The 71,766-nt window shown below is 46.8% G+C and overlaps 3 protein-coding genes across 3 annotated transcripts; 1 reads left to right on the top strand and 2 right to left on the bottom strand.

Moving 5' to 3' along the window:
• Positions 1-22,315: 22,315 nt before the first annotated feature.
• On the top strand, positions 22,316-24,547 carry LOC112902653 (SKP1-like protein 1). Its single transcript, XM_025971801.1, has 2 exons — positions 22,316-22,792; positions 24,061-24,547. Exons 1-2 carry the CDS (start codon positions 22,436-22,438, stop codon positions 24,232-24,234), a joined length of 531 nt encoding a protein of 176 aa, XP_025827586.1. The 5' UTR covers positions 22,316-22,435; the 3' UTR covers positions 24,235-24,547.
• A 23,964-nt stretch (positions 24,548-48,511) lies between these two features.
• On the bottom strand, positions 48,512-51,364 carry LOC112902973. Its single transcript, XM_025972174.1, has one exon. It carries the CDS (start codon positions 50,996-50,998, stop codon positions 48,770-48,772), a length of 2,229 nt encoding a protein of 742 aa, XP_025827959.1. The 5' UTR covers positions 50,999-51,364; the 3' UTR covers positions 48,512-48,769.
• Positions 51,365-54,823: 3,459 nt separating this feature from the next.
• On the bottom strand, positions 54,824-63,433 carry LOC112901960 (wound-induced basic protein-like). The gene is made up of 2 exons (XM_025970838.1): positions 63,220-63,433; positions 54,824-55,096 (listed from the first exon to the last, which is right to left on the bottom strand). Exons 1-2 carry the CDS (start codon positions 63,285-63,287, stop codon positions 55,024-55,026), a joined length of 141 nt encoding a protein of 46 aa, XP_025826623.1. The 5' UTR covers positions 63,288-63,433; the 3' UTR covers positions 54,824-55,023.
• Positions 63,434-71,766: the final 8,333 nt, after the last annotated feature.

Genomic DNA, 71,766 nt, shown 5'->3' with positions numbered 1-71,766 from the left:
TTTACTACAATGTCGTCAAAAACACAACAGTTTCTATGTTTGCAAAGTGTCTAGGGCTCCAGACCCAGTTTCTATGTTTGCAAAGTGTCTAGGGCCCCAGACCCATAGGATAATGAGAGAATTGATGCCTTGCTACACCAGTCCTCAAGCAATGCATCTTCCATTGAAGGTGCTAGTGCTTGTAATCCAAAAGGTTCTAGGAGAGAAAACCAGAACTGCCTTTCATAAATACAATTAGTGAGCAGGTGATGAATTGTAATTCTAATGATCATATTAGTTGTATATATCCATATATTTATTTTAATACCTTAGCTGACAATTGCATGAGGGGAGAAGATCAGAATAATCGTTTGCTATTTCTTTTAGTTTTTTTACAAAATGATAAAGAGAGGGATAAATGTATTTATGATACATGGATAGACCATATATTTTTCCCCTTTGCATTTGAAATCAGTTAGCAGAAGAATTTAAGCCTAGAATTATTTTAAGAGGTGCCTATAGAGGTTCATAAACAACTAGTGAAGCGTTATACATAAGGGCAAGCTCATGAAGATGAATAAGAAGAAGTGAGAGAGGACAAAAGGCATTGCTAACTACAACAGTTTGATGATGTCCCCAGAGTTGAGATCCTCTGAACCTTACTAGCTACTTCTTCCTCACCTTAGATTAAATTTAGCACCTACAATGATTGATCATCTCATTGCACACAAAGGGAAAGGGGTTTTCCTAAATAGGGTATAGCATTTCTCTTTTCTTGAGTCACTGAAAGCTCATCCACCAAAGAATAGTCGTTGCCTCCTCACCGAAATTTTTCTTACTAGATGTGCAGCACTAAGGTGAAGTACCTCACCTCAATAGTGTATTGTATGCTGTTGGAAAAATTAGGAGTTTCAGTTTAGAAATAATCCAAAGATAAATCATGACCACGATGAAAGTTGTGTACAGAAAACGAATAAATCTAAATATGCTCATAACGTAATTTAAGATAAAATATTGCAGCAGCAATATCAACCCTAACCAGATCATACTAGGTATGAAAAGCATAGTTAGGGACAGAGAGTCGTACGTGTCTTGCGTGACTGGAATAACCAGGCAAAGATGACGACGGCGATGAACAGCACCTCCGCGCGCTTGACGACGCCGAGTCGCGCCCCACTGACGAGGAGGTAGACGAGCCGTGGTGACGAGGACGTAGAGGACGGCGATGTGGAAGCGTTCGAGCAGTCGCGCAGAGCGCTTCCCAAAAACCTTATTCGCCCTCTCCTGGTGCAGGATCGCTGAGGATGAGGTTCCGGAGACCTTCTCTCCCGATCGCCGGTGCACGCCGACGAACGGGATGAAGTAGCGTACACGGCGGCGCAATAGGCGGGTTGAGGCGTATTGTGCGTTGTAGGTTTTCTCTACGTTGTGCTTCTTATATATGCCGGCACCCGTACGTATTTATCAGGAGAACTGCTAGGGTTTTGGCATCCCAAAACCTAGTCAGTTACGAGTCCCAAAAATCCGCGCGTGAAATCCGTAACAGATTCAAAGTGGCAAAAGGAAGCCGCCGGGCTTTCTACAGCCTTTGCCCGAGACCAGAGAGCCGATTCATAGGAAACAATCGGCTCTTTCGCCCGAGTCTGAAGAGCCGATCATGGGGAACGATCGGTTCTTTTACAGCCTTAGCAGTTCGCCCGAGACCGAAGAACAATCGGCTCTTTCGCCCGAGACCAGAGAGAGCCGATCGGCTCTTTACCGGATCGGCAAAAAGAAGCCCCACGCCCGCAAGGGTTGGACCCGGATTTTGGCGGACCATTCACGCGCACGTCGCGTGCGCGCGCCCTTCGCCCTTCGCCCAAGCCCGGCCTGGCGAGGCGAGCGAGCGCGCGTGTGTGTTCTTCCTTGTTCCTCTCACCCACACTTGCAAGAGCATGGAGAGCATCCAACTATTTAAGTTAGGTTCCCTCCACCTCCACTAGCAAGGTGGGACTAACTTGTTGCCATGCACCTATGCACTAATGGGCCTTTGAGATTTTACAGGAATTATTTGGATTTACATGGGCTAGGCCCAAATATTCCAACAATCCCCCACCAGATCTCAAAGTCTCATTATGATTTTGCCTCAACCCACTGTTGTTTGATATATCAGTGTTTCAATGGAGACTGTTAAGTTGAACTTCCATCTAGAACAACAAGTTACACTCATTCACAACTTGAACAATGGACTAAGCCTTGAATTGCAAGTTTTGTGCAAATGAGTTTCACTTACAGTCAAACTGATACTTGACCTCCAGTAGGCTACTTCGTGGTTGGAGCATATAGGTCATACTCCCTGGTCTCATCATGAGCTTAATAGAGATCACCTGAATCTCACAGACTGCGACCGTCCAACAGTCGGGCTCACATAGGTGTATTCTTTCAAGAACATTCTGCAGGATAACGTCTTTGCTAATTAAAGCCAACAGAATACATTAAGGCCAATGCCAACCTGCCATGCAGAAATCGAGAGTATTGCATCCTTCTCGAGTGAGTATAAAAGTTTACTCTCATGCTAACCTCTAGCTTGTTCTTCCCAGATCCTAATTCATGGGATCTCCGATCACATAGGTTGGGTTACCACTCAGGAATAGCTTATACAGGTCTCAAACCCATCTCCTTGGATGCATTGTCTATCACATTACGTGACAGCCCCTTGGTAAACGGATCAGCCAAATTTTTCTCAGTGTGGACATAACCCACAGTGATAACTCCAGAGTTTCTCATTTTTCTGACTGATTTTAAGCATCTCTTGATATGTCTTGAAGACTTCATATTGTCCTTTGAACTGTCTACCTTGACAATCACAGCTTGATTGTCACAGTTCATCATTATTGCCGGCAATGGTTTCTCGACAATAGGTAAGTCCATCAAGAGCTCACGAAGCCAATCGGCTTCCACTGTAGCTGTATCTAATGCTGTGAGATCTCGTCAGGATCGTCTGTTTGCATGATCTCCATGAAACAGCTGCACCGCCAAGAGTGAAAATGTATCCACTGGTGGCATACAGCTCATCTAGATCCGATATCCAATTAGCATCACTGTATCCTTCCAATACTGTAGGAAAACCGGAATAGTGAATCCCGTATTCCACAGTACCCACCAAGTAGTGCATTACGCGCTCAAGCGCATGCCAATGATCATCTCCCGGATTACTAGTAAATCGGCTCAACTTGCTAACAGCAAAAGAGATATCAGGCCTCGTTGCACTCGCAAGATACATGAGTGAGCCAATTATCTGTGAATATCTCAATTGGTCTCCGCCAATTCTTTTGTTCTTTCGAAGGATCAAGCTCGGATCATAGGGAGTTGGACTAGATTTGCTATCCTTATAGCCAAACCGATTCAACATTTTCTCCACATAATGTGATTGCGAAAGAGTAATCCCATTCTCTCCCTGGATCAACTTGATGTTGAGAATAACATCAGCCTCACCAAGATCTTTCATATCAAAGTTTCGACACAAGAATATCTTGACCTTGTTGATCATATCAAGACTAGTGCCAAAGATCAGTATGTCATCGACATACAAACACAATATAACTCCTTGACCCCACCATAGCGGTAATACACACATCGATCAGCCTCATTGATACTAAAGCCTGCTGATATGAGTGTTAAGTTAAATTTCTCTTGCCATTGCTTAGGTGCTTGCTTCAGGCCATACAAAGATTTATACAACTTGCACACCTTATTCTGATGACCCTCTACTACAAACCCATCAGGCTGTGTCATGTAGATTTCCTCTTCCAGCTCTCCGTTGAGGAAAGTTGTCTTAACATCCATCTGATAGATGAGAAGACCATGCGAGGCAGCCAGGGAGAGTAGCACACGAATAGTGGTCAATCTCGCAACAGGTGAGTAAGTATCAAAGAAATCTTCGCCTTCTTTCTGGGTATAACCCTTAGCCACAAGACGAGCCTTGTACTTGTCAATAGTACCATCAGGCTTAAGCTTCTTCTTGAACACCCACTTGCAACCCACCGGTTTGCAACCGTACGGTCTTTCGACTAGCTCCCAAGTTCCATTGGAGAGAATGGAGTCCATCTCGCTACGGACAGCTTCTTTCCAATCATCCGCATCAGGAGATGAGAATGTCTCAGTGATTGTTTTGGGAGAATCATCTATGAGATAGACAGTGAAATCATCACCAAAAGACTTTGCAGTCTTTGGCCTCTTGCTCCTCCTAGGAGCATCACTGTGAATCTCCTCATGATTTGATTCAAGTGTGTGTTCATCATGCTCAGAAAATTCAACAGATTCAGGAGTTGTATTCACTGTTCCATTCATAACATGCGAGTCTTTCATAGGAAAAAATATTCTCAAAGAAAGTAGCATCACGTGACTCGAACAGTGAATTTACATGCATGTCAGGCACCTCAGATTTAACTACTAGAAATCTATAAGCAATGCTATGATGTGCATAACCCAAAAAGATACAATCTACAATTTTAGGTCCCAACTTGCGCTTCTTGTTGATTGGTACATTCACCTTGGCCAAACAACCCCAAGTGCGCAAGTAAGAGAGTGTAGGTCTTCTCCCAATCCACTCCTCATAAGGAGTCTTTTTCTTATTCTTCATGGGAACTCTATTCAGGACATAACATGCAGTCAATACTGCCTCCCCCCACCATGCCTTAGATAATCCAGCGGTATCTAACATGGCGTTAGCCAAGTCAGACAACATGCGATTCTTCCTTTCGGCAATCCCGTTTGATTCGGGTGAATAGGGAGGCGTCCTCTCATGAATAATGCCATATTCCTCACAGAATAAGTCAAAATCGTTAGAGAAATATTCACCTCCTCGATCGGACCTAAGTCGTTTGATCTTTTTCTCAAGTTGGGTTTCTACTTCAGCCTTATAGATTTTAAAGTAGTTAAGAGCCTCATCTTTCATTTTCAGTAAGTACACATAGCAAAATCTAGTTGCATCGTCAATCAAGGTCATGAAATATCTTTTTCCACCTTCTGTTAACACGCTATTCATCTCACAGATATCTGAATAGACGAGTTCTAGAGGTGCCAAATGTCTCTCCTCTGCTACCTTGTGAGGTTTTCGAGGTTGCTTCGACTGCACACAACTATGGCACTTAGAACCTTTAACTATGGAAAAATTCGGAATTAAACTCATGGTGGAAAGTCGAAACATAGAGCCAAAATTCAGATGACATAAACGCGAGTGCCAAACAGATGCATCGCTCTCATTTATACCATCTGAAATTAAGTTCACAGACTTATTGCAGTAATCTGAGACTGAAAAACGGAACAAGCCTCCGCACTCATAGCCTTTGCCGATAAATTGTCCACACTTAGACACGACAAATTTATTGGACTCAAACACTACTTTAAAACCATCCCTACACAGAAGGGATCCACTAACTAGATTCTTGCCGATAGTAGGGATATGCTGCACGTTCTTCAGCTGCACGATCTTTCCCGAAGTAAGTTTCAGATCGACCGTGCCAACACCATGAACAGTAGCATGCGACCCATTGCCCATCATCACGGTAGAATCCTGAGTGGTCTGGTAAGAAGAAAACAAGGTAGCATCAGAACACACATGAACATTTGCACCAGTATCAAGCCACCAACTAGTAGATTGAAACACTTAAAAAACCGAAGGTATAGAATTATACCCACTGGTTTCCACTCCAGCCATGGTGACCGTGTTCACAGTCTTCTTCTCAGGTGAAGGCTTTCTTCCTTTGCGGTGTGGGCACTTCTTTGCCCAATGATCAGTAGATCCACACACAAAACAGCCTTGACCTTCCTTGAACTTTTTCTTCTTAAAAGTAGTAGTAGGCTGCGGCTTGGTCTTCTTTCCCTTGCCCTTGCCTTTGCCGTGAGACTTTTGCACCATATTGGCACTAGTCTGGCCCTCAGCAGCCTTAGATCGCCCATCCTTGGCCCGAGCTTTCTCCTCAACATCAAGAGATGCTATCAGATCAGACACTGATATCTCCATCCTCTTGTGTTTGAGAGTAGTGGCAAAATCCCTCCATGAAGGAGGCAACTTGGCAATAATGCCACCAGCCACAAACTTGTCAGGTAGGTTGATCTTGAGGTGCTCAAGCTCCTTGGCCATGCACTGTATCTCATGAGCCTGCACAACTACAGATTTCCCATCGGTCATCTTGTAGTCATGGTACTGCTCCATGATGTACAGCTCAGCGCAAGCATCTGTGCCGCCATAATCGGCTTCCAGGGCGTCCCACAATATTTTAGCGTCTGTGTGATGAAGGTACACATCCTGTAGGCGATCTACAAGTGTACCGATCACAGCGTCCACAAAAAGTGTGTTGGCCTCGGTAAAGGCCTTCTCCTGTTCAGGGGTAAGAGGCCCCTCAGGTTTGCCCTTGGACACCCACAACACGTTCATGGCAGAGAGCCAAAGAATCACTCTCGTTTGCCATCTCTTAAAATGCTCGCCAGAGAATTTCTCGGGCCTCAGAGCATCAACAAATCCGGCCATGAAACTGAAATTCCTACAATAAGGTTTTTGGATTGTTGGAAAAATTAGGAGTTTCAGTTTAGAAATAATCCAAAGATAAATCATGACCATGATGAAAGTTGTGTACAGAAAATGAATAAATCTAAATATGCTCATAACATAATTTAAGATAAAATATTTCAGCAGCAATATCAACCCTAACCAGATCATACTAGGTATGAAAAGCATAGTTAGGGACAGAGAGTCGTACGTGTCTTGCGTGACTGGAATAACCAGGCAAAGATGACGACAACGATGAACAGCACCTCCGCGCGCTTGACGACGCCGAGTCGCGCCCCACTGACGAGGAGGTAGACGAGCCGTGGTGACGAGGACGTAGAGGACAGCGATGTGGAAGCGTTCGAGCAGTCGCGCAGAGCGCTTCTGTGACACCCTAGGTGTCAATTTGTAGCATAATAGGTATGAAATGTAATGCATGTGTTGAAATGTATAAGGTTGGATGTATTTGTAGAAATAAGACCTTATGTGTAATTTTATAAGAATATGAGTCCTTTTGTGCAAGATGCATGAGTTACAAAAGTAATTTTCAAAAGTTACTAGGGGCCAAATTATAAGGATGCAAGTAATCATGACAGTTCTGAAAACTTGCATTTAGGCCCAAGTTATGTGTAAAATATTTAGCAAGGACAAAACCTTATAAAATTTAAAGTTAGTCCAAAGTTTTAAAATAAAGTTGCATTTAGGCCCACCCGAGCAGCCGCCGTGGACCTCGCCCTTGCGCCCCTCCTGTACCTTCTTCTCCCTATATATAGCTGCCCTAGGACGTGTTGAAGCTAATTCCCCACTCCTTTGCGCCTCTTCCTCGCCGTAGTTCAGTTCCCAGTGCCGCCCCGCCGCCGCCCTTCGGCCTCACGCCGGCGACCCCCTCCCCGGCCTCCCCAAGCCCGGCCAAGCACTCAAACGGGTGCGTCGTGGTTCCCTCTCACTCCCCACCCCCTTTCCCCTGCTACCCGAGCTCGCCCTTCACCAGATTTGAGCTCAACCGAGCTTGCTCCGGCCGGCCATGGCAGGAGGACCCATTTGTAAAGTCCCAAATCTTCCCAAGGGTCCAAATGAAAGTTTTCAATCCTTTCTTCCTTTCCAATGTGCTGAACTTTGAAAATTCCTAGGAAATCATACAAAATTCAAAAAATTGTAAAACCAGTTGGACTTGAATCCTTATTTCAAACTCTATCAGTCTTGTTTTGTGACTATGTTATGAAAGTAAATGGTTTGTGCTGTGTTTAAAATAGAAGTAAATGAATGCTTGTTATTTCATGTGAGTGGTATTGCTGGCTTGTAAATTCAATAGAAAATTGTAGGAAATTCCAAAAACTGCAAAACCAGTTTTGTTAGAAACTAGATTTTGAGCTCTACAACTTCTATTAAGTGAGTTTGATATGAAACCAAATAGTTTTGAATCTATGTTAAATCTAAGATAAGAGAGTGTAATATCCATATCTCCTACATGTTACTTTGTTGATCTTGATTTTTGGTATGTAATCCCTATAGATTAAGTATGATTTGATATGGAATTTTCAAACCTAAGTTTGTTTTGTAGTTTAAATTCTTTTTAAGTTGATCAATTCAATTTGTTTTATAGTAGAATTAGCTAAGTCCTTTCAGTAAAGCTTATCTAATTAGATCTTTTGGTCAGAATCTTTTAAGTATGCAATGGATCTATGTTTAAATTTTCAAAACTTTATAACTTTAATTATCCAAGCTTCACATTTAAATTTGAATTTAATTTTGAGTATTTTAATTCTTGTTTACAATTAAACCAATGCTATAGTCATGAGTTGAATATTTATGATTCAAAGCTTAGGTTCCTTTTTGTATCGTGAGTTCTTGAGTGTTAATCTTCTGGGTTGCAGCTTATCGTAAAATAAAGTAAAAAGATTATACATTCTTTAATTTTATATTCTTGCATATCATATAGATCCGACTACTTTCGCCGACGGTGTTTACGAGCTGATCGCGGACCAAGCCGTGGAAATTTTTACGGACCCCGAAGACGTCGTCGAAAGTCTAACTGAAGCCCCGAATCAAAGTTCGGAAGATCTTAACTTTGCTGACTTCAGCCCCACCAGTAAAGGCAAGCCCCGGTGCACATCCCAATATTTCAAGTTATTACAATTTCATTATTATATTATATATCTTGCATTACGTCTAGGAGTTGAGATGAAATCCTAGTTGCATAAAATCCTAAGGAACCAATGTATTGTACCCGAGTCCATACCGTTTAGATGCTCTGCTAAATAGTACCGGTAAAAGTCGAGTGATTTCCTGTCACTCGCGCGATATAGGAGTTGTAATGATTACATTCCTGTTATCACTACAAGGATGACGGACGGGAGTTTTAAGAGGTATCATGGTTGAGGTGATACCCCGTCTGTGTTGTTGAAAGTGTTAAGGTCGCGGTGTGTACCGATCGGGGTTAAGCGTTTGAAAGTACTAACCACATGCCGCAAAATATGGTAAGCGATAAGCCTAGTACCCAATCGGCCCGAGGAGTGGACATACCTCCCACCACTCATCTTGCTTCTTCTGGTTACTTATGTTCGATTGGGGAAATACGTGTTGCAAGGGCAACCAGGAATACGGGTTTTGTAGTCGCGCTACAGACGTATGTCCTGCACTTTGGGAGTGCGTATGTTCCTGCAGTCGCTTGTGGTGGATCTAATCCATGAGTCGGAATGAAAGGCAAACGGTTGCTTCGGAACTATCGTTGGATATTCCAAGCATGTGAGTTAGGTTTACCTTGCAAGGTTAAATTCGATTCAGAATCGTCCACCTCTCACGATGATTGAGACTACTTAATCCCTTTATCACACAGAGTAACAAGAGTAACTATATAATGAGTAATACTGTTGATTGAGATAAAGAGCTCTACCTTGCTTGCTTAGTTATAAGTGCTTATCTAGAATGGATAATCACATAGAACTTGAAAGCTAAAAGTTGAAAATAAGGATCTACTCTTAGTTGCTTTTCAGCTGAAACTAAACCCAGAACTATTATAAGCCTTCATAAGTCTAGTTATGGGCTAAAGTATACCCAATTCCGGGTAAGCCTTGCTGAGTATTAGTATACTCAGCCTTGCTAGCTATATATTTTGCAGGTAATGTCTTGAAGACCCTACTCTTCCCTTGCCTTGGTCCTGTGCTCTCGCAGAAGGTTGGTCCGTGGAATGGGATCCGTCCCCGGCCAGCACTGGTGATATCGAGTGATGTCGTGCTCGGGCTTAGCATGACATCCGTCTTGACGACGTGTTGTAATCATCGCGTATGTTTTCCGCTGCCAAAAACCATAGCTTTAGCAGTTTGTAATGTACTGCTTTTGAAAACTCTTGTAATGTAATTCTCTATGCTGTAAAATGTGATGGTAATTGTATCTCTGGACTCACCTTCGTGTGAGGTAACCTTATTTGATCCTGTGTATCGGTGGTTTATCGGGACGTTACCCGACAGGCCAAGGGATTATACCGTTTGAAGCACGTTGGAGCCCTCGGGAGTGGACTCGCGTACTTGAGCCGGTATAATTCAGGTTGGTTCTGCCACAGCTGGTATCAGAGCCATAAGGTTATCCTGGAGGTACATTTTACCTTAAAAATGTTTTCAGTATAAAAGTTTGACCAACCAAATGTTTGGGCAAAACTACGTTGGTTTCGTTAAGGAACGTGATTAGTACGTAAAGCCCTAGGGTAATGTTTTGTGAGGGAAATAGAGGTGGCTGTATTATATATATATAACCCTAACCACCAGCATTGCTTTTCTATCAAAACTTAAATTCATGCACAAACCAACCTTACTTTCTGTAACGACATCTTCGATCGTGAGGTAAGAAGGTAAGGATCCTCAGCCAACTGAGGGAGCTTGGCCTTCCCGTCGGTGATGCGAACCGAACGCTGTTTCTCAAGCAGTGGCCTACTTGAGATGCTGCCAATGTACCAACTTCGGTTGACTACATTGGGAGTTATGGTTCGGCGCAGGGTATGGCGATCGCTGTTCATGCCCCCGCATTTTGCGGTACCCCCGTGAATACGTTGTTTCGATAACGTATGTTAACGTTGTCTGTATGGCGGTAATTGTACAAATGTTGTTTCTATAGTGAACAGTAATGAATGGGAACGCTTTCATGACATGCTGGCATGAAAGGTTCATTGGATATATATTGTGGTTTTCTGCAGGTACACTAACCACGAATACGAAACTAGAACGGATAGGGTTTATCGACTAGTTAATAGTGAGAGACGTATGTATAATGCCACCGAAATTAACCACGTAAGTCCAAAGATATTTGGCAGTCATTTTGGATTGTGAGGACGAGTAGAACGTGCATGCATAACTCATCATCAAATACATGAATACAATATGTGTTTTGGTTCTTCTAAGGATATGTGGTAGGTTGTTGATCTTTGGTATGGTTAACGGGATTCTTGTGGTAGTGTTGGTCAAGTATCTTAGGTATCCTTCTGATTTCCAACCCTTGTTGTATCAGAATCAGTTGTCCCGTCCTATTTACCTTGTAAGTCTTCAACAGGGTAAATAAATTTTATTATCTGAATTTTTGTTTCAGATGGTTGGAGCCACACGTGGAACCCCGGAAGGTTTCCGGGCAGATCAATCCAGCAATTCCCAACAACCATCTCTATCACTTTCACATCTAGCCGAGGTTATGGCTCGGCAAACCGAACTTCTCAACCTATTGGTACAAGCACAGCAGAATCAACAACACCAGCAGTCATGAGGTCGTGATGAACCTCTGGTAGCAACCTATCAAGATTTCCTCAGTACCCAGCCCCCGCTGTTCAGCAAAGCGGAGGAGCCCTTGGATGCCGATGCTTGGCTCCGTACAATTGAATCTAAGTTTGCCCTTCTTACGATTCCATGTGCGGACTCTAACAAGGCTCATTTTTCCGCCCAACAATTACGCGGAGCTGCCCGTATCTGGTGGGATAATTTTTGTGTTATGCAAACGGATGGCCATGTTATCTCCTGGGAAGAATTCCGTAATGCCTTCAGGGCACATCATATACCTGAAGGGCTGATGGAGCGGAAACTGACTGAGTTCTTAGCACTTACTCAAGGCACCCGCACCGTACTGCAGTATGCACAGGCTTTTAATCACCTGTGTCAGTATGCGGGCTATCATGCTGATAATGATGCTAAGAAGCAAGATCGTTTTCGTCGAGGTTTGAATACTAAGCTCAAGGAACATCTGAATCTTATCAAGGCGAATACCTTCAGTGAGCTGGTTAACATGGCTTTAACTCAGGAGGATTGCATTACGGCACACCGTGCCGAAAAGAAGCGAAGGATCTCTACCGAATCCGCGAGCCTTCAACCCTCGCAGTATCAATTGGTTCAGAATGTATCGCCTAGGGCGCCACAGCGCAATGCCCTGATCAGCAAGTTGGCTTTCAGGCCGCTTCAACAAATAGGAGAGTATCAACCTCTCGTATCTTTGCAACAATCACAACAAACCAGCCCACGGCCAAATGTTCAACAAGTTCAACAGAAAAGCAACACTTATTGCTGTTTAAAGTGCGGAAGTGCAGACCATCTCCTTAGAAGTTGTCCGCAACTCAAGAAACCTAATCAAGGGCAGAGTTCCAGTCAGAATAACCAGAATAAGGGCAAAAGACCGATGATGCAAATCCGCCAAGGGCAAATTAACTTCACCACCCTTGCAGAACTTCCGGATGGAGCTCCTATCATGTCGGATACATTCTTTATACACCATAAACCAGTTGTTACATTATTCAATTCTGGAGCAACTCATAGTTTCATCAGTAACAACTGTGGTACCCGAATAGGACTTGATCTCTGTTCTACAAAAGGGTCATATATGATTTCTACCCCTGAAGGAAAGATTACTTCTAACCAAATGGTTAAAAGTGTGCCAATTCAGTTGGGCAGTAAACTAATCAAAACTGATTTAGTACTGCTAAATCTAAAGGGTATTGATATTATACTCGGGACAAATTGGATGACAGAACATGGAGTACTGTTGGACATCTCTTCCCGAATTATTGAGATTAACTCACCATATCAAGAAGTTATTGTCCTCTATCTGCCTCAGCAAGAGTATTTGCACTCTTGTACTTATGCCATTACAGACGTCAAAGTAAAAGATATCCCAGTAGTCTGTGAGTATCCCGATGTCTTTCCAGATGACTTGCCTGGGATGCCACCAGACAGGGACATCGAGTTCATCATTGAACTTCAACCTGGCACCGCTCCTATTTCGAAGAGGCTGTATCGCATGCCTCCAAATGAATTGGCTGAATTGAAAATTCAACTTCAAGATCTTTTTGATAAAGGTTTTATAAGCCCAAGTGCGTCACCTTGGGGTTGTCCCGCTCTCTTCGTCAAAAAGAAGGACAATAGCCTAAGGCTATGTGTTGATTATCGTCCACTCAATGCGGTCACTATCAAGAATAAGTACCCTCTTCCCCGCATTGACATCTTGTTCGATCAATTAGCTGGAGCTAAGGTCTTCTCAAAAATTGACTTACGCTCTGGTTATCATCAGATCAAGATTAGGCCTTGTGACATTCTAAAAACGGCCTCCTCAACCAGATATGGACTTTATGAATATCTGGTTATGTCATTTGGGCTTACCAATGCACCGGCATATTTCATGTATCTTATAAATTCAGTCTTTATGCCGGAGCTTGACAAATTCGTCGTGGTCTTCATCGATGACATTCTGATATATTCCAGGAATAAAGAAGACCATGCTAATCATATACGTGTCGTTCTTCAATGACTACGTGATCATCGCCTTTATGCCAAATTCTCAAAATGTAAATTTTGGCTAGATAGTGTGAAATTCTTGGGACACACTATCTCTAGTGAAGGCATATCGGTTGACCCAACCAAAGTCCAGGAAGTTATGGATTGGAAGCCTCCAACTTCAGTTCATCAAATCCGAAGTTTCCTTGGATTGGCGGGATACTATCGCCGATTCATTCCAGACTTCTCCAAGATAGCTAAACCTATGACTGAACTGCTCAAGAAAGAGGTTAAGTTCCACTGGGATGATAAGTGTGATAAAGCATTCCACACTTTGAGAAGACTTCTAACAACTGCCCCAGTGCTAGCTCAACCAAATAATACTCAGCCTTTTGATGTCTACTGTGATGCCTCTGAAACTGGCCTTGGTTGTGTTCTTATGCAAAACAACCGGGTCATCGCGTATGCATCACGAGCACTTCGGAACCATGAACAAAATTATCCAACTCATGATCTTGAATTGGCAGCTGTTATTCATGCTCTCAAGATCTGGAGACATCATCTTATGGGTGCTAAGTGTAACATTTGCACTGACCATAAGAGCCTCAAGTACATCTTCACTCAAGCTGACTTAAATATGAGGCAAAGGCGTTGGTTAGAACTGATTAAAGACTATAATTTTGAGGTACACTACCATCCTAGCAAGGCCAATGTGGTTGCGGATGCCCTTAGCCGCAAGGCACATTGTCATTGTTTATCCATAGCAACCTTCAATGACACTCTCTGCAATCAAATGAGGAAGCTCAATTTAGAAATCATTCCTCAAGGTAGTCTGAATCTTTTATCAATCGAGTCTACTCTTCGAGATAAAATCATCATGTCTCAACTACATAATGAGGGTATCAAAATTATCAAATCAAAATTATCTCAGGGAGAAGCTAAATATAAGTGTTTTCACACTGATCATCAAGGAACTTTATGGTTCAACAATCGAATTGTTGTACCTAAAGATCATCAGCTTCGCAAGCAAATCCTTGATGAAGCCCATTTATCCAAATTCTCTATTCATCCTGGTAGTACCAAAATGTATCAAGATCTTCGACAGAATTTTTGGTGGACCAGAATGAGAAGAGAAATTGCTAAATATGTATCTGAGTGTGATACGTGCCAGAGGGTTAAAGCCAGTCATCTCAAAGCATCTGGTACACTTCAGCCATTACCCATTCCGTCATGAAAATGGGAAGACATTAGTATGGATTTTATTATTGGTCTTCCTAACACCTCCCAAAAATATGACTCCATATGGGTAATCATTGATAGACTCACAAAAATGGCTCACTTTATTCCCGTACATACTACTTACTCCGCCAAGAAATATGCTGAAGTCTATCTGGATCAAATTGTTCGGTTGCATGGTGTCCCTAAGACTATTATTTCTGATTGGGGGGCACAATTCATTGCACGCTTCTGGGAACAACTACAGTCTGCTCTTGGATCCAAACTGATTCGAAGCTCTGCATATCATCCTCAGACGGATGGACAGACTGAGCGAGTCAACCAAATTCTTGAAGACATGCTCCGAGCTTGTATTATTCACTATGGTACAAGCTGGGACAAATGTCTTGCTTTGGCTGAATTCTCTTACAACAACAGTTATCAATCTAGCCTTCAGATGGCTCCTTTTGAAGCGTTATACGGTCGCAGATGTCGAACTCCTTTGAGTTGGTCCGAGACCGGTGAACGCAAGATCTTTAGACCAGATCTTGTTATCGAAGCCGAAGATAAAGTCAAGATTATTCAAGCCAACCTTAAAATAGCTCAGTCCAGACAGAAAAGCTATGCAGATAAAAGAAGGAGCCTCTGCAATTCCAAGCAGGAGATTTTGTCTATCTCCGAGTATCTCCTACCAAAGGTGTTCAGCGTTTCGGCATAAAAGGGAAATTAGCACCACGGTATGTTGGACCCTTTGAGATCCTTAAGGTCTGTGGCCCCGTGGCTTACAAAATTCGCCTTCCATCTCAATTGGCTGCCATTCACGATGTCTTCCATGTCTCTCAACTCAAGAAATGTATTAAAGTACCTACGGAGATCATTGAAACCACTGCCATTGAGATTGAGCCTGATCTGTCTTACATCGAGCAACCTATTCAAATCTTGGATACCAAGGAAAGAGTCACTAGGAGAAATACGATTAAGATGTACAAGATTTTATGGGATCACCACACCGAAGAAGAAGTAACTTGGGAAACAGAATCTTATCTTCAACAAAATTTCCCAACCTTCCTTCAAGCCAATCCCCAAACCTAATCGTGTGATTCTTTCTGCCTTCGAATCTCGGGACGAGATTCCTTTTAGGGGGGGAGGCTGTGACACCCTAGGTGTCAATTTGTAGCATAATAGGTATGAAATGTAATGCATGTGTTGAAATGTATAAGGTTGGATGTATTTGTAGAAATAAGACCTTATGTGTAATTTTATAAGAATATGAGTCCTTTTGTGCAAGATGCATGAGTTACAAAAGTAATTTTCAAAAGTTACTAGGGGCCAAATTATAAGGATGCAAGTAATCATGACAGTTCTGAAAACTTGCATTTAGGCCCAAGTTATGTGTAAAATATTTAGCAAGGACAAAACCTTATAAAATTTAAAGTTAGTCCAAAGTTTTAAAATAAAGTTGCATACTTCGAGTTTTTGATTTCAAACCCTAAAACAAAGTTGTAGAGCTTGAAAAGTTTTACAACTTTCATTTTGAACACTTTTTCTTTTGAGCCCTAGCTTAAAAGTTATCGCTAGTTTACAGATAGGTCCCTGGAACTTCAGAAAATTTCAATCAAGTCCTTGGCGCCCTCAACCTTTCTTCTTCCTCCGGCCGTGCTCTGTTTTTCTATTCTTGCGCCGCCGCCGCCGTTCCTCGATTTTCGGTCGCGGCAGTGCAGCCCCCCTGCCCCCCTCACTCCCAGGCGCCGTCCTAGCCCTGCCCTTCGCCCTAGCCTGCCCCCGTGGCTTTTCCTCGCGCCCCCACGAGTCTACCGCCGCCGCCCGAGCCTGTGCGCCGCCCACCCGAGCAGCCGCCATGGACCTCGCCCTTGCGCCCCTCCTGTACCTTCTTCTCCCTATATATAGCTGCCCTAGGACGTGTTGAAGCTAATTCCCCACTCCTTTGCGCCTCTTCCTCGCCGTAGTTCAGTTCCCAGTGCCGCCCCGCGGCCGCCCTTCGGCCTCACGCCGGCGACCCCCTCCCCGGCCTCCCCAAGCCCGGCCAAGCACTCAAACGGGTGCGTCGTGGTTCCCTCTCACTCCCCACCCCCTTTCCCCTGCTACCCGAGCTCGCCCTTCACCAGATTTGAGCTCAACCGAGCTTGCTCCGGCCGGCCATGGCAGGAGGACCCATTTGTAAAGTCCCAAATCTTCCCAAGGGTCCAAATGAAAGTTTTCAATCCTTTCTTCCTTTCCAATGTGCTGAACTTTGAAAATTCCTAGGAAATCATACAAAATTCAAAAAATTGTAAAACCAGTTGGACTTGAATCCTTATTTCAAACTCTATCAGTCTTGTTTTGTGACTATGTTATGAAAGTAAATGGTTTGTGCTGTGTTTAAAATAGAAGTAAATGAATGCTTGTTATTTCATGTGAGTGGTATTTCTGGCTTGTAAATTCAATAGAAAATTGTAGGAAATTCCAAAAATTGCAAAACCAGTTTTGTTAGAAACTAGATTTTGAGCTCTACAACTTCTATTAAGTGAGTTTGATATGAAACCAAATAGTTTTAAATCTATGTTAAATCTAAGATAAGAGAGTGTAATATCCATATCTCCTACATGTTACTTTGTTGATCTTGATTTTTGGTATGTAATCCCTATAGATTAAGTATGATTTGATATGGAATTTTCAAACCTAAGTTTGTTTTGTAGTTTAAATTCTTTTTAAGTTGATCAATTCAATTTGTTTTATAGTAGAATTAGCTAAGTCCTTTCAGTAAAGCTTATCTAATTAGATCTTTTGGTCAGAATCTTTTAAGTATGCAATGGATCTATGTTTAAATTTTCAAAACTTTATAACTTTAATTATCCAAGCTTCACATTTAAATTTGAATTTAATTTTGAGTATTTTAATTCTTGTTTACAATTAAACCAATGCTATAGTCATGAGTTGAATATTTATGATTCAAAGCTTAGGTTCCTTTTTGTATCGTGAGTTCTTGAGTGTTAATCTTCTGGGTTGCAGCTTATCGTAAAATAAAGTAAAAAGATTATACATTCTTTAATTTTATATTTTTGCATATCATATAGATCCGACTACTTTCGCCGACGGTGTTTACGAGCTGATCACGGACCAAGCCGTGGAAATTTTTACGGACCCCGAATCAAAGTTCGGAAGATCTTAACTTTGCTGACTTCAGCCCCACCAGTAAAGGCAAGCCCCGGTGCACATCCCAATATTTCAAGTTATTACAATTTCATTATTATATTATATATCTTGCATTACGTCTAGGAGTTGAGATGAAATCCTAGTTGCATAAAATCCTAAGGAACCAATGTATTGTACCCGAGTCCATACCGTTTAGATGCTCTGCTAAATAGGACCGGTAAAAGTCGAGTGATTTCCTGTTACTCGCGCGATATAGGAGTTGTAATGTTTACATTCCTGTTATCACTATAAGGATGACGGACGGGAGTTTTAAGAGGTATCATGGTTGAGGTGATACCCCGTCTGTGTTGTTGAAAGTGTTAAGGTCGCGGTGTGTGCCGATCGGGGTTAAGCGTTTGAAAGTACTAACCACATGCCGCAAAATATGGTAAGCGGTAAGCCTAGTACCCAATCGGCCCGAGGAGTGGACATACCTCCCACCACTCGTCTTGCTTCTTCTGGTTACTTATGTTCGATTGGGGAAATACGTGTTGCAAGGGCAACCAGGAATACGGGTTTTGTAGTCGCGCTACAGACGTATGTCCTGCACTTTGGGAGTGCGTATGTTCCTGCAGTCACTTGTGGTGGATCTGATCCACGAGTCGGAATGAAAGGCAAACGGTTGCTTCGGAACTATCGTTGGATATTCCAAGCGTGTGAGTTAGGTTTACCTTGCAAGGTTAAATTCGATTCAGAATCGTCCGCCTCTCACGATGATTGAGACTACTTAATCCCTTTATCACAAAGAGTAACAAGAGCAACTATATAATGAGTAATACTGATGATTGAGATAAAGAGCTCTACCTTGCTTGCTTAGTTATAAGTGCTTATTTAGAATGGATAATCACATAGAACTTGAAAGCTAAAAGTTGAAAATAAGAATCTACTCTTAGTTGCTTTTCAGCTGAAACTAAACCCAGAACTATTATAAGCCTTCATAAGTCTAGTTATGGGCTAAAATATACCCAATTCCGGGTAAGCCTTGCTGAGTATTAGTATACTCAGCCTTGCTAGCTATATGTTTTGCAGGTAATGTCTTGAAGACCCTACTCTTCCCTTGCCTTGGCCTTGTGCTCTCCCAGAAGGTTGGTCCGTGGAATGGGATCCGTCCCCGGCCAGCACTGGTGATATTGAATGATGTTGTGCTCGGGCTTAGCATGACATCCGTCTTGACGACGTGTTGTAATCATCGCGTATGTTTTCCGCTGCCAAAAACTATAGCTTTAGCAGTTTGTAATGTACTGCTTTTGAAAACTCTTGTAATATAATTCTCTATGCTGTAAAATGTGATGGTAATTGTATCTCTGGACTCACCTTCGTGTGAGGTAACCTTATTTGATCCTGTGTATCGGTGGTTTATCGGGACGTTACCCGACAGGCCAAGGGATTATACCGTTTGAAGCACGTTGGAGCTCTCGGGAGTGGACTCGCGTACTTGAGCCGGTATAATTCAGGTTAGTTCTGCCACAGCTTCCCAAAAACTTTATTCGCCCTCTCCCGGTGCAGGATCGCTGAGGACGAGGTTCCGGAGACCTGCTCTCCTGATCGCCGGTGCACGCCGACGAACGGGATGAAGTAGCGTACACGGCGGCGCAACAGGCGGGTTGAGCCGTATTGTGCGTTGTAGGTTTTCTCTATGTTGTGCTTCTTATCTATGCCGGCACCCGTACGTATTTATCAGGAGAACTGCTAGGGTTTTGGCGTCCCAAAACCTAGTCGGTTACGAGTTCCAAAAATCCGCGCGTGAAATCCGTAACAGATTCAAAGTGGCAAAAGGAAGCCGCCGGGCTTTCTACAGCCTTTGCCCGAGACCAGAGAGCCGATTCATAGGAAACAATCGGCTCTTTCGCCCGAGTCTGAAGAGCCAGTCATGGGGAACAATCGGTTCTTTTACAGACGTAGCAGTTCACCCGAGACCGAAGAACAATCGGCTCTTTCGCCCGAGACCAGAGAGAGCCGATCGGCTCTTTACCGGATCGGCAAAAAGAAGCCGCACGCCCGCAAGGATTGGACCCGGATTTTGGCGGACCATTCACGCGCACGTCGCGTGCGCGCCCTTCGCCCGAGCCCGGCCCGGCGAGGCGAGGCGAGCGCGCGCGTTCTTCCTTGTTCCTCTCACCCACACTTGCAAGAGCATGGAGAGCATCCAACTATTTAAGTTAGGTACCCTCCACCTCTACTAGCAAGGTGGGACTAACTTGTTGCCATGCACCTATGCACTAATGAGCCTTTGAGATTTTACAGGAATTATTTGGATTTACATGGGCTAGGCCCAAATATTCCAACATATGCCCTCCACCGTATGGATCGTCCTGTCCATCTGGCATCGTACATTGTTGATGTTGCTATACCATTATGCGAATCAGAAGAGTAAGCACTTGATGCTCATGGTAATAGCGATGGTATTCGATTCATTTGGTGTTTAATTGTGGTGTGGTTGACAGTTAGACTATGGCAAGACCATTCTCAACAGGAGTTTCTTTATTACTAAATGAGACGACATGAAAGAGCATCTAATCCTCTAATTAAGTTTTGATTTTTATGACAGCATGATAATTATGACTAGTGTGTGTTTGCAGCAGCAATTAAAAGTTAGTGCACAATGATGTGCTTTTTATGGTATTCTTGGCCTTTGTTGTTTGATCTCGTTGCATTGGTGCAAGGATATGCGTGAAGACTAGTAAGGATGAGCTAGTTTGAAGTGTCTTTTGGCGTTGAGATAAATGTGTAATTTATGTTTTCATTTTTTTCCTTTCATTGTACTATTAGGGAGATGAAGTATAGTAGCTTTGCCTAGATAAGGCTAACGTATAGGTGTGGTGTAACACTTGTGAATTCTAGCAATATGTATCTCAGATGAAGCCTAGAAATGCAAAGGAATATCTTTGAAAATTGGACGAGTTTAAAGCTTCTAGAAGAACCAACGCATTGCATTGACATGGCATTGACGCATTCAATGAGTACCAACAAAATCCAACACATCATTCGGTGCCGTTGTTCACTAGCATAGAAAGATATAGTGTCACCGACTAATTCACTGATGTGTTAGTGTGGGCATCGAATTAGTTGGTGCTAGTGTGTTTGTTGAAATTCATCGCTAGGTACACAGGAAGGTTGAATGTTCATTGCACATGGAGTCGCATCCGCTCAAAATGTGGAAAAAGTGGACACCAGTTGATTTGTTAATTGCATATTTTGAGCACCGAATGAGTAGGTATTCACTGAATATGCTCAATTTTACATCAACACCTAGCTCTTTGAAGGTGCTCTATGTGTATATGTTCATCACCTCCAATTCAGCTCTCTTGCTACCAGGAAAGTTCATAGCCTTATTTAGATGCCACAAACAAGTAAAGAACTAGTAGTGATGTTGGAATTCCTTAGTTGAAGATTTTATGGCACCAGTAGTGCTTAGAGAGTAGTAAGTGTGCATCCACTCATCTTTTTAGTTTTGTTCCAGGTCAAGTGAGGTTCTTTTCTTGTTATTCTCGGTGATCGGCACTAGCTAGATGGTTTGGTGGTATTGTTCTTAGTTAGCTATCAAGGAGGAGCCTTTGGGTGGAATGCATTGTTCAGAGTTAGAGAATGGATATCCACTAGAGAGCACTTGATTCTTGATTAGATTAAGGGGGAGCGATACCCTTGCGCGGGTGCTTCAACGACGATTAGGGGACCGTGCGGACTCTTTAATATCTCGGAAAAATAGCATTCTGACTCTCTATTTACTTTCTGCAATTTTAATTCCTAAAGTTACCATATTCGTATGGGGTTAGAACTAGGTTGTAAAACATTGGAATAAATAGGAACATACTAGTTTGTTCATTTATACATGCACATGGAATTTCTATAAAAAGAACAACTCAAATGTTTATATTAAAGATGAATATTCAGTTAAAACATATTAGAATATTGTAACATTTAGTTCATTTTGGCTTTTGCAGATATATAAATTTGCTACGCACCAAGATATACTTTTTATCTAGATACTTAGTAAAAACTGTACATCTAGATTTGGAAAATAATCTACAATTCAAAATGAAGGGAGTATTAATCTATGATTTTAACAACTTTGTCCGCGCTTGCTGGCATGTGTAACAAGGGTGATGGCATTCATTACTTTTTTTATATTGAGGGTAGTGGAATCATTTTCTTGGCTGTTGTCTTCTCAATTTTAGAGCTGCTTAATCTGCATCTTTAAAAGATAAAACACCTTGAAAAATGAATAAATAAAATAAATGAAGACTGTACTCCCTCCGTACACAAAAGAATACATTCTCGCTTTTCGATAAATCAAACAGTTTAAACTTTGACTAAAGTTATATAAAAAGTAATAACATTCATGATACAAAATAAGTACCATTAGATTAGTTGTACAATATATTTTTATAATAAATTTATTCGGAGATATAAGCGCTAATATTATTTACTATAAATTTGGTCAAACTCGAACTAATTTGACTATAATTGCATTGGACGGAGGCAGTAATAATATATAAAGAAAAAGGTATAAACGGGCCACCAAGTTCACAAACAATCCTGATCGCCGGAGCAGATAAGTACAAGCGGGCCCCTTCTCTCAGTGTCCCGATCCTATTCAACTGTGCCGCATCGGACGACTAATAGAGCCCCCCCGCTTGCCCCAGCTCTATTTAAAACGCCACCCACCCCACGCCGCAATCCCCAATCCGCCTTCCCCAATCTCTCGCCCCCGTGCGCCGCAGCTAGAAAGCTAGGGTTTCGCCTGCGATCCGATCCGTCGAGTTCACCCTCCCCACCCCGATCGATGGCGGCCGAGGGCGAGAAGAAGATGATCACGCTCAAGAGCTCCGACGGCGAGGAGTTCGAGGTGGAGGAGGCGGTCGCCATGGAGTCGCAGACCATCCGTCACATGATCGAGGACGACTGCGCCGACAACGGCATCCCGCTCCCCAACGTCAACTCTAAGATCCTCTCCAAGGTCATCGAGTACTGCAACAAGCACGTCCACGCCGCAGCCGCCGCGGCCGCCGCGTCCAAGGCCGGCTCTGACGACGCGGGGGCCGCCGCCGCCAACAGCAACGCCGCCTCCGGCGAAGACCTCAAGAACTGGGACGCCGACTTCGTCAAGGTCGATCAGGCCACGCTGTTCGACCTCATCTTGGTAAAGGCTCCGTCTCCCCCCTCCCTCCCCCCTCTGTCCATGCCTATATGGTGAAATTTAGATCTGGGATTGGTTAGGGTTCAGATTTATCCATATAGATCTGGATTGGTTTGTTTGTGGGTGGAAGCTGTCTCTACCTGCACGGATTGCGGGGATTAGGTTGTTATGGTCAATCGAATGCATCATCATAATACTGTCGGCTAGTTAATTGGATTTGGATTGTCAAATGTATTATTGTCCTATCGAGAAACTTCTATTTATATAGAGATTAGTTGCAAGGAATAATCTTTGGATATTAGAAGTTTTGTGATCTTATCTATTGGTTACATGATTGCTTTTCACAATCTGGATTATAGTCATTGGTATCTACCTTTTAGTGTTTGTTGGTAGGTCAATGCACTGCTCTGGTTCTCTTTGCCTATCATCTTTGTTGACATATTTATTCTTGATGACAGTGATACTTAGAGTTTTTCTGAAGTTTTGTGCTTTTGGTGTTACCCTTATTGGCACCATAATGTGGTTATAAGTTTGTGACATCATCCTTTATCTGTCACTATGCACATCAGATTCTATCTTTAATTGTGTTGTTACAGGAAAGTATGGTTAACCCTTTTAACTTGCAAGTTCCTTGGAAGTCTGATTTGCTAGTTTTTTTAAAGTCCATTTTGACTATTTGCACACCTAATTATTCTGTGCTAAGCAATGGAGTTAACTAACATCATATGTAATGTTTTCTTGTTATAATAGCCCTCATTTTTTGTTAATTATATGTAATAGCACTCATGTTTTTGTTGAAGCAGTATCCTGATACAGGGCACCAATACTAAATAAAGTTAAAGAGCTGGTTTCTTTTGTTGAAAAAAGTTATGTTTCAAGTTACACTACTATTTCCTTGCATTGCATGTCTGGTACCGTTGTGCCATTTTATTTATTTGTACTTTCCCTTGGTAAATCTGTAGGTGTTGTGAACCAGTTTGTAGAACTTGTTGGGTTTAGCTGTTTTGTCTTCATCATAGGATATTTTGGCATCTGTATCTCCTGTTAAATCGTTAATGATTGTAATCTCTTAAGCTTATTTCTGTTATAAATCCTCTGAAGTTTATTGTCTGATTGATAATGCAGTGAAGTTTGTTTTCTGATTGATTGCATATTCTTAACATGCCTATCTATTTATATTCTCTGATTTTGGTGAGTGTATATGAATTTGCTTTTTGCTTCCTGGTTTCTGACACCCTCTTTTTTGTTTGTTATTATTTATACCTGCACAGGCTGCAAACTACCTCAACATCAAGGGGCTGCTGGACCTGACCTGCCAGACTGTTGCTGACATGATCAAGGGCAAGACTCCTGAGGAGATCCGCAAGACCTTCAACATCAAGAACGACTTCACCCCTGAGGAGGAAGAGGAGATCCGCAGAGAGAACCAGTGGGCCTTCGAGTAGAGAGGTGCTTGAGCCCCTGATCTCTTGATGCCTAGGTTTCGTCGTACCTATTACCTTGAAATGCCTGCTTTTATGTGTCATTGTAATGGTTGTAAGTATTTTGGGAGTCGCTGTGGTGTTGGTTTGAGAACAAGTGTCGATCATCTTGGGTAAAACTGATGCTGTCACTGGTCAGTTATTCTGAACCAATTATCTCTAGTTAAATATCATGACAAGACTAAGTGGCTGCTGCCCTAAGAGGTTTAGTTCGAATTGCCATGGCATCATGTTTATTATGTTTAGTCATGTTTTATGATGGGAGTTTGTTCATAAATCTCGTGGCTGAGAGTTGTTCTTGATTAAGATATATTAATGGGATGATCTGCTATTCTATGTACTGACCAGAATTCAGGTTTGTTGTTTGGTCAGAAGTACAGTAACTAGGTGAGAATGGGAAGCAGAGCACGGCTTGGCTGAACACTTGGTTTCATTTCCTCTGTTTTGAACGGCATGGGCTCTGTTCTGCTAATTTCGTTGTTTAGCTGTCAAATTAGTTTGGATGGGGATGGGACAGGATTTGGATTGGGTGAGCTGGGATTTGTTTGGTTTGCCATAAATATGACACAGCCTAGCTGCTAATTTTGCGGTTTTGATATGTCAACGTGTAATTAGTTTGAAATTCGAACAGTGGTGGCCTTTTGAGACAGAGTCTGGGTGTATGTGCAACTATAGCATGTCTAAATATTGGTGAAATTTCTTGCATCTCTCGGGTGGTACTCTGCGCTGGTGTGGAAGAAGTGTGGATGGGATTTTCTTTTGTTGGGCTGTTTTCTGGTTCCGTTTCGGGCTTTTGAGCCAACCGATTATTTTTGTTTGTTTTTTTCCTTTTTTTCTGTCTTCATGTTTAAGTGATGGGATACCTCGATTTTCTTTTTCTTTGTGTCCTGATTTTGGGTTGAAAATTCATTTGTTGTCCTCTATTTTTTATTGTAGTGACGTGTGATTTTCCTGTGGGCTGAAAGAATGGGTGATAATTGATTGTAAAATCATTTGGATGAGTAGCTATTCCCAAATTTTGGTCACCAAATTAGTGGTCGATCAGTCCAACCCAGTACTAAAACGAACCAACCAATGAAAAAGCCAAATTTTGACGAGCAATCAAAGGGAAGTCAATTGGTCAGAATAGCTAAAATAGGACTTGGTTAGCTTGAGCACACTTTGCAACGAACAAAACACAACCTTGAAGTTGTTCCTCCGACGTAATACCTCACCCCCTAACACCTCCTGTATGGCAGTATGAGTGACCACGTCGGTGGGAAGTTAGTTTCCACACACCCTATCATCAGTCAAGTAATCGAATTCCTGTGTTGCTGTTTGATATCCATGACTAATTAGGTGAACTCCCCCGAGTTGCTGCGGGAATCTAGGGTGTAGGCAATCCTATATATTTAATTTAAATCGTTGATGTAAAAGTGCTTTCTTTTTTAGGGAATAATCTCAGTCCATTAAACCTCGGACACGGCAATATCGTTTTGCCATCAAGTCCTCAACGCCTACAGGCGGAGCTTCCCAAAACCGGTTAGTTCCATAGAGGCACTTACAACCAATCGCAGCACAGCATGCGCAACTCTATTGCATTCTCTAAAATAATGATTAACCGAAAATGAAGTAAAATTTGATATCACCATGAACTTAATCTCGCAGATGCAGCCTCCCATTGCCGATAATCTGTACCTCTGTCTCCAAAGCTTGCTTCAAAAAGTGGCATCCGTTTCCAAGACTACTTGTGTTATCCCCCTCGATACAGCCGATTTGATCACCTCCCAAGCTGCTATGACCTCCGTCTGAAAAGTGACGAAGACACCACGGTAGATAGGCACAAATGAAACCTTTCACCAAGTTACAAGTCATCATCAATTTGGACTCCGCGTTTGGTTCGGATTCAGCAGACCATCCTGGATGGAATCAGTCACAACTTCCTCGTACGATATCGAAATGAGGCATTTTTTGATGCGTTGGAAAGTTAACGACGAAAACTTTCTTTTGGTTCTGGTCCTAGCTCTAGAAAGTTCGTAAATCATTCTACGTGACCACGATAAAATGCTACGTCACTGGTTTTGGACCAACGGTCTTTGTATCGTGTTGGGCCTTAAGCCCATATTATGGGTGCCCCCTCCTTGGTCGCCCCAACCCTAGCTTCGTTCTTTTGGGTATAAACTTAGTAGCCGCCACCATATTAGGGTTCGGTTTTTATTTTGTTCTAGTTTTCCATTGAGAAGCAAACATCTTTCATTGTAACTGTGACGTTGAGTCCTTTTGCTGTGAATCAGGGCCTCCATTTTTGTTCTACATCACTATGACGATTAGTCCTTTTATGTTCAGAGCTTGAACCCTATATTCATCTTTGCTTCATACATATCTGCAATTTCAGATTGCGTGTTTATACTTTTTTGCTTGTGTTCTTCGATTCACTTGTAGAGAAAAGCCTTCTTGACGAGGTCAATCGAATTGTGCTTGGTTGATAACCAACGGCGCTGCAGTGTAATGGTTGCAGGGTTAGAATCGTGACTGATTAGAAGCCCGGATCGCCAACGTCGAGACTCCACCAATCGAATTTATCATACCTATCGGAAGATCGGGCCAGTGCTACATAAAAAAACATCCATCACAAACAGCACATGACTTGCTCCTGCCTTCACCACCTCTGCCCAAGAGTTTCTGATCACAAAACTCCATCCTCCTTCTTTCCCCTGATCCAGATACGCTCCGTCAGAGTTAATCTTCAGCATATCTCCCCTCAGCCTTTTCCAAACACTAGAACATTCGGAGCGCTTTGCTCGCCCTGTCACGGTAACATTAGAGATAGAGACGTGGCCAACAATAGAAATAGAAGTGCTACAAAGAACATTTGGCACACTTTGCACGCCCTATCATGGTAACATTAGAGATAGAGACGTGGCCAACAATAAAAATAGAAGTGCTACAGAAGTTTTGATCATTTTGTTCAATAGGAGAGAGTTTTGGTTACAATTATCCCATGAGCTCCTTGGTAGTAGCTCACAGTACACACTACATACACGTACATATTTGAAGTGTTAAGCTGAGCTCGTGAGGTTTAAACATCATATATAGGAATATGCTCTTCAATTGTCAGACAACAGATTGGACACTTCCTGTACTTCTCAGCTCAAGACCTAATACAGAGAATATATCCATTTTAAATCAGTATCAGTATGTGATAAATGATTTAAACCATTGCCCAAGCGACTGAAACATACTTGCTGGCAGGGAAGTATAAGACCATGCATCTCCCCCTTGTAGCAGATCCTGCAATGAACGTTCTTATGAAACAACGAAAAGATGACTGCCAACAAAGATGATGATCAACTTGCTAACAAGTTATAATTTGAGCCCCTAAAATGACGCGAAAGAAATTGCAAGGCAAAATTTTTGCATGGCATGCTGCTTGAAATTTGATACATCCATTTTTGTGCTAAAAAGAATGCATAATCACGTATCTCACTATTAAAGGCATTCATGCACAGATCACTGTAAAAGGCATTTTTGCAGTAGGAAGATTGCATAATCAGGCATATCAGTGTACATATAGAATGGTATCCTAAGATGATTAGCATAGAATAAATTTCCAAGGTTTTCCATTCTAGCATCATATTTTTCTAAGCCTATAGCTAACCTCTTATTAATCTCATTCCCTACGACCTTGATGACATACTCAAGCCTATGCCCTGTTGACACCTCAAAATGGCATATGAAACAAACATTTAATGCAATTGAGACCCTGCTATAATGAAAACATTGCTTCTCAGAATTGTGATAATGTGGAATTCGATACTTTTAAAATCAAACGTCTGGTATCTACTGAATTAGAATTTCTTAACTATATCTATCAGAGCAAGTTTTCAAATGAAATTTGAACAGAACGCATGAAATGATCAGTATTTCAACTGAAGGAAAAGGGCTTTAACAAAGGCCCAAGTTAATTAAAACTGAAGCAAGTTCATCCTAATTTGGGTTCTCTAATCACAGCTGAGGTGAGAGAAAAACTTTAACTTTAACATGTAAAGTTACAAAGCGACGCACATGATCACATAAAACTTTAACTTTTAACTTTTCTAAACATATCCATTTCATTTCAGATCACAAATTTGCAAGTGTGAGTATCCATTACCTAATCATCATTTCAAGACATCAGGTGCATTGCTGCATTCCATAATAGTAATCGGAACAGAAGTCACCATGGATCTCAAATTCTATGCAGTATAACCATATGCATATCACTACAGTAGTACAGTAAACACACGACCTGATAGAAGATTAAGAAGACAAATGCTCTACTTACTGTTGTCCCTACACGACAAGTATATTCAGCTAGCTAAACATAATCGAGTACTTTGCGGTACATCAAGTCGATCTCATTAGGTACCTCGTGGTATATCAGGCGCTGCAGGTCAGTATCTATCGGGTACTTTAAAAGCCAGTGCAATGCATCAGGCTGTAAGGTGGAACGAGATGAACAAGTCAGATCTGTAAAGAAAGAACAATGCACGTCTGCGCCCAGAGCTAAAGATTGAATAGCCGATGTTAAGCCATCGACTTTAGAAGCAATAATCGGACCCTGCAAGTACCGGGCTTCGATAACAAGCAAAGAAGTCAATTGCAGGTGTCTTATCAAGGTCGGCATAATGGATTCTGCAACGCGACTCAAATCAGGCAAACTATAAGGGTCTCTTGATCTTAAAAGCAAAGGTTCGACTTCTTTGCAGGTTTTTCTTGGTAATCATATCTTTCGACTTGATTTAGGATTGGGGGAAGCAGTAACAACAGGGGCATGTCTGTTTCCTTAAAAAGCCAATTTCAAGGAAGAGTTAGACAAATTGCCTTGGCACATAGCCAGATGGCAAAAGAAAAGTAGGGATGGATCTTGACATAGTACTCTTGTTATTGGCAAGATCATTTGAAGGGTACTCGAGGTCTCGAAGTTCTCTGAGATATCTGATCCGGAGTAAAGGAAAAGCTTGGGATTGGATCGGGCAATTCAACGAGAAAGGCCGATGCGATGCCATCGGACTTTAGAAGATTGGATTTTCAGACCTTGGATTACTGAAATGAAAGGGTTCATCTACGAGAAATTATTACAAAAGAAGCCGATCTACCGGCTCTGTGCACGATGGCGGAAGACCCTATGAACTACCACCAGTAAGTCCCTAAGGACTTGCGACGCTTATATGGGGGAGACGTGCTGGTGTCATCACCGCTGCTGCCATCGCCGCCGCCGCCGTTGCTACTGCTATTGCCGCCATCATCGCTGCTATGACCGGCGTTGTCGCTGGCGTCCCCGTCGTCTTCTGAAGTCGACGATCCGCCGCGCAGGAACCCTCCTGCTGCCGAGTCGTCGTCGGTGGAAGTGTCCTTGGCATCTTCTTCTGAGGAAGGGAAGAAGTCGTCATCCCAGGAATCTTCGTCGCCTTCGTCCAGGTCCCCATGAAGGAGAATCTGGAGGTCCTCATCGTCGGTCAGGGACTCATCATCCTCTGACCAAATGCTGAAGTCCCACTCCTCCACGTCCCATTGCAGAGGGGCGAGAGCTTCGTATGAAGCTACTAAATCAAACTTCGGCGTCACCTCCCTGGAGGTTTCGGAGTCAGGAGAGGTGATGGAGATTACAGAAGAAGAGGAAGAGGAATTGGAGGAGGCAGAGGAAAAGGAAGCCATCGCCAGAGGATGCAAAATACGCTGGTGCAGTTAATGCATTGAGGAAGGAGATGAATGGAAGTAGATCCGCCGGTGCCAGTTTATAAGGGCAGAGATGGAAGGCGAAGCGACGCTATGACAATTTCCGAGGAAGAAGTTGAAGGGTCGCGACTGATGGCATTGGGGGGCAGCGCGCGCGTACAAGCTCTGGAAGCTGAGGGGTTGCCTCCGATGGCATTGGGAGCGGCATATGTGTGTACAAGTCTTAGAAGTCGAAGAGGCGATGGTTTTGGAATTATCATTGCCAAAATCAGGGTGAAGCATCCCCCCATCAGGGAAGACTTAAAAGTGTTAATTTATCAGTCCCAGGAGGCTGATAACACTTTTATTACAACAGATGGTACATCACCGTACAACTCTTCGCGGTAATGGGCAGTGAAGCGCCACTATCGCGAGGATTACAACTAAAACCCACACCACTACACTAGTTACGAAAAGAGGATCATCAGAGTCTTGCGCCATGCGGAATCCAACGGTGGCCTCAACCACAGGCAAGACTGGGGGCAGGGCGGGACCCTACTCGACGTCTTCGGGGATGTAGTCGGGATCTTCCACTGTAAAAGTAAGAATGGGGTGAGTACGAACGTACTCAGCAAGTCCAATCATACCCACGGATGGGGAAATAACAGGATTAAATGCACAGGGTAATCCAAGGATAAAGTTATGGTTTATTTGCGGAAACACGATTATATGCAGGGGTTCGTTTTAAAAGCACTTTTCAAAACAAGTTTTCCAGTACCAGGGGGGGGGGCACACGATGTTGATCCACACAGGATCCAGTTTAAAACGGCTACCGGACTCCCCGTCCGCCGTAGCACACGGCACAACTGCCGGATACTTTCCAAACAACTCACACCAGCTCAACCATTCTCAGAGAGAAACACTAGTTATGTGACCACACCGTAACTTGCCCAATACCGTGGGCACGGCTATTCGAATAGATTTCAACTCTGCAGAGGTGTGCAACTTTACCCACAGGTGGGGTACCACAGCACGAACACCTTAGTGCCGGTGCAGATCCCATCGAAGCCCTTACCCACCTTAGCTAGACCTGGCTAGCCACCACGGGATCTATCAAGGGGTCATTCGACCTAACACCGAGGTTTAACCGGGGCATAAGTCACACAGAGCTTATCCCGTCTCCTTGATCACCCGTTGCTCCCAGCCCTCCTGATGGCTATCAGACTAACTAGTGGGGTTAGGCCAAGCCGTTGCCCATACAACGGTCAAGTGGTTTGCACGACAGGAAGCTAGGTGAGACGACACATCAACTCGGTCCTTAGGGGTGACAAGATGGATATCTCCCCTCCACGCTCAACCACACAGGTACGAGCACACCAACGGCAATTCACACAGGAATGCCATCCATCCCGTCTAACTCACTTTTCAAAACCACACTTTATCCCTTCCCACACGTACACACACTTTCTTTGCAAAACCAGGTGGTCAAGGTATGGTTATCACAAGTAGGGGTGGCTATCCTACCATGTTTTCGGCACACAAAACCATGCAATTTTATAAAACAGGCCTCTGGGTTGTGTTTATAAAAACTAGGACAGAAACATGCATCAAAGGGTGGAGTTGAACTTGCCATCGTCAAACCCTTGCGGGAGGTCCTGATCGAAGCACTGTCCCTCGGGTTCGGGGTCGCAGGACTGGTCCGCGGTTGCTTGGTTGCAGTCGGGAACTCCTTCGTTCACTTCGTATCCTACGACGCAAACAAACAGGCATGCAATCAAGCGAAAGAATTAAAAGCTTTTATCGTTGGGCTTGAATCGGAAATAATTTAGTTACGGAGTTAGGGGTGGTATCCTTGAGTGGTTTCTTAATGGCATGGCTAAAACTATACTAGAAACGGAGTGGTAAAGTTTCGGGTCAATCGGAGGTCGTTTCGCACACAAAATGATGAGCTAAAGGGGTTCGGGTGGTTAAATAGGGCTCTAGGGGTTTATTCGTAAGTATCTGGAAAGAGCGAGGGCCTTTTTGTAAATCCTATAAATTCTCGGGGCATGCTAAAGAGTGTCAAGTGTACCTAGGTTCAAATATTAGAGGGTTCAAATTGAATTAATGGAAAGTACGAGGTTTCTTTTGAAAAAGGGGAGTGAATAGGGAAGTGCTCATAGGAAGGAGGGGGTTTTTGGGGAAAACCAGAAAAGGGAGGGGGGTTTGGGCAAAAACGCCCCTTCTTCCTCCTCTTGCCCGTGGAAACAGAGAGGGGGAAAGGGAGCTCGGCGCCGGACCAAATCCGGCGGCCTAGGGCCTAATGGCGGCTAGGGATCGGGGAAAGAGGGGGACGGGGAGTAGGGGGTCTCATCCCGGGCCTTACTCCGGGCGGGGGTGGCTCGAGGTGACCGGCCGACGGGGCGGGGCGGCGGCGGGCAGAGCGGGTCGGCGGGGCGGCGAGGGGAGCGTGGGAAGGGAGCTGGGGGGTAGTGGCGCGGGTTGTGGAGGTGCCGAGGTGGGGGGGGCTACTTATAGGCGGCCGCGGTGGAGGAGCGATGGAGGCCGGTGGAGAGGGCCGGCGAGCGGCGTGGGGCGCCTTAATGGCGCTCGGCCGCTTGCGGCCGTCGCGACATCGCGTGGCGGTGAGGGCGCCGGGCGCCGTACGGGAGGAGGACGGCGCTGTGCGGCACAGGTGGTGGCACGAGCGGCGAGGGAGGGCACAGCAGCGGCGGGCGGCGTGGCGAACGACGGGCGGCGCGGCTGCGTGCGCGTGCGGCCCGGCGTGGCGCGGGCCAGAGGCGCGGCGCGTCGCGCGGACGGCTCGGCACGGCGCACGTCCACGCGGGGCACGCGGGCGGGCGCGTGCGCGCAGCACGGCCGGGGCAGCGTGGGCGTGCGGCCGGCCGGCGTTCGGGCGCGCGGCAGGGGAAAACAGGGAAGAAAGAGAGAAGGGAGGAAAGAAAGAAAGAAGGAAGAAGAAAGGAAAAAGGGAGAAAGGAAAAGAGAAAAGAGAAGGAAAGGAAAAAGGAGAGAGAGGGAAAGGGAACGCGTCGGCGCCGGTCGCGGCGGCGATCGCGGCCGGTCGGCCACGCGCACGGTAATCGCGCGAGGAGAGAGGGAAAAGAAAAGGTGTCGCGCCGGCGCTAATCATGGCGGGTGGTCGCGCGTGAACGACAAGCCATCGAGCGACGCGGAACGGGACAGCGATCCGGTTAGGGTTAGGGTTTTGGTCGTCAAACCGCTTTTTTTACGAATTACTCTAGCGTGTGAGCGGTGCGGGATGGGTCGGCGGTCAGGCTCGCGTCGGCCGTCGTTGTGGCGGTGAAACGGAGGAAGTCAGGGTTTTACGACGGATAAATTTTCGGTCAGGGCACCTTAACGCGCAGCTTAAATTCGAAATTTTCGGGACGTCACAAACCTACCCCACTTAAATGAATCTCGTCCTCGAGATTCGGCTGATTCTTAAATAGATGGGGAAACTCCTTCTTTAGCGCCTCCTCGCGTTCCCAGGTTGCTTCTTCTATTCCGTGTCTGCTCCATTGAACCCTGCATATCCGCACCTCAGAGTTTCTTGTCCTTCTAGTGATAGTGTCCAGGATTCTGACCGGTACTTCCTGGTATCGCAGATCCGGCTATAGGTCTATTATTTCCGCTGGTACATATTCCCCCTCGGGTACTCTTAAACACCTCCTTAATTGCGAGACATGAAATACTGGGTGTATATCTGACATTTATTCCGGTAACTCCAGTCGGTATGCTACGGCTCCGACTCTCTTTAGAATCCGATATGGTCCGATGTATCGAGGGGCCAATTTTCCTTGTACCTGAAATCTTCGCGTCCCTCGAATGGGTGAGACTTTGAGATAAACAAAATCGCCTGGTTCGAAACTTATTTCTCGCCTTTTCTTGTCTGCGTAGCTCTTCTGCCGGGACTGCGCTGCTTTCAATTTCTCGTGGATTTCCGCTACTTTTTCTTCTGCTTCTTTTATGAGTGCGGGTCCAACTAGGGCACGTTCCCCAACTTCCGACCACATTAGGGGAGTTTTGCACTTTCTTCCGTAGAGAGCTTCGAATGGCGACATGCCCAGGCTGGCTTGGTAGCTATTGTTGTACGAGAATTCTGCATACGGCAGACTCTGCTCCCAGTCCTTTCCGTAGGTTAGGACACATGCTCTCAGCATATCCTCCATAATCTGATTTACCCTTTCGGTTTGACCATCCGTCTGTGGGTGATATGCAGAGCTGAAATCCAACTTGGTGCCCATGGCTTGATGCAAGCTTTTCCAGAACCTAGAGGTGAATTGGGTCCCTCTATCCGAGACAATTCGGCTAGGCACTCCGTGCAACTTTACTATGTTTTCAATATAAAGCTTTGCCAGCTTTTCTCCACCATAATTAGTTCGTACGGGTATGAAATGTGCCGATTTAGTGAGTCGGTCCACTATCACCCATATGGAATCGTGTCCCTTCTGTGTTCGGGGTAGACCCACTACAAAGTCCATTCCTACCTCATCCCATTTCCAGACCGGAATGGGCAAGGGTTGTAATAACCCGGCTGGTTTTTGATGTTCGGCCTTGATTCTCTGACAAGTATCACAATGGGCCACAAATCGTGCGATGTCCGCCTTCATTCCATTCCACCAATATTTTTGCCTTATGTCCATATACATTTTGGTGGATCCTGGGTGGATGGAGTAGGCCGAGTTATGGGCTTCGTCCATGATTATCTGTCGGAAATCTCCTTCCTGGGGTACACAAATCCTATTCTTATACCACAACGTTCCCTTATCGTCTACTCGGAAGCCCGGCGCTTTGTTTTCTCCAGTTTGCTTACGGATCTTTATTAACTCCTGATCCGAGCTTTGGGCTTCTCTAATCTTATCCTCTAATGTCGATTGGACGTTTAGTACTTGGCTGGAACCTCGAGGTCTAATGTGCACATTTAATCGTGCCATTTCCTCTCGCAGATGGTCATTCGTGGGCCCATAGGATTTTCGACTTAAGGCATCGGCCACTACGTTTGCTTTCCCGGGGTGATACTGAATTTCCAAATTGTAGTCCTTGACCAACTCCAACCATCTTCTTTGCCTTAGGTTTAAATCCGGCTGAGTGAAGATATACTTCAGGCTCTTGTGGTCGGTGTAAACCTCATACTTATTTCCAATCAGGTAGTGTCTCCAAATCTTAAGGGCATGCACTACGGCTGCTAATTCCAAATCATGGGTCGGATAATTCTGCTCATGAGTCCTGAGTTGGCGGGAAGCATATGCGACGACTCTCCCGTCTTGCATCAGTACACACCCTAATCCTTGTCGGGATGCGTCACAATAAATGACAAAGTCCCGATGAATGTCCGGTAGGGTCAGCACTGGGGCGGTTGTCAACCTTTGCTTCAATTCTTGAAAACTTCTTTCACAATATTCCGTCCAGGCGAACTTCTTCTCCTTCTTAAGAAGTTCCGTCATGGGTCGGGCTATCTTGGAAAATCCCTCGATAAATCTCCGATAGTACCCGGCTAACCCAAGGAAGCTCCTGATTTCACTGACGTTAGTTGGTCGCTGCCAGTTGGAGACTGCTTCGACCTTCTCTGGGTCCACAGCTACGCCTTCCGCGGTCAGGATGTGGCCAAGGAAAGCTACTCTTTCCAGCCAGAATTCGCACTTGCTAAACTTAGCATATAGCCTATGTGTCCTCAGTTTTTCTAATACTACCCGCAGATGTTGTTCATGTTCTTGAATACTCTTGGAGTAGATAAGTATGTCGTTGATGAAGACTACGACAAACTTATCCAGTTCGTCCATAAATACCTTGTTCATGAGGTTCATAAAATAGGCAGGGGCATTGGTTAGTCCGAAGGACATTACGGTGAACTCAAACTGCCCGTAGCAGGTGACGAAAGCTGTCTTAGGGATGTCACTTTCCTTAATCTTGAGCTGAAAATATCCTGACCTTAGATCGATCTTGGAAAAGTACTTGGCTCCTTTTAGCTGATCGAAAAGGTCATCAATCCTGGGGAGGGGGTACTTATTCTTAATGGTAACTTCATTCAGTGCCCGGTAATATACACACAATCTCATACTACCATCTTTCTTCTTGACAAACAGCACTGGGGCTCCCCACGGTGACGAGCTCGGTCTAATGAAGCCAATTCGTTGCAGTTTCTCTAGTTGCTTCTTTAGTTCTGTTAACTCCGAGGCCGCCATCCTATAGGGTCTCTTGGCTATAGGGGATGTTCCGGGGATAAGGTCTATGACGAACTCTATATCCCTATCTGGCGGCATACCGGGAAGCTCTTCGGGGAACACATCTGGGTATTCGCTTACTACCGGGACTCCTTCTAAGAGCTTGGCCTTCATGCTAAACATCATTGGGTCAAACTTACTATCCCGGGTATGGCAGATCACTTGTATTCCTTCGGGGTTTGTTAGGTGTACCACTTTGTCAGTGCAGCCTATGAGACCATTGTGTCGGCTTAACCAATCCATCCCAAGGATCACGTCTATTCCCCCAGGCTTAAGTACTACCAAATCTGCTAGAAAGTCTACCCCACTTAAATTGATCCTTACCCGTGGACAACCTAATTGACAATTGATGTCGCCTCCAGGCATCCGGGTTAATAGGGGTGTTTTTAGTAGTACTGTAGGTATTTTGTGTTTCTCCACATAGCTCGAGGATATAAACGAGTGTGATGCTCCAGAATCAAATAATACTGTCGCCAGAGCCGAGTTGACTAGGTACTCACCGAGCACTACGCCTTGGGCCTCTTGAGCCTCCTGCGCGTCGATGTGATTGACGCGGGCTCGTCCAAATGATTGCTGCTTCACCTGCTGGCTGTTGTCGTTGTTGCGGATGGGCACTCGGTTGGCGCCGGTCAGGGCTGGTCTGGGCCCATTCACCGTGTTGGAGAAGGCCGATGTAGCCGGCTTGCTCTTGGCATAAGGGCAATTGGCGATGAAATGCCCTGTCTCACGGCAGTTGAAACAGGCCCTAACATTGTTGTTGTCGGAGGCGACCAGGCTTGTGTTGCTCTGCGGGGCCCTCATGGTATTCTGACTCTTAAGCTGTGCTTCAGGGGCTCGTGATCCTGTCACTTGGGACTGAGTCCTATACTGCATTGGGGCCTGAGATCTTGGTGCAGTGTAGTTGGAGTTCCTCGGCTTTTGGAAGCGGTCCTGTTGGTGGGCCTTACTTTCCAGGAATTTGCGTTTATTATCCTTTCTCTCTTCAGCTTTGGCCCTTTCTGTGAGGATAGCCTTGTTCATCAGGGTGTTAAAGTCCGGATAGATCTGGGGAGTAAGCAAGGTCCGGAGTTCTGGGCTTAACCCCTTCTTGAACATGTCTTGCTTCTTATCATCGTCATTCACTTCTTTCGGCGCATACCGGGCCAATTCTATGAACCGGTGGGTGTACTCTTCCACCGACATGCTTCCTTGTTGTAGTGCACGGAATTCATCCGCCTTGCGCTTCATAGTGGCCGAAGGGATGTGGTAGCGGCGGAACTCCCTTACAAATTCTCCCCAGGTGATGGTAGAGGCATCTTCGGCTGCGGCACAATAGTTTTCCCACCAGGATAATGCTGTTCCGGTGAGCTGGTGGGCTGCCAGAAGGACTTTATCCCGGTCCTGGCATTCGAATGGTTCGAGCTTCCTCTGAATTACTCACAACCAGTCGTCAGCATCCAACGGGTTGCAGGATCCGGCGAAGGTAGGTGGCTTAGTCCTTAGAAAGGCCGTCAGCTTGTCGTTCATATTCTGCCCTCGTGGCTGCCGGTTAATGAGGGCATTCGCCAGAGTCTCCAGTATGAGGGTCTGGTTATGGATGATCTGCGCCAGGTCTCCGAGGGGTGGGGGTGGTGGTAGTTGTTCTCCTTCTTGACTTCCCCCTCGGTTCTGGCTTACTTCTTGTTCTCCTTGGGGAAGATCTTGTTCAACGGGATGTGCTCCGACACTAGCGGCTACGGGGTTCCGGCCACGGGAGGCCCTCGCGACGTTCCGGGGGGGTCACCTGTTGATTGGGTAAATCGGAGTTACGATTTTGTGATGTTTAAGTTGTTTAATTCGTATATATAAGGCAGAATCTACCTTCTGCCGGTACCCGTATAAACAAGTAGCACACATCAAACCAGCACACAATCACCACAAACAGCAAGCACAAACCCTTTTTATTACAGCAAGGGGGGGTACAGCGTGGGGGTACGACTAGGTCTCGTGCTACTCAGCCAGGGTCTTGTCTTAAGGGTACGGCGCAAACAGAAAGGCTGGGGAGGGGCATCACTGAGATGGCGTCGGTCACTCTACTTGCGTGGTGTGTCTTCTTCCGGGGCGGACAGGGTGAGAGGTTCTCGCTCGCCGTCTTCTGGGTTCCCATCGGTCAGGGGTTGCATTGCAGCATCCCCTTCGTCGGCGGCAGCAGAACTTTCAGGATTCTCGGGTGGGGCTCGTGTGCTCCCAAAGAGTGATCCCCACCCTATGACGGGTGTCCCGAGTAAAACATGGTCTTCCCCTATTGCCGGGACTGGCGTCCCACTTTGGGTCCAATCTTGCATACGCCGGTCTCGGGCCTGCCTGAGGCTTTCTTGGGCGACTGCTTCGCTACTGACCGCGGCTGCGGCTCTCGCCTCGGCATGGGCGGCTCTGATCTGCTGTATCCTCACCGCGAGCTCTGCTTGCTCGGCTCGATGGGTCTGCTCCCTTAGAAGGTTGTCTTGCTCATCAAAGAGTTGGTCCAGGGCGGCTAGGTAAGTAGCCACTTGGTACAGGGGGCCCTCTTCGTGGCGACGTCGTTCTAGGTTTCTCATGCGCGCTTCCCAGACTGGGGTTCTGATGGCCGGCGGAAAGAACTTCGCTGGTGTAGGGGCGAGGTGTTCTTCAAAAATCCGGCACAAATAACGGAGTGCTTTTCTGATGGTCAAGGGGTAGGTGTCTTGGTGTCTAAACCCTGTGGCGGTCGCCCGCCAGGGCTGGATGTCGGGGTAGCGGTTGCTCCTGGCGACGACCAGGATCACCCTGCAGCGGAGGGTACCATGGTTCTCGTACTCTCGGCTGTAGTACCTTGGGCGCTCCGTAACGCCAAGGTCCTCCAGGGTGTTGATCAAGAGGCTGGGGAATCCAGGTGCAGCTTGGCAATCGCCCTGGGTCCATCCTTCCTCAGCCATCTGAAACAGAAACAGGGTAAACAACCTAGTACAGGTGCAAAAGGGAGTAGATGATATTTATTATTACAACAAGGGTGGTACAGTTTTCATGGGTACGTGATCATTAGGGTAGGGTTTTGGCTAGGAGTGCTAATCCTATCATGGGGATTCTTCCTCGGTCCTGATAGGGCGCTTCTTTATTGGGAGACTTCGATCCATCTCCTCGTCTTCGGTCTGAGTACCTTTATCCCAATGGGTTTCCATGGGTTCTTCTTCTTCTTCTTCCTCTATCCATCCACCTATTCCGTTGCAGCTCTTGTATTCTTGCATCTGGGCTTGGAGGGCGGCTAAGGAATACTCGGCACTTGCGGCTCTTGTCCGTTGTTCCTCCAGCTCCTGGGTTATCTTTTCAATCCCACGGATTAGCTGCTTCAGTTGTGCCGCCTGTTCTCGGCACAGTGCATCCAAGCCAGTAAGGTAGATGGATAGGTGGGAGACCGTATCTTCTAGGTCTTCTTCTTCTCGTCCAAGTTCTCTCATACGGGCAATCCAAGTGCGTCCTCTTCCTTCAGTGGGTGGGAAGAATCCCATAGGAGTCCGCTGAAGGTGGTGCCTGTAGAGCACATGCAGCCGTCGCAGGGCTTTACGAGCGGCCTTTCGATAGGTGTCGGGGAAGCGGAAACCAGTGGTGGAGATGAACCAAGGGTCCACATCAGGGTAGCGGGTGCTTTTCTCCACAAAAACCATTATGTCGCATTGAAGGGTGCCTCCGGCGATGTACTCACGGTAGGCATACTCCGGTGGTTCCATAACCCCAACGCGTTCCAGGCTGAGCAATAGTAACTTGGGGAGGCCGGGCTCTGCGTGGCAGATTCCGCTAACCCATCCATTGCCAGCCATCTGGAACAAGGCAAAGACCAGTGGTGAGTGTTTGTGCAGAAAATTTCTAAATCGGGACAAGTTCTAGGGCTTGAAAAGGGGTCTCGCTCCTAGGGTCACGTCCTACGGCCAGCCTACGGCTCTGATACCACCTGAAGCGTCCCCCCATCAGGGAAGACTTAAAAGTGTTAATTTATCAGTCCCAGGAGGCTGATAACACTTTTATTACAACAGATGGTACATCACCGTACAACTCTTCGCGGTAATGGGCAGTGAAGCGCCACTATCGCGAGGATTACAACTAAAACCCACACCACTACACTAGTTACGAAAAGAGGATCATCAGAGTCTTGCGCCATGCGGAATCCAACGGTGGCCTCAACCACAGGCAAGACTGGGGGCAGGGCGGGACCCTACTCGACGTCTTCGGGGATGTAGTCGGGATCTTCCACTGTAAAAGTAAGAATGGGGTGAGTACGAACGTACTCAGCAAGTCCAATCATACCCACGGATGGGGAAATAACAGGATTAAATGCACAGGGTAATCCAAGGATAAAGTTATGGTTTATTTGCGGAAACACGATTATATGCAGGGGTTCGTTTTAAAAGCACTTTTCAAAACAAGTTTTCCAGTACCAGGGGGGGGCACACGATGTTGATCCACACAGGATCCAGTTTAAAACGGCTACCGGACTCCCCGTCCGCCGTAGCACACGGCACAACTGCCGGATACTTTCCAAACAACTCACACCAGCTCAACCATTCTCAGAGAGAAACACTAGTTATGTGACCACACCGTAACTTGCCCAATACCGTGGGCACGGCTATTCGAATAGATTTCAACTCTGCAGAGGTGTGCAACTTTACCCACAGGTGGGGTACCACAGCACGAACACCTTAGTGCCGGTGCAGATCCCATCGAAGCCCTTACCCACCTTAGCTAGACCTGGCTAGCCACCACGGGATCTATCAAGGGGTCATTCGACCTAACACCGAGGTTTAACCGGGGCATAAGTCACACAGAGCTTATCCCGTCTCCTTGATCACCCGTTGCTCCCAGCCCTCCTGATGGCTATCAGACTAACTAGTGGGGTTAGGCCAAGCCGTTGCCCATACAACGGTCAAGTGGTTTGCACGACAGGAAGCTAGGTGAGACGACACATCAACTCGGTCCTTAGGGGTGACAAGATGGATATCTCCCCTCCACGCTCAACCACACAGGTACGAGCACACCAACGGCAATTCACACAGGAATGCCATCCATCCCGTCTAACTCACTTTTCAAAACCACACTTTATCCCTTCCCACACGTACACACACTTTCTTTGCAAAACCAGGTGGTCAAGGTATGGTTATCACAAGTAGGGGTGGCTATCCTACCATGTTTTCGGCACACAAAACCATGCAATTTTATAAAACAGGCCTCTGGGTTGTGTTTATAAAAACTAGGACAGAAACATGCATCAAAGGGTGGAGTTGAACTTGCCATCGTCAAACCCTTGCGGGAGGTCCTGATCGAAGCACTGTCCCTCGGGTTCGGGGTCGCAGGACTGGTCCGCGGTTGCTTGGTTGCAGTCGGGAACTCCTTCGTTCACTTCGTATCCTACGACGCAAACAAACAGGCATGCAATCAAGCGAAAGAATTAAAAGCTTTTATCGTTGGGCTTGAATCGGAAATAATTTAGTTATGGAGTTACGGGTGGTATCCTCGAGTGGTTTCTTAATGGCATGGCTAAAACTATACTAGAAACGGAGTGGTAAAGTTTCGGGTCAATCGGAGGTCGTTTCGCACATAAAATGACGAGCTAAAGGGGTTCGGGTGGTTAAATAGGGCTCTAGGGGTTTATTCGTAAGTATCTGGAAAGAGCGAGGGCCTTTTTGTAAATCCTATAAATTCTCGGGGCATGCTAAAGAGTGTCAAGTGTACCTAGGTTCAAATATTAGAGGGTTCAAATTGAATTAATGGAAAGTACGAGGTTTCTTTTGAAAAAGGGGAGTGAATAGGGAAGTGCTCATAGGAAGGAGGGGGTTTTTGGGGAAAAACCAGAAAAGGGAGGGGGGTTTGGGCAAAAACGCCCCTTCTTCCTCCTCTTGCCCGTGGAAACAGAGAGGGGGAAAGGGAGCTCGGCGCCGGCCCAAATCCGGCGGCCTAGGGCCTAATGGCGGCTAGGGATCGGGGAAAGAGGGGAGGGGGAGTAGGGGGTCTCATCCCGGGCCTTACTCCGGGTGGGGGTGGCTCGAGGTGACCGGCCGACGGGGCGGGGCGGCGGCGGGCAGAGCGGGTCGGCGGGGCGGCGAGGGGAGCGTGGGAAGGGAGCTGGGGGGTGGTGGCGCGGGTTGTGGAGGTGCCGAGGTGCGGGGGGGGGGGGCTACTTATAGGCGGCCGCGGTGGAGGAGCGATGGAGGCCGGTGGAGAGGGCCGGCGAGCGGCGCGGGGCGCCTTAATGGCGCTCGGCCGCTTGCGGCCGTCGCGACTTCGCGTGGCGGTGAGGGCGCCGGGCGCCGTACGGGAGGAGGACGGCGCTGTGCGGCACAGGTGGTGGCACGAGCGGCGAGGGAGGGCACAGCAGCGGCGGGCGGCGTGGCGAACGACGGGCGGCGCGGCTGCGTGCGCGTGCGGCTCGGCGTGGCGCGGGCCAGAGGCGCGGCGCGTCGCGCGGACGGCTCGGCACGGCGCACGTCCACGCGGGGCACGCGGGCGGGCGCGTGCGCGCAGCACGGCCGGGGCAGCGTGGGCGTGCGGCCGGCCGGCGTTCGGGCGCGCGGCAGGGGAAAACAGGGAAGAAAGAGAGAAGGGAGGAAAGAAAGAAAGAAGGAAGAAGAAAGGAAAAAGGGAGAAAGGAAAAGAGAAAAGAGAAGGAAAGGAAAAAGGAGAGAGAGGGAAAGGGAACGCGTCAGCGCCGGTCGCGGCGGCGATCGCGGCCGGTCGGCCACGCGCACGGTAATTGCGCGAGGAGAGGGGGAAAAGAAAAGGTGTCACGCCGGCGCTAATCACGGCGGGTGGTCGCGCGTGAACGACAAGCCATCGAGCGACGCGGAACGGGACAGCGATCCGGTTAGGGTTAGGGTTTTGGTCGTCGAACCGCTTTTTTTACGAATTACTCGAGCGTGTGAGCGGTGCGGGATGGGTCGGCGGTCAGGCTCACGTCGGCCGTCGTTGTGGCGGTGAAACGGAGGAAGTCAGGGTTTTACGACGAATAAATTTTCGGTCAGGGCACCTTAACGCGCAGCTTAAATTCGAAATTTTCGGGACGTCACACAGGGGGCATGTGTTATCGCCATAATTTGACTAGGCCAAAGGATGGGCCGAGAGCAACATGGACTAAAGGAGATCATCGTAACAGTTTGCGAATCGGCTCCTGTGTGAGCGTATTGAGGGCCGGAATAGCCGTGTATCTAGTAAGGATAGTTTAAATATAGTAAGTTAGAGATTGTATCATAATCAGCTAGGGTTAGTTAAGAAGATCAAGTCTCCGAACTATAAATATGTATCATGAGATTCAATAGAACATATACAACATTCACAACAAACTCTCGGCGCATCGCCATCCCTTTTCCTAAGGGTTTCTCCAGGTAACTAACATGATGCTCCGATCATGCTCCGCATGGTCGGGGCAGCATCACATTTATCTACTTATCTTCGTGTTTCTCATACTGAAGCGTTGTTGATGATGAGTAACACTAGTTATCTTAGACGATTATGATACTGCATTAGTTCTTAATAATATATCCATGCTCTGCTTGCTGTTCGTAATCGTTTGGCTGCCCTTATATGTGATTCCAGGTGCAAGGGCAGCGCCTTGCTCTGTTCTTACTTAGTAGATCTAATCTGTTACGGTAGTTCTTTGTACTATAAGGCTTTGGTTTAATATCCGTATGATTAGGCCCTTCAAACGGGTTGAATGTTCCGGCTGCATGTCTGGTGCTTTATGGTAATCTAAGGAGGGATTGTTCCAGAAATCGGCTTATTAGTTGGTTTTTAGGCCTCTTTTTAGGTTAGCGTCCTGCTATCTTTCATGTCCATTAGGCTTAACCACGCGAGGGATGTTCCGGTTATACGGTGAAAACCTTTACTGTCGTAGATTGGATTAGCTTGGTAATTATAGAGCATGCTTTTATCTTTTCTGTCAGATTTGTACAAGACATTCGAATAGTAATAGATCCGATCTGTTAAACGGGTGCACTTGGCTTCTTTTAGCCGATTCTGAGAGTTACCCGAAGGTCCAACCTGGTACAAAGACAGGTCCGACTCAGTGCAGAGGCTCCATCGGCTCTTCTAGCCGATCTTGGGAGTCATATTAAGAGCCGGTCGCGGCTCGGACTAATATTTGACGTGGCTGTGCATGGAGGAAACTAACTAATAACAACTTCTACACCTTCCTGATCAGGTATAGGTCAGGTGGCACGCCTAGCACTTCACCAAGCCAAGGCGTGTGCCGAACTTCTGGGTCATTGACCGAGGGACCGGGACCCACCAGCAGTCCCGGGAGCCTCCTGGCTCCTCGTGTTGCCTGTCGCTGCTCGCCGGTGGGTTTTGACCGACAACACCAGCGGGCCCCACCAGTTAGCAAGCAAAGAGAGGATAGAAGAGGTAACGGAAAGAGAAAACAAGAATGGCCGAGCGAGTTCGGTTATGGGCCGAAACAGGATCGGGGGAGGGCCGAACGTGAAAACGAGCTGACAGAGCTGGTTGAACATGAATGGTTTATTCGGGAGCGCGAAAAGAGAAGGAAAGGATCAGATCGAGTCGTTGGAGCTGATGGTGATTGAACATCATCGGAAAAACACTGAAGATGAGCCACGCGGCGTCGTTTTCAAGCATGACCTGATCGGAGAGAACGGTTAGAGGATCGGGAGCTCGATAGGACATCTTAAGGATTCGGAGAGGATAAGGTTAAAAGGATATACAACAAAGATACTGTTCGGTCCGACTATGATGAGAATCAAAATAGAAATATTTTCCAGAATATATTTTTAAGCTTAAAATAAATCTAGAGAAGTCCAGATAAATATTTTAACCCACGAAAACTATATCCGGAAGAATCCCAAAAATTTTCGAGGAAACTCGGGAGGTAATTTGGGACACGAGGATTCCAAATAAAATATTTGGGACTCATGGAAAAGAATTTTAGAGCCTTCCAATAAAAAGGATCTAGCTCTAGGATAAATAGAATAATTGCCAGAAAAATCTTTAAAATTCTCGGAAAATCTTATTGATAGATGAACATATTGTAAAAGACATTCACATCCTAAAATTAAATATTTTAGGATGTGACACTAGATGATTAAGGTAACATGACCAGGGTACTCACACCAATCTACTCAGCCTCGTGGAGATCACCTACGCTGCAAGATATGGCACGACGACAGGTAATGAGTACTAACAATTTTCTTATCAACAACCTGATATGTCCTACTTTGCTCGGGACGAGCGAAGGATAGCTTGGGGGATCTTGTTGATGCTCGTTACGGCATGATTTCGACCATCAATTTGATCAGAAAATTGGGAGAGCTAGCATTTCTTGCACGCAAATTTATCTAGAATAATATCATTTCCACATGTCCCTTGGAAAATATAGCTACGCAGGGAATTGAGCAGAAATGGAGGTAAAACACACCCTGTGATCCAAGGCTAAGCAGCTCCGACCAATCAGAACACGTCGTTCAGGCTCACACAGATCAAAGGGTCCACCGACATAGAAAACCGACCCAAGGCAGAGCCAAATCACTTACCAGGAACCAGAGGGCCCACCTGCCAGCCACCTGTTTGAAGCTTAAGTCGGTTGGTGCCCAACCTGGTTCGGCCGAATCAGGCCAGGCACCACCGACTTACCTCTTCCACGTGGAGCTCCCTCATTGGCTCCCAATGACGATTCTTGGAGGCTTCAGCTGTTCCCCCACCGTACACCTCTGGTGCCACACCTATAAATATGAGGGGAGGGGGTAGAAATGAAGATACACCTCAAGTTACTCTTTCTGAAGTTTCTCTCTTGCTTAGTCCATAGGATAGTGGAGTTTAGATGAAGTACCTCTTTTTCGGATTCCCGAGGTTGCCTAGGAGTGTTCGGTATGGGTTTTGCTCTTTCTCTCCTTTGTAATACTTGGAATTCCTTAATAGAGTTATCTTCTAGATTTATATATTCATATAGTTTCTATTCTGCGGTGTTAGACATGTATGCTATGATTAGTTTATACTTGTACCTTATATCTTGCATGATTAGAAGAGTAAATCTAGTGCCACGGCAACGGTTCCGGTATCCGTATGTTTGCTCTAGTGTGATGTCTGTCCATCCGGAGGGTGGAGGCTTCGCGCGGGGCATCAGAGGATCCCTAATTAATGCAGACATGGTGTCTGGTTTAGTTAGTGTTGCCGGATGTGGTCCTATCCCATGGTTTAATAAGGTAGGCAGCAGGTGGTGACAGCCCTGTCCGTCCAGCGTAACCCTCCCCATTCGGATAGTGGCTGTAGGAGGTCCATAAAGTAGCCAATTTGTTTGGTGGCTCCTCTGCCAGTCATGTGCGTTTCTCCCGGTAGTTCCTGGGAGCCTAGAGCTGAGGATAATCATGTGTATGTGTATGAGTGTATAGTATAAGTTGTATGCTTAGATAGAAGTACGTAAGGTAGCTTTCTTCTTTCTTTCTCCCTGCCTATGTCTTTGCTTGAGCTTGACCTTGACTAATTTGTGTGTCACACTACCTCATTATCAATATATATCTTACCCTTGTTTATAAAATTGAATAATCAACCAAGATTTGATCATGAACTTACTTATTCTATAACCGCCGCCTTCCCTATGGAAATATAAATACGACACCCGAGATTACTCACGGGTAAAATGCTACAATGGTATTTCGTGCGCTTACGGATTTATCTGTGATGTAAGAAATACCACACGGCATTTCATGCACCATTGCTATGGATTGACTATCCTAGTGATGATGCTAACAAACGTCAACAATACATGAATAATCATTGTACTTGTCAGCCTGTTAACCATTATACTCAAGCAAGTGTAAATCATGGCCATTGGCTCGTTCACGGTTAACCACACATATTTAGATGATGTAGAGTAGACTTTCGTGTCTTATCATGCAATTTTGTAGATCACAGCTCACATGTTTCAATTGATAATCGGTTTTCTTTTCTTTTATGCCATACTCTTCCCTGCTTCTTTTTAATTTCCTTCTATAATATTTCTCTATAGCCCCTTGTAGTGATTCTAGAGGGAGGACCATAACAGAGGCAGTTGTGTTGCAGATGGTGTTTGGCAAGCGTTGAGATTGACGAGTAGGAACACACATCCACATGTGGAGTAGGTGACGTGAGGCAAGGTTTAAATGCTTATTGACCATGATTCTGGCTCACCTGCATACCTCGCCCATTTATCTATCCTTTACCACAGCTTGAGCTCTCTTAGCTGTTCCCTATTTACACCGCTCTAACGTTGATGTGGAAATGAATGAAAAATAGATAGATCAATGGGGTGTTTGAATAGAAATAAGAGGACTAGGGCAATGAATGGAGTATACAATTAGTAGATTGTTCTTAGGCCTACAACTATTCGCCTAACAAGAAAATGATGTCTCAATCCATGTCGCGATTTGGTCATGCTAGATGATACAACATGGTCAAACCTAATTCACATCATCCAAATGTGCAGTATTGAGAAGCTAATTGTTATATTAGATTAGTCAAGGCAAGTTTAGTGGCCTAGATTTATAGCTTACTAAGTATACAATGGCTAAACTGATATACGTCAACAAATCTAATGGCCACTATTTACACTTTTCTAAGTCTAATGGCCAAATTGAAACACATTGACAAGTATAATGGTCATTCATGTATTTTAGTTAAATAGAAATTTTGGTGGGCTGTGGTAGATTGCCATGGCCCATCACGAAATGATAACGTTTGGTGCACGAGGTTTCCAGTACTGCCAGCCAAAATGTACAGTGCTTCAGCTCCAAGAGCTGGGCCTGGAGATGGAGAGTGAGAAGAAAAAGGCTCTCCTTGGATCAGAGGATGCTCCCGAAAGTGCCGGACATGAGAGGGTACACGAAAGAATAGCCGAGAGAGAAGAGAAACCGGTCCCTCTCTGGCCTTGTGTGCCATGCTCCCTTTTCCTGCTGCACAATTATCGCCGTTGGACATGCATGCAGGAATTGCTTTGCAGAAATGCAGAGAGCCATGAGAGGTATCTTCAGTGCAGACATTGAGCCTGCAGAACTATTTCTGTATTGCACGTAATTGTCGATATATGCTGGGGGGTTTCTAGTGTAAGATTGCAGGAACAAACTCCAGAATGCGACATGCACCAACTGATTACGCACCAGAGTGGAGTCGCTGTCCTTGCTCCAAAATAAGAGCGATGAACCCACGCACCTTTCAGCACTGAGACAGTGAGTCTGAGCAAATCATGTGCTGAAGATTGGCATTGTGACGAACTGTCACTGTCTATGGCAATAGAGTCATGGCTCAGAACTCAGAAGTCAGAACAGGAAAACAGAGCAAGCTGAGGCAGCATTTGCACTCATTGGAATTGGGTGCATTTCAGTAACTGTTGATAAAGACATAGCATTTGGCACTAAAAATCACAGAACACACACCGGATTAAGGTTTATTACATTCTGCAGGTCAAGTTACAACCCTGTAATTACCCCAATCTCACTGAAACCATTGGGTATATATCATCACATATATACACAAGCTGAAGAAACAAAAATGAAAAACAAGCACTTGAAAGGAGCACAACAAGAAAAGTACAGTACAGCGATTCTACATTCAGGAAGAAGATCCATCCGTTGGTCACCGTTCACCGGAGATGAGCTTCATCCAGACTGTTTCCGCCGCGATCCCATCCTCGACAGCGCGGTCATCCTCCTCAGGACCTTGGAGATCTTGGACAGGCTAGGCTTGCCGCCTCCGAAGTTCATCTTCCTCGTGGAGAACTTGAGCGCCTGCAGGCAGCACAGCTGCCTCACCGAGCCTTCCTCTTCATCGCCGTCGTCTTCCCCCTCTTCCTCGCCTTCGTCGACGACCTCCTCCACCTTGTTGTCGGCCCCGCCTTTCGCCTTGCTCCCGCTGCGCTTCCCGGCCCTGCCCTTGCCGCCGCCGCTGCCCACCTCGTAGGCCTCCCAGAGCATGTCCATGTTGTCGCTGCCTTCCACCACGGCGCGGTCGCGACACAGCCGGAGCTGCATGCGCTCCTCGTAGAGCTTGCACGCCAGCGTCCGCTTCCACTCCTTGTCCTTCCACGACGGCGACCCCTCGCTGACGAGGTTCTCCGACGAGGTCCGCGAGTGCACCCGCCCGGCGATCGATGTCGACTTCAGTGGACTCTCCCTCCCGTTCCACATGGCTGGAGACGCCGTCACGTCCGTGTACACCTCCTCCTCCATTTCTTGCAGTTCTTGCTCAGGTTGCTCGATTTTGTGCGCCTGCTCTTGCAGCTCTGTTTCAGGCTGAGCATCTTTGCCGCCTTGCTGTAGCTTTTCTTCCGCCTGTGCAACAGCGTGAGCAATTTCTTCAGCCTCAGTATTTTGGCTGCATTTTTCACTGGAAGTTTCAGTCTCTGAGCGCGTATACTCTTTGACATCCTTAACTTCTTGCTCTTGCTGTTCATTGGTAGATTCTTCACTACTGGAGGCAACTTCTTGAGCTTGCTGCTCATTGTTGCGTTTGTCGACGCAAGGATCGCCCTCAAATCTCACGCACTGCTTCACATCCTTGATTGGCGCCTTCTCCAAACTGAATTCAACTGAACTTTCCTCCTTGTCCTCAAGCACTGGCTTGATATTGCCAGATACTTGTGCTTCCCATAGCTTGATGCGCTGAGCAATCGAAGAGCGTGGCTTCACCCGCTCACGCTTCTTGATCTCCACTGGTTCAACTGGCTCAGATTTCCTGACCTCCAGTGCTTGCACTGGCTCACATTTCTTGATCTCCACTGTTTGCTCAGGCTTAGAATTCTTGGTCTCCAGTGACTCAGCTGGCTCAGGTTTCTTGATCTCCACTGATTCAACAGGCTCAGATTTCTTGATCTGCATTGGTCGCATCGACTCGCATTTTTTAATCTGAACCTCATGCGCTGGCTCGGGTTTCTTGATCTCCAATATCTTGGCCACCACTGGCTCCACCGGCTTCAATTTCTTGATCTCTAATGCTTGCACTGGCTCGGACTTCTTGATCTCCACTGACACTGGGTCACACTCCAATCTCTTCTCCTCAACACTGTCGCTGATTTCATCAATGGCTGACAAGATGAGGCCCTGCCCCTGAATGCCATTCTCCTCTTGTTCCCCTGCTTCTATTTCTTGCACAAATAATGTGCCCCTGGGGCAACATTGCTCGGCCCAAGAATCAGAGACCTTCAAATCCTCGGAAATCACAACTTTGTCATCGATTTCGTCCTTCAAATCACCAAAATCGTCGTAATCCAAGAAGCTTCTCTCACCAATGGCGCCGCCCATTGTTGGCACCTCGAATGCAAGCTCCTTGCACCCGTCGCCACCTAGCAACAACAAGCTCTTGTCCTCGTCCAAGACAAAGCAAGAAGCAGTGGTGTCGCAGGGCTCACCCATGATCTCCTCGACTCGGAGGACGGAGGCGGCGTCGGTGGGTCCCAGGACGAAGGAGCAGAGCTGCCCGACAAGCCCAGCGCCGGCGCCGGAACCATCGGGGCGGAGCCCAGCGCAGAGCGAGGCGACGGCAATGCCGCAGGTCCTGCCGAGGGACCTCACTCCGGGCCACTCTGCGCAGCCGCCGATGTACGGGCCGGCGGTGGCGAGAACGGCGAGGAGGAGCGACGTGGACGCCAGGAGCGGCCAGAAGAAGGCCGCCAGGGAGGCGAGGCCGCGCGCGAAGATGAGGAGGTAGACGGCGTGGAGCGGGTGCGAGGCGAGGAACACCGCCACGCCGACCAGGTCGTGGAGGAGGCAGAGGGGCAAGGCCGACGCCACGGCCAGGGCGTCGCTGTCGCCGTCGGTGGCGCTTTCTCCGCCGCCGCCGCTGCTGTCGGTGTCGGTGGCGCCGCAGAGCTGGGCCTGCGCCGCGGCCATTGTCGTCTTCCTCGGTCGCTCCTGTGATCTCTGCTCGCTTGGCGACGGCGTGTGTGGGTTTGTTCGCTAGCTAACTACCTGTGCGCGCGTGTGCTCCGGCGTTGGATGGAGGCGGCATGGCGCGTCGTGATCTGCTGCTGCTGCTGCTGTGGGCTTTGGCATGGAGCGAGAGCCGAGAGGCTGGGGAGGAGCAGGGGAAGAAGAGGCTGGGTGAGGTGGTGTGAGGATGTGAAACAGAGGAGAGGGTGGTAAAGAAAGATTGGCAAGATCCGAAGATGAGAGATTGGAGGTGGTTAAAAGAAGAAACAGTAAAGGTAGAGAGGGAGGATGTTTGCAAGGTTTAGGGGGTGTTTGCCGTTACTCCTCGTGAGAGGCTCCAAAGTAAGAGCTGCAGCTATTTTGGAGGAGCCACAATTGGAGGAGTCATAAACTGTGGCTCCTCCAAAATAGCTTCGGCTTCTTTATTCTTTACTGAAAATAGCTCCTTAGATAAAAGGTTTGGTAGGGCTCCTGCAGGAGCTGGAGCTGGAGCCATTATAAAAGTCCTACCAAATAGGACCTTAGCAGTATATATGTAGGTGGTGAGGGTTTATGTAGTTATTTGTATTTTGGATTACAAAAACGATGTTTGGATTATTACCAACTTCTCTGTTGTGCTCAATTCGAACTATAAATCCATTATCTACGAATATCTTTATTTGGATAATAATAGAAAAATGGTTCTGCCTTTTTCACAACCTCCGAAGAAAACAACTAATGGTTCATTATTATGAAATCTTAAAGCTATAGTTTAAGTTTTTATGTAATATCAACTATGTAAGATATTGTGTTCCCTTCCTTATATGATATAGCAGTACTTCTAATTAATTTTCAAGAAAAAGCTGTAATTTTATAGCAACAAATGCAAGGCCTATTTTAGGACGGGTGAACTTAGGATGATGGGTGAGGGAAGGTAAATTTGTACAATTATGACGTTGCAACCGCTGAACGAGCTAGAACGGAAAAGGGGAACAAGACGAGCGTGCATTTTTAGGCTATAGTTCACCGCTCCTTTTCCCTTTGATTTTTATTTTTGCTTTCCGTCTTTTCCTTTGCCATGCTTCAGTCTGTAAGGCTGCCTTACTCCCTTGCGTAGCTCAAAGGCCAAGAAGCTCTGTCACACCACTTCCTTCACGGCACGAGTTCATATTGCACACATTGTTGGAGTACTCATCCTCCTTCACCCTGTCAAAGTTAAATCTCCTTTCAGCTCCTAAAAAAAGGGGTTGAATTTTGTATGACTAGGCGTTAGTTATAAATTAACTACTTTTGTGCAAAGATTTGACAAATCTCTAACAATTTTTATTAAAATAAAACAAAGCTGCACAAAGACGTGTTTGTTCTGTAAACCCCTCTACAAGAATGAAAAGGTCGAGTAGCCGAGTAGGTGAAACATCTTACATACCGGCTGCAAGCGCGACAGACAGGTGGGCCCAGATGGCCGTCAGCTTTACCAGTCCCTCGTCACTCGGCATGCATGCAGTGCAGTGATCATTTGTCAAGATTTCACATAAAGCAGGCACGGGCTGCACGAGTCAAACAGAAGCCCCTGTCCTTTTCCACTGTAGGCTGGCTCTCACAGCTTCCCTTCAGAGCGATGGAGAGGCAGTGAAACCAGCCACGTCCTGCCTCCTCTAGCTGGGTCTTCACGCTGCCAAGGTACATGGTAGAGGAAAAAGATGGAGAGATTCTTTAAAGAAAGATAGAGAGAGGAGGGTCGTCTAGTCCACGGTCCACTAGTCCGGTACCATGGAAATCAAAGAGCCGTCCCGACACTCTTGCAATGGCGGCAAAATTGTCACGTGATCTGAGAATTTTGTGCAAGGAGGGAGACAAGTGACAAGTTGGGAGGGTGAGCAGAAACCGGCTGCAGCATCAGCTCAGCTGGGTACTTGACGCTGCACAATCAGGGCCAATAACGCCGGTGGTTACTTTGAGCGATGCGAAAGGCTAGAGCCCAACTAAAAGCAGAGGCTACATGTTTGTCAACTTTTCCTGGATTATGTGCGGTACCGGCGTGGAAATGATGGGATTTTATGGGTGAGGCCGTTCGAGTTTCGGTGCATGGTGTGAGATGATCGATGGTAGCCATGACAAGCTGCTCATCACCCCGGGGGTTTGATGGTAATCTGCGCGCAACGGAGCCATTGACGATGATCTCACCTTGATTGCGTAACGCGGTTACTCGAGTTGAGGCAAACTAACGGCTTTGGTGATGATTCGTTACTGCATTTAAAGTAGCGCATATCATAAGAAAGAACATGGGGATTTATACACATTCAGGTGAAATTTGGATGATGATCTTATGCGCGATTTTACAATGGAGATGCGTCCAGATATAATCCTAAGCTTGTTCAGTCCATACATACGTACGTGGATCTTAACTGGTTGTCTTTGCTTTTTTGCTTAGCACATTGCAGACAGCAACTGCCCTAAAAATTATGTGTGTCACAAAAGCATCATACATGCCTGACCGGCGACCACATAGTCCCCAGGCAATCCAATCATCCGTCAGCAAAAAGATCAGTCAGGAGCCTCACCAGAGGCAGTCATCTACCACCACCCTTTTCCGTCAGGCCCGGCAGGACGCCAGAGTAAATAAATTTCCTCCCTTTCCACGCGTTTACTTCGTCAGTAAAAGTCAAGGGCGCCAAGCTCGCTCGCTGCTGCCTCGATCAGATCTGCTCGCAACGCTCCAAACGCCGTCACTGTGCTGCCGCTGCCGCTGCCCGTGCAGGGCTGCCGGCCGCCTGCCGTGGCCGGCCGGCGGGGCCCCTGCGCCATGACTGCAAGCTTCAATCCCTCTCCCTCCCTCCCCTCTCCCTCTCTCCCCTGTTCGTTCGACCGGCTGCGACTGTAGGTGCCTGATTGCTACTGGACTTACGCGAGGCATGTGAATACGGTGAGAAACAACGCGAGGACCGTGCATTGTACGCTAGGGCATGCGGTTGCGCCGCCACCGCGGCGAATCCGGACATGGATGAACTGGACGGAGAGGGACGACCTCGTGTCTCTTAACGACACATACAATCATGGGGTTCTGGTTGTAACCCGACTCATAATTTACCCGACCAGACAGTGTAGGGAATAGCGCAATGGGCTCTCGACCACCAACTCGCTGAACAACCAAACAGCCTGTGAAGCTGCTCTGGGTGAATTAAAAGGACAGGCAGGCGATCAGAGGTCGCCTCAAATTATTGGGGCTATGCCTTTTCACATCCAGCGATCGTCGTGCTTCCGCTGTTAGATCGTTATTCAGTAACTTTAAACCTGCAGCAAAAGAACAGGTTAATAAACACGGCATTTCAGTAAGCATATGACTGACTTCCTGAACACGAACGTGAAGGGTAACTCTCAACTATTCGGGTGGGTAGCTTTCAGTTTCCACATACCATTCAAGCTGTTCACCATTGCTTGTAAGAACAATAGTACCAACCAGGTAACATCAAAGCAAACGTCAACCCAACCCAACAAACAGTAGCTACGAACAGTCACAAGGGATCCACCGCACCTTCAGGTTCACATGCAACACAACAACGCCGAAAAGGACGGCAATCCCGCGCAAATTAGGGGACCCCAAGCAAATCAGACCACGATTCCCATGCAACAAATTCAAAGACTTCCGGATTCCATGCAGATCCGGCCTAAGAACCACTTTACACCATCCTGCCTCTAGATACTATATAAAGTTGGAGGGTAGAGGCAGGGGAGGTGGAAAAGCAGGCATGAACATGGTGGCGCCCCACAAATTTGTACCAACCGCAGCGGCGGGAACAGGAGGGCTGCTGAAAAGTTGTCAATCATGGGTGTCTCAAATTGATAGTAGTCCCATAGGTAGTTCAAGATTCATGTCCGTTGCACTGTCACCATGTTCAGCCAGAGCGATTAAGACTATAAGGGGAAACTAGGACATGGCTATAACTATAGGAAGAGTTGGTTTTAAGCTAAACATTGAGGTTCGCCACAGGGCCAATGAATGCCGATGTTCACTCGTTCATCACAGGCTTGTTCTCGCTGGCCTTGGGCCTCTGCTCCTTTGGTTTATGCTCCTCCATTTTCCTGTGATCAGACCGAGCAAGTAAGTCAATAATCATGTAACCTTACTGCAAAGCATGCTACAGATCATAATAGAATAACAATAATCAGCTTCGAAATATAAGAATGCACTCGAGGACTACTAGAGGTACTTTTGATGATAAATATTGGTGGGTGGAGTTTCAAAGATGTTGACGGAAAGACACTATAGGATTGCTTCTGTATTGGACCGCAGTTGGCATTACAATTAATTCAGCAGACTTACATCACTCAATGAAAATTGCTTTCAGATGCATCCATTTTATGTTAATGAAAACTGTTATTTCGTTAAACAATTATTTCCATTCAACTTAAGCCACCAAAATGAACAAAACAATTTATTTGATATAGAAGTTTAAATGATCAGCCTCCATCCACTTGTATCTCGTAAGCGAGCATTCTCCCTGTATGGAAAGCCATGTATGCGACAGCACAAAACTAGGAAGTTTCTCCCAAATGTAACTTGCCATTGTACATTTTCAGTGTAGGTATATTCTCCAATCTACTGACCAACTAAAATAATGATATGCTTATATGAAAACTACCATCTGTTGGAATACATCACACGGTCAATATCTCGTTTTGTGCATAATCAAAGAAAGTTAACTGCATTCTTTGACAATTCTAATTCACGCAATAAACATTCCTAGTCCCTCATCACATTTAAAATTCCCTTACAGTTCCTGTACATCATATGCAACTGCAGAATGTACAAAAGAAAAACATAGGTGCCAGAAATTTTTGTCTCAAGAAAATTGAAAAAAAATTATTAGCAATTCTAGATAATTCAAAAAATACCAGAAAAGAATATAAAAAGCCTCCTCTTGGGCCAGGTAATACAGTTTGTTAAAAAGATAATACAGAAAAACAAAACTATGCAGTTTGTTAAAAAGATCGATCCGTCTATTCCTTAATAAAATGATTCGATCATGCAAGCTCAAAACTACCTCACCATAGCTGAAGTCTAAAATGAAAGCCCTAAACGTACTATCTGAACTGCCAGATGTCTGCACAAAACAGACAGCTCTATTCAATGCAAAGTTGGACCCTTTGGAGTTTATCAGAAATGTAAATCAGCATAGCTACAGAAGTATGCCAACATTATGCCACATAAATGTGTTCCCACCAGTCGAAATACATGTATTGTTTCAGAAGCCATCAATAGTCGAAGGACATCATAGGACATGGACAATGAATGAGGTTGAGATAAGGTACACACTTCACACTCTTCTGTGCATACAATGGCTCCAATATAACTATAGATATGGCATCTTCTACAATAAATAGATGTAGACTATTGCAAGTGGTACAGTTCCAACCAATATTGATTTGGGTAGGACCAACATGGCAATTGATGTATAAGTTGAAAATTGTGTTAAATCTTAGTGCCAACTTTTGCTACAATGCGAGAGTTAATCTCTACTACTAAAAAGAGGTTAAGTGGGAAGAAATCTACCATGGTGTGTCCCCCATGGTGCGATCCCGCACTAATCCAACGTTCAGCCGCTAACCACCGTCGTCCGTCCCATCAGCGTCCGTCCTGCCGATGGTTTGTCTGATCTCTTCCTCCCTTCCGTCGTTCGCCCGTCGTACTTCGAATTTGAACCTGCGTACACCTCGCGCTTCCCCTCATGTTTAGTGGATCTGATTCACCTTTCCTTTTTCCTGTCAGGTGCGTGAACCTAGACTCCGCCGCCATCGCGCCCCACGCCTTGCTCTGCCGTGCCTGCCGTGTTCCCGCGCCCTCAGACTCCCCCGCCGTGATCCACTGCCGCTGCGCCCCACGCCTTGCTCCATCGCGCATGCCGTGTTCCCGCGCCCTCGGACCGTGCTCGGGCTCCACCACCCTCGGGTTCCGCCGCCGTCGCCCCGTCGTGATCTCGCGCCTGGCGTGGCCTCGGGCTCCGCCGCCGTCACACCACACGCCCTCCGTCGTGCGACCACCCGTGTTGATCCGGCGCCGGGTTGATCGCATGCTGTCTCCAGCCTACCGCGGCTCTCGCCGTCGTTCATTGTCTCCAGCCTTCTCCAACTACGTCGTGCCCATCCTTCTCCTCTTGGCGATGATGGGGGCATGCGGGTTGGTAGATAGGTGCGGCGGGATGACGCCCTTCCCTTCCCTTCTAGGAGCAGCGTGTGGACCGGTGGTCAATGTTCCTCACTGGCAAGAGCCTATTAGACGCGGAACCGGTGCTACGGGACCTGGTGGCATTGTACATCACCCCCATCGATCTCTTCTTAGCCCCAGCCCTCCTCGACAAAATCAACAGGTTCTCGACTCGACTCTTCGCGTTGTCCGTTCCTCTCCGAAGGATCGTTGCCCTCATAATTCTTTATGCAGTATTGAGTAGTAGCTACCCAATTGTTGGATGCGTGCCTGCTCTTACCATCACATGGATGGATTTGCAGCTACTACGTGACCATTGGTAGCCTCGCAGGTGGGCCGAGGCGACTTTCAAAGGATGACATCAGCTGGGTGGTGTGATGCTCGCAGTGTTGTTCCGGCTTGCATCCCTTCTGTTCGATGATATGCCTTGGAGGAGGACTGACATGTCCTACCTGTAATCTCTATGCTTCCCTTTGTTTGTTTGGTTGCAGGAAGTTGCCAATGTACAATGTGCCACTTAGAAGGTGATATTCTAGATGTTTCAATAATGCATAGTGTGGATTCATGGAGCTGAATTGGTATTGGTATTGGTATGACGTGATCTAGGTTGTACATGGAACAGGAAGACGGAGATGAGCAGGAGCAGGAAGGCCAGCGGCGTCGGCTAGGATTTTTGCCTTCTTGGAAATGGTTAGTAAGCCGGTGGTTGGTGGATATTGTGAGTTTGTGACTAACACAAGAGCGTGAATTGATCTAGGAAAATTGGATTATCTCTGCTTTTATTAGCTGCTGGTTGTTGTTGTTTGATTAGTTACTTGATGAGGATGCAAGCACAAAGTTATTCTAGCAATTACATAATTATTTTGCAGACAACAGTCTGCTATGTGCTTGGTTTTGATGTTGGTTGCAGAAAAAAAATGTTTGCTGCAGGGTTATAATGGCCGTCAGTTCCACAGAATGATCAAAGATTTCAAGATTCAGGGTGGTGACTTCTTTAAGGTTTAACTCATTCACCAAGCAACAAGCATGAATTTGTCTTTTTATATCTGCTCTGGCATTTATTCCTTAACCCTGATAAGTGACAGCAAGCAAGGTACTCCTTTTGGTTATTCTTGTTCCTGAAAAAAAAAACTTCCACTCCAAGCAGAATGTTCCTTTTTACATTGGCATCAATAATATGCCAAGCTGTCTACAGGATGTAGTTTCTGTGTATCAGGTACGTAAATACTAAACTTCAGATTTCTTGGCAAAACAAAGCTCTATGGTTTGTGGTTTGCGGTTCTGTGAATTAGGATACGGTTACGTATTTGAGCCTGCAACAGGAAGTCATGGTAGTGCAATTTGCTGAAATTTTTGCTGGTTGCTTAACGCTGATGAACACAAGACTGCAAGAAATGCATTAGAGAGGCAACGGGTGTATCCAAGGAAACTTCAAACATGTTAAGAAATTGTATAGGCACAAATGTCAGAGTTTCATACCTCATTGTCTCATTCTGAATTTTTTACTCTATAAATTTAAATATAAAGTTTAGAATTTTTTTTATTGAACTGTGATAACAGATAAATGATGCCCATTTTTCATTGACTTGTACTAACTGAAGTATTAAGACCTTAGCTAAGCTATCCCTATATAAATGCATGTTTCATTCTTTTGGATGAAATCCATAACCTCACCTAGATGGATGCAGATGCGAACTCTACTGAGGCCCATTCAGACTTTCAGAGATAACAATCACAACACTTTTGTGGCCTATTTAGTTACTTTTTTATTCATTGAGTTCATCTTTATTATTGATGTATATACCAAGCTGAATGCCATACGATTTCAACTGCTATCTGATTTCTAAGTGCTTGGTTTTGATGTTGGTTGCAGAAAAAAAATATTTGCCGCAGGGTTATAATGGCTGTCAGTTCCACAGAGTGATCAAAGATTTATGGTTTTGATGTTGGTTGCAGAAAAAAACTTCCTCTCTAAGCAGTATGCAATTCAGTCCAAAATTTATTGTTGCAGATGGAATTGTCTAGCAGAAGAACATGGCATTAAATCAGGATGACACCTAGGAGAAAACTATAATGGGTCATCAAGAGCAAGCAACTTAACTGCCATATTCAGTATGTACATACTTGATTTCATACAAGCAGCTCACGTATTTCTTCCACATGGAATTGTGGATGCATTAGCTCGGGCAGCCTCTGGTTTACTCATAAAGCACCTGCACTTCAACAGCTTCTTGCATCCAGTTAAATTTGGCAGGACCCTGCCACAGCCACCAACAAGTACTCTGCCTTTTCAGTTACAGTTGTCTCTGAACATGGATAGGTTAATAACAATATATGTCATGTGTCATGTGACAATACTCACCACTTACAATTGCTCTATCAGGTTCTTCAAACAGTCCACCAAAGAGACAACCCTAGTTACTGGGGCCATATGGATTAGGAGGCTGGAATGGCGAACTGCATATCACAACTTCTTATATTATAGATGAAGGGCTAACCTCCAAAAGAGAGTTTCCATCTTCTTCCGCTACCTCAAGGTAGTAGGCCACTAACTTTCAAACTAAACATCTTGGCTAGACACACTTTTGGGAGTGTAGTGTGATTCTTTGGCTGTAAGATTTCCAAAATAGGACCATGATCTAGGACAGGCATGTTTTATAACATGGTTCCCTTTTCCATTTCTTTTAACATTGAAGGAGCCATATATTATTTTGGAAGAAGCCCATTTTTGACCATCCAACTATCGCCTCAGTTTGGTTTTGACCATCGAACTGCAAAACTAGGAATCTTTAGCCACCCAACTCTTAAAACCGTTCATATTTGGCCATTGACCGGTTTTTATGGTGGTTTTGCTGACATAGACGCCACATGGCGGTGGGGCCCACCTGTCAGCCCTCCTCTCCTCTCTCTCTCTCTTTATTCTCTCCTCTCACTCTCTCTCCTCTCCTATCCCTCCCCTCTCCACCTGTGCCGTCCGCCACCCTCCCCCCACGCCTCTCCAGCTCGCCCGGCCGCACTAGCCCGTGGCAGAGCTGCAGCTCGCTTTCCCGGCGGCACTGGCCTGCTGCGGAGCTCGAGCTCGCCCAGCCTTCTCTGCGTACCCGCCGGGGCTCAAGGCCGGCACGGCGTGCACCGCCCCAGGAAGAGGAGGACGACATAGGTGCTGCCTCGATGCTCATGGAGACCGTGCCGCGGGCTTGCTCTGCTTCTTGGCGTCCCTCACTGGCGCGAGAGGTGCTGCACGAGAGATGTGCTGCAGGAGAGAGGTGCTCCCGATGCGGCGAAATCTCGCGGCCGGTGCCCATGGCCTGGCATGATTCGGCCCGATTCGGTGAGGACGCTGGATCTCGATGCTTCCTTGGCGGGGGAACTCATGGGTAGTTCGACGAGTGGGAGAGTGCCAGGAGGAGCAGGAGCGCTGGGGCAATTGGGAGCTGCTGATGGCGACGACACGGAGGAGGGCGTGGAGGCGGAGCAGCAGGAGCGAGAAATAGAGAGAGGAGAGGATAGAAGAAAGAGAGAGAGGAGGGCTGACAGGTGGTCCCATCGCCACATGGCATCCACATCACTAAAACCACCCAGCAAAACAGTCTAATGGCCAAATGTGGACAGTTTTGATAGTTGGATGGTCAAAGATTTCTGGTTTTAGAGTTGGATGGTCAAAACCAAACTTAGGCAATAGTCCGTGGTCAAAAATAGACTTTTTCCTATTAGTTTTGCTCTAACTAATTATGCATCATTTTTAGAATCTGAATGTTTTAGTAGTTGATAAATACAGTCTTCAAGTCAGTTGGATGTTTAAATATGTATATTTTAAATCAATTGCTATATAATTTTTGTATGATCTGGATGAATTTTGCTCATCTCACAAAATTCGTAGGAGCTTTTTCTCTTATTTTACATATTACTAACTTCTTTTTTCCTTCTTTAACTTTGTTTTTCTCTAATAATGGTTCCTCTTAAGCTTTAGTTTAAGATGTGTTGAATTAATCAACAAGGCAAACATCTGAACATCGACAATTTAAAAAGCTTGCGAGAGCTACACGGCCAAGATGGTCAGCGTAATCGTGGACAACAGCAAGAGCATTCTGGCTATGTGCTCTAGCAAGCTTTTGAGATGAGGAACCAAATGTATGGCCCGCTCTAGCAAGATGTGGGAAAGTAAACATACGGCTCTATGGACATTGATGCTTATGGAGGAAATTCGTTCCACCCGTAGCAACGCACGGGCACACACCTAGTCCTACAGCATAATTACTAATCTTCCTTAGCCTTACATCGACAGCAATCAGCATGTCAGTACCAAGATGAAACTTCTATATAGACTATATCACTTGGGAGAATAGGGGGCTGTTTGGATAATTTAGTGAACCTTACGAGGTGGGTAAATTGACTCAACTGCCCAAGCTTACCTTGGCTACACTTGCACATTTGGTTATCAAGAGTTTGATGGGTACATTCTTAAGTTGCAATGGATTTCTAAAAAGAGTGGAAGACACCGGGAAAAAGTGAAAAATAGAAAAATGGAACAAAATACCAATCATAGATAGGACCGCCGGAGGATTGGCTCAAAGTCAACACGGATGCTTCTTTCTCTGTTGCGACTGCTTCCGGAGCTAGCGGCGTGGTGCTCAGGAACTCCCACGGCGAGGTTTTGGCAGTAGGGGCTCGCGCCTACACCAACATTGCAAATGTGACTATGGCAGAAGCATTGGCGGGGAGGGACGGCATGGTGCTTGCAACTGAGCAGGGAGCAACAAAGGTGATACTGGAGGCGGACAATATGCAGGTGGCAAGCCTCATTCGTGCAGAGGAAGGGATCCGCAGTAGTTTGTTTACTGCTTTTGATGTTTCTTTTGTTCAAAGGGAGGGAAACGAGGCTGCTCACAGGTGTGCGAGTATGCCATCGGAGGCCACCCCTCTACTCTCTTGGTCTGGCCTTCTCCCAAACTGGCTTGTGGAGATTGCCGGCAAAGATTGTAATGACTCCTTAAATCAATAGAAGCTCTCGTGATTTGCCCTTAAAAAATAGATAGGATAATGTTGGTCACATATCATGTGCAAAACTACCTAGGCCATGTTGGAGGGCCAAACTTAACTAACTCCTTATCAGAAAGGCTAGACTTTAACAAGTGTCTCCCATGATGCATTCAAAGACGTCAAGAAAAATTCAACATAATGCACATGTGTGCAGAGATCACAAGAAAGTGGCCCAATATCTCTGGAAACAGCAGCCCATACCTATATCCTTCTCATATATTGTCATCACCAACTGCATATAACGAGCCCAAGTGCAATGCGACTTCATCAAAATAGATGATAAAATAAGTCATTTCGTACTAAACAATAGGCATAATTTGCGGAATACCATATCCCGGGCACCAGTAAATGTTCTCACTGAGTAACTTGATGGGTCATTTTTAAGCGCCTTTTTACTAATAATTCAGGAAAAAGAATATATCACTCAATACATATCATACTATCATATCGTCATTTGTTCAACCAACAAAGCAAGATCAGCAGACAGCCAGACACACTATTTAATTCGATAAACACAATATATAACCAGTATGATAAAGAAGGGGCTTCAACTGGTAACCAGAACGTGCAAACACTATAGTGGAATCTAAATATATCATTGTATCCTCTTCTTCCCTACAATCCAAAATCATCAGGATGAACAGCACCAACATCAAAATGTGAACCCAAAAACAAAAATCTCCAAAACGCATTATTATGAAGGCAAGCACCCACGGAACAACCCCACGATGAAGGATTACAGCATCCCTACCTACGACCCCTGTTCCTGGAAAGCCGTTTCCCCTAATCTGAGGAGCTAGATTCTCGCAACATCCGAATTCGACCCGTCATAGAACGAAGCGCAAACAACAGGACGTGATAGAACGAAGCGCAATCCAATACTAGGAAACGACGGGCGACGGGCTGGGTTTTTTTTTTTTGGCGTCTGGGAGACAGGGGTTGGAGGAGGGAACGGACGGACCTCTTGTCGGCGCCGCCCTTCTGGCTGAGGAAGGAGCGGAAGAGGGGCGAGTTCACGTCGTACATCATCTTCTCCTTCTCCCGCCGCCGCCGCTGCCGCAAGCTAGGGGTTCGTCCTCCGGCCTCCCTTTCTCCTCTCCGGCGAGCGCTGGTGCGATGAAGGTGTGTGTGGGCTGGAGGGAGCGCAGCGCGGTGGTGGGCTGGGCTGTGGTGGCGTCTTGCGGACCAGAGGGAGGGTTTGTGGACCTCGCTCGCTGCGGGGGAGGTGAGGAAGGCCTGGCCCTGACACAGTGAGCACTAATGTTAACTGTAAGCCCAGTAGCCTGCCCCTCAAAAAGTATAAGCCCAGTAGCCCGAATGACCTGTCATGTTAAGGCAACTCCCTCCGTTCTAAAAAAAACCGTTCTTTTAGCGAAATTTCTATACATCTATCGGGTGTTTTCCACCCGTCTTTTTCACTCAGATTTCCACGGCTGTGATCTCCATAAGATTCGTGCAGCATTGGGCTGGTGTTTTTTTTTTGTTGGCCCGTTTGTTCCGTTCGGCCCAACATCCCATTAGATCGTTGTGCTTTTCTTCTCTCCCGATAGCCTGTTGTCTTCTCGTCCTTTTGTTTTCCTCGCGGAGCTCACGACGGCAGGCGGCGCCGAGAAACGGCATGCTGCGGCGACGTGTGATGGAGCGGCGATTTTGATGGGCTGCAGCGCGAGCGAAGGTCGGTGTGTTCTGTCCCCGCTCATCTCATTCTACCAGGAGCAGCGCAACCGTTCTCCCCACATCCAGGTGCTTTGCAATCAACTTCATTTTGTTTTTTGTTTGTTTGGATTGATTCCCCATACAACTTGATGGGGGATTGGGGAGGGTGGGGGGCGATTTTTGCGCTGTGTACCCATGCGGCAGTGGGACAGTTATCATTTCGATTTTTAGTGGGTAATTCTTCATGCGGTAGCCTTTTGAGTTGATGGGTGATTTTTTTTGGGATTAATTGCTCCTCAATTTGTTCGGTGCTGTTAATCTATGTGTGATTTTTGCTCTGGATGTGGTGGATTTTTCCCGCGCCGTAAATGCTGAATGCGGTTCAATTGTGTACCTTTTGTTTGGATCACAAGGCGTGAAGATTTTGTTAGCTTTACGTATGCCTTCCTGTGCAGATTTTGATCGGCAAATTTCGCAGTAGTACATCTGCTAATTTCACTGAGATGCGGTGGATCTCACCCGCATGCGTCCCAGCAGCTCATGTTGTTCGCCCTCAGCGAATCACTCAGTGCTTCAAAATTGAGTGTCACGATTGCTCAGGGTTGGAAAGGATATTCCTCTGCTGTAGTTCAGTGCTTGTCTGCTTTGCTAGTTGATGCCCCCTGTTGTTTTCATCTCTATTGCTAGTTGGAAATGTAGTGCTGCTCGGTGTTAGTGATTGTTAGATGGTTTCCAAATAAGTATCATTCTGAAGTCCTTTTTGTCAGAATTATCAAGAGCAATGCCATTTCCAACATGCGTCTTATCTTTTTTTAAAACCCCCTACGTTGATGTTGCTTTCATCTGTGACATAGCTCCAAGGATGAGTGCAATTTTGGTCCTGAACTGTTCGGGTTTTCTTGGATCTTTTTTATTGTTAGATCTCCAGGGACCTGAATTTACTACCAGTACTCTCACGTAATCAAATTTGGTAGTGTTCTGTGTGGTGGTTAGGAATAGTTGTTAGTGTTCAACAACAACACACAGCTTTGTTGGTGCCCCTATTGGTGGTCACGGCAAGTAGTCCATTCCCTTTTTCGTGAGTCCATATGGTGAACCTGGGTTATGAACGAACATGCTTGTTAGGAGTAAACTTGTGTTTATTTTACCCTTTCTTTTTCATTAGCTTGTGGGGCTCTGCGTTCCGGGTCAACTGGATCAGAGCCGCGTCAGTGGGACGTGCGAGTCTTGTCACGGCATGGCGTTCGTGTCCGTGTCGCACGGCGTGACGGAGGGTAGTTTGTATACTGCCTCTCGCCTTCTTTTGTAAAGCTTTGCTATATATAAGAGAAAGATGAAAAATGTCGCTGGTTAGCGCGACTCCAAAACTATCGTCTCGTGTTCACCTGTGTGTGTTCATCGCGTTCTCTGCGTTCCTCGCCGGAACGTCCAGAGCAACCTCGCCGGAGAGAGTCCGGCTGACATTTGGTATCAGGGCTAATCATCCAGGGACCTGATGTCCTCGCAGCCGCACGGCGGGCGGTCGCACACGCCGCCGCGTCGCCGTCGTTCATCGCTCTCGCCTACACCACGCCGTGGCCGCCGTCCGCCGGAAGTGATCATCCGGCGCACTATCAAGGAGACCGGCGCATCGGTGCAGTACCCCATGCTCACCCGTTCCAATTATCAGGAATGGGTCATGCTCATGCAGGTGAACATGGAAGCTCAAGGCATCTGGTATGCGATCGAGCCCGAGGAGGATGAAATCATCGAGTACCGTGACGACCGCCTGGCGATGGCGGCCATCCTGCGCTCCGTCCCGGCAGAGATGCTGCCCGCACTTCGTGGCAAGCGCACAGCGCAAGCTGCGTGGGAGGCAGTGAAGATGATCCGCGTCGGCGTCCAGCGCGTGCGCGAATCGAACGCCCAGCAGCTCCGACGGGAGTTCGCGGCGATGGGATGGAAGAACGGCGAGACGGCGGAGGACTTCTCCTTGCGCCTCACCGGGCTCGCCAACAACCTGCGCATCCTCGGCGACAACATCACGGAGGCGGAGGTGGTGCGCAAGATGCTTCAGGTCGTTCCCGAGGACCTCTCCCAGGTGGCGATTTCCATCGAGACTCTCCTCGACCTCAACACCATCTCCGTCGAGGAGGTGACCGGTCGTCTGCGCGCCGTGGAGCAACGTCGCAAGCCGCCGCCTGTCGTCGATAGCCAGGGCCGGCTCCTCCTGACACAGGAGGAGTGGATGGCGAAACTCAAGATCGGTGGAGGCTCCGGAGAGAAGGGGAGCTCCAGCGGCGGCGGATCCCGTGGGCGTGGCCGTGCAAACAGCGGCGTGCGCCAAGCTCCAAGGGCCGGAGAAGGTACGGGCCAGCCCAAGAAGTCTGATAAGTGCAAATATTGTGGAAAGAAGGGCCACTGGGCCAGAGAATGCAGGTCCAGGCTACGGGATGAGGCCCATCTGGCCCAGGCGGATGGAGAGGATAACGAGCCCGCACTACTGATGGCGAGGGCGACGTTGACCTCCGATCCGCAGAGCTCTGCCTCGCCCCCTCCGCACGCGACCTCCGATCCCGATCCGTAGGGCTCCGTCTCGCCCCCTCCGCACGCCGCTGGCAAGCGCCGGCCGCTCAAGATTGTTGAGGCGAAGGTCTTCGCCCAGCTCGACGATGGGGACGACGACCGCGATGATTCGGTGTGGCACCTGGACACCGGCGCCACCAACCATATGTCCGGGTGCCGCTCCGCATTCCAGGACCTCGACAACAAGATCTGCGGCGTCGTCAGATTCGGCGACGGCTCCGCGGTGCCGATCGAAGGTGCCGGGACGGTGGTTCTTGAAGGGAAGACCGGCGAACACACTCCCGTCACGGGGGTGTACTTCATCCCGAGGCGCACCACCAACATTATAAGCCTTGGGCAGCTCGACGAGGGCGACTGCGACGTCCACATCAGGCACGGGATCCTGCGCATCCGCGATGAGAACCAGCGCCTCCTCGTCAAGGTGAGGCGCTCCGGGAACCGTCTTTACAAGCTGCAGGTCAAGGTCGCTCGGCCACTCTACCTGGCGGCACGACGAGACGACGGGCCATGGCTCTGGCATGAGCGCTACGGCCACCTGCACTTCGACGCCCTGCGGAAGCTTGGGAAGGACAAGATGGTGGACGGGCTCCCCTGCGTGGAGCATGTTCACCAACTCTGCACCGGGTGCGCCACCACCAAGCTGAAGCGGAAGCCGTTCCCTGCTCAGGCGAAGCGGCGCGCCGACGGGCTCCTCGATTTGGTCCACGGCGACCTCTGCGGGCCCATCTCTCCGGCGACACCAGGAGGGAAGGCGTTCTTCCTACTACTCGTCGATGACCACAGCCGCTACATGTGGCTGTACCTGCTGACGAACAAGGGAGAAGCATTGGCGGCGGTGCAGCAGTTCCAGGCCCGCGTCGAGGTGGAGACGGGCCGTCGCCTGCGCGTCCTGCGCACGGACAATGGGGGTGAGTTTACCTCCGTCACTTTCGTCGAGCACTGCGCCAAGCACGGCATCAAGCGCCAGCACTCCGCCCCCTACATGCCGCAGCAGAACGGCGTCGTTGAGCGAAGGAACCAGACCGTCGTCACCATGGCGCGCAGTCTCCTGAAGACCAGGGGCCTCCCGGTGGTGTTCTGGGGCGAGGCTGTCACCACCGCCGTGTACCTCCTCAACCGGGCTCCAACCAAGAGTGTGACGGGCAAGACCCCGTTCGAGGCTTGGCACGGACACAAGCCGAATGTCGAGCACCTGCGCACTTTCGGCTGCGTCGCGTACGTCAAGACGGCGCGTCCTCACCTCAAGAAGCTCGACGACAGGAGTACCGCCATGGTCTTCATCGGCTACGAGCCCGGCGCCAAGGCGTGGCGTTTCTACGACCCGGTGGCGCGGCGCGTGCACGTGTCACGAGATGCCGTGTTCCAGGAACACGAGAGGTGGAACTGGAGCGAGGTGTACAGCGATGAGGCCGAGCGCAACCCCGAGTTCGTCATCGACTACGCCGTGGAGGACATCACCAGCAACCAGGGCACGACGAGCTCATCACCTGGGCACGGCGCACCCACTCCTCTAACGACCTCGAACACGGGCACGGTGGGAACAGCTCCAACACCTGCGTACGTGTCGCCGCCGCCTGACGCCCATGAGTACCTCGACTCCGACAATAACGACGTCACGCCCCGCTACCGCGCCGTCGACAATGTTCTTGGGCCAGCGACACCGCCCGGCCTCGCTCCCCGCAACCTCGACGCCGAGCTGCACCTGCAGATTGGGGAGGAGCCAGCCTCTTTCGCCGAGGCCGAGCAGCAGCAGCCGTGGCGACAGGCCATGTTGGAGGAGATTGAGTCCATCGAGAGTAACAACACCTGGCGCCTAGAGACCCTCCCCGCCGGCCACCGGCCAATCGGCCTCAAGTGGGTCTTCAAGGTAAAGAAGAACAACGCCGAGGAGATCATCAAGCACAAGGCGAGACTCGTTGCCAAGGGATACGTGCAGCAGCAGGGAGTGGACTTTGAGGAAGTCTTCGCACCAGTGGCGCGAATTGAATCAGTGCGCCTGCTGCTGGCTCTCGCATCCCAGGAAGAGTGGGCAGTTCACCATATGGACGTCAAGTCGGCGTTCCTCAACGGTGAGCTGCAAGAGGAGGTGTACGTTCTACAGCCGCAAGGTTTCATCATCGAGGGGCTGGAACACAAGGTGCTGCGACTCACCAAGGCCCTGTACGGGCTGCGGCAAGCCCCTCGCGCCTGGAACGCCAAGCTGGATCAAACTCTGCACGCCCTCGGCTTCACCAACAGCGACTCCGAGCACGCGGTGTACACACGAGGACATGGCTCCTCCCGGCTGCTTGTGGGAGTGTACGTCGACGACCTCGTCATCACCGGCAGCGACGCCACCGAGATTGGCAACTTCAAGCTCGAGATGCAGGCCCAATTCAAGATGAGTGACCTTGGGTTGCTCAGTTTCTACCTGGGCATCGAGGTGACACAGAGAGGTGATGGAATCAGCCTCTCCCAGGCTGCGTACGCGCAGAAGGTGCTCGACAAGGCGGGAATGTGCGGCTGCAACCCTTGTCACACTCCCATGGAGCCCAGGCTGAAGCTCAGCAAGATCAGCGACGCTCCACCAGTCGACGCCACCGAGTATCGTGGGATAGTTGGCTCCCTTAGGTACCTGGTGCACACGAGGCCAGACATTGCTTTTGCCGTGGGTTACATGAGCAGGTTCATGGAAGCACCAACCACCGAGCACTTGGCGGCGGTGAAGAGGATCCTCCGGTACGTGGCAGGAACGATCGACTACGGCTGCTGCTACAAGAGGGCTGGAGCTGAGGCAAAGCTGCTCGGTTTCAGCGACGCAGACATGGGTGGCGACATCGACACAAGAAAGAGCACCACTGGTGTTCTGTTCTTCTTCGGCCCATGTGCTGTGAGTTGGCAGTCACAGAAGCAAAAGGTGGTGGCGCTATCTTCCTGTGAAGCAGAGTATATCGCAGGGACGACGGCGGCCTGTCAAGGCACCTGGCTGGCACAGCTTCTTTCAGAGCTGAAGAGTGAGCAGCTAAAGAAATTCACTCTGAAGATGGACAGTCAATCGGCAATTGCACTCAGTAAGAATCCTATTTTCCATGAAAGAAGTAAGCACATTGATGTTCGTTATCATTTCATTCGGAATTGCATTGGAAACGGGAAGATGGATGTTGAACATGTCCGGACTGAGGAGCAACTCGCTGACATTTTGACGAAGCCGCTTGGACGCGACAAGTTCTGTGAACTGCGTCTTCAGTTGGGGGTCACCAAGATTGTCAGTGAACATCAAGTTTAGGGGGTGAAATGTTAGGAGTAAACTTGTGTTTATTTTACCCTTTCTTTTTCATTAGCTTGTGGGACTCTGCGTCCCGGGTCAACTGGATCAGAGCCGCGTCAGTGGGACGTGCGAGTCTTGTCACGGCATGGCGTTCGTGTCCGTGTCGCACGGCGTGACGGAGGGTAGTTTGTATACTGCCTCTCGCCTTCTTTTGTAAAGCTTTGCTATATATAAGAGAAAGATGAAAAATGTCGCTGGTTAGCGCGACTCCAAAACTATCACCTCGTGTTCACCTGTGTGTGTTCATCGCGTTCTCTGCGTTCCTCGCCGGAATGTCCAGAGCAACCTCGCCGGAGAGAGTCCGGCTGACAAGGCTTACCATGGGAACACCATGCAACCCAACTAGGGTGACTAGTCAGTATTTACTTTTTGTTTCTATATGCAAGCGTCGAACCTGAATTTTGCCGCAAAATTCTTAATTTATTTTATCAGGATATTATTTCAGCTTCTCATATAAACTTGATGGAGGAATTCATAGCGTTCTGTAAGAGTAAAGTATGGGCATTGTTTTGATATACTTTTCCCCAAAAAATATTCATATAGTATTAAACATGTTGCCTTACTAATAATCTTTTTTATAAACTTTTTGCTCTTTTTTCAGTAATCTTTATTCCAGAAAGCAGACCAAGCCCTTAAATGCAGTCAACATCCAAAGAAAAAGCTCCGCAACAGTCCCTTTGCTGAGAACAAATTCAAGGATAGAGTTGTGACGTATTATGGTGATTACTTGCCTGTAGAGGTAACTTCATTTTACTCAGTTTTTTAAAATTCTTTTTGCCATGTCATTTTGTTTCTGTTGTTTTTGTATTTTCCTTTTTGTCCACTTTTCATATTGGGGTAAGCATTGTCTTACTAAATTTTTTTCAGGTTATTGATGAAATATGCCAACTTATTCATGACAATTCAGTTTCCAAGTGCAAATCTTGTATCTTTCCGGTTGAGAATTTAGTTATCAGGGCGTTGCAGATATTATCAGATGCTGCTTCTGAAGTCTGCGAATCAAAATGTTAGGAACAATGTTGACCAAAATGTAATTCCATTTTTATGTATATTATATTCTTAGTTTATATTGAGGCAACATTATATTTGATTATTATTTTATAATCATTTTTACATGCATTCCACATACATTTTTTTTTCAGGAAGCAATGCTAGGGATGAAGATGACACTAAATCTGATAAAGAATTACCTCATACACTTACAGTTCTGGTGTCATCAAGCGATGAAGATGTTCCTAAAGAATCTTCCCATGCACAGTCCAAGCTTTCAGCTACAGGTGTTGTGCAACCCAACATTGTAGTAGCTGTTTTTTTTCTATGAAATTGAATTGGCCAATGCACTGACCCCAGTTTTGTTGCTGACCAACAGACACTAGGAAACCCCTTAGAGATTGTCTTCACAATGTTGTTGAGGTAGGATACTTTGCCTGTGTCTTCTTATTAATTATTGTTCTTATCATATTATTAATTTCACTATTTTTTCCTCTGTCAGCCTCATGATGCCCTCCCAGTTCTAGATACTCCTGTGTGCATCGCCCACAAAACTTCCAAAATTGACGCATCTATTTCATATCCAGGTTTATACCTATTCATCCGTCTTTAAGTCAGCTTTGTACTTATATAATTGTTTCCAATTCATTGAGTATGCAATATATGTGTTCCAATTTTTATTGTTCTTATCAGTGCTTTTCTTTCTTTTTTTTTAATGCAGAACCTGCTGACCATGTAAACAAGAGGCTTAAACCTACACGTCCAGTTAAAAACACTCGCCCACCAGCATCCAAATTGTTTGAAGATGAAGATTTGGATATTGTTCATGGTCATACAGAAAAACTGGAGAACATAGCTTGTGCAAATTTTTTCTTCTTCTTTTCAGGGCATTGATCCGCATCTTTGCAATTAAAGATGTACCTAAATCCATTGTAGAACATCAAGCTCAATACCTTCAAACCTTTTTCGATGAACGTAACATTTGCTCAG

The sequence above is a fragment of the Panicum hallii genome, chromosome 8 (genome assembly GCF_002211085.1).
Source record: "Panicum hallii strain FIL2 chromosome 8, PHallii_v3.1, whole genome shotgun sequence".
Classification (NCBI taxonomy): domain Eukaryota; kingdom Viridiplantae; phylum Streptophyta; class Magnoliopsida; order Poales; family Poaceae; genus Panicum; species Panicum hallii.
The sequence above is the reverse complement of the archived record's forward strand: the minus strand, read 5'-3'. Positions and strand labels throughout refer to the sequence as shown.

What these genes read in the sequence shown, in the direction of transcription:
- LOC112902653 (XM_025971801.1), top strand. Translation starts at nt 22,436, where the DNA reads ATGGCGGCCGAGGGCGAGAAGAAGATGATCACGCTCAAGAGCTCCGAC. An exon ending in CGCTGTTCGACCTCATCTTG is followed by an intron (nt 22,793 to 24,060) that starts GTAAAGGCTCCG and finishes ATACCTGCACAG; the next exon opens with GCTGCAAACTACCTCAACAT.
- LOC112901960 (XM_025970838.1), bottom strand. Translation starts at nt 63,287, where the DNA reads ATGATGTACGACGTGAACTCGCCCCTCTTCCGCTCCTTCCTCAGCCAG. An exon ending in AAGGGCGGCGCCGACAAGAG is followed by an intron (nt 55,097 to 63,219) that starts GTCCGTCCGTTC and finishes GTCTGATCACAG; the next exon opens with GAAAATGGAGGAGCATAAAC.
- LOC112902973 (XM_025972174.1), bottom strand. Translation starts at nt 50,998, where the DNA reads ATGGCCGCGGCGCAGGCCCAGCTCTGCGGCGCCACCGACACCGACAGC.